The sequence below is a fragment of the Triplophysa rosa genome, unplaced genomic scaffold (assembly GCF_024868665.1).
Source record: "Triplophysa rosa unplaced genomic scaffold, Trosa_1v2 scaffold6_ERROPOS1493707, whole genome shotgun sequence".
Lineage (NCBI taxonomy): Eukaryota > Metazoa > Chordata > Actinopteri > Cypriniformes > Nemacheilidae > Triplophysa > Triplophysa rosa.
The window spans coordinates 5,137-77,225 of NW_026634718.1; the positions used below are offsets into that span (position 1 = coordinate 5,137).

General features: G+C 40.9%; 3 protein-coding genes across 3 annotated transcripts in view; 1 reads left to right on the forward strand and 2 right to left on the reverse strand.

The window, feature by feature from the left end:
- The first annotated feature begins 3,997 nt into the window (after positions 1-3,997).
- unc5cb (unc-5 netrin receptor Cb) lies at positions 3,998-60,397 on the forward strand. Its single transcript, XM_057328698.1, has 18 exons — positions 3,998-4,274; positions 4,503-4,643; positions 7,899-8,126; positions 15,175-15,318; positions 24,245-24,348; positions 36,435-36,615; positions 39,439-39,606; positions 42,405-42,569; positions 46,496-46,555; positions 50,470-50,661; positions 51,726-52,073; positions 54,465-54,552; positions 54,853-55,021; positions 57,641-57,874; positions 57,988-58,137; positions 58,257-58,421; positions 58,521-58,699; positions 58,811-60,397. Exons 1-18 carry the CDS (start codon positions 3,998-4,000, stop codon positions 58,968-58,970), a joined length of 3,153 nt encoding a protein of 1,050 aa, XP_057184681.1. The 3' UTR covers positions 58,971-60,397.
- A 1,308-nt stretch (positions 60,398-61,705) lies between these two features.
- LOC130551151 (bone morphogenetic protein receptor type-1B-like) lies at positions 61,706-66,980 on the reverse strand. Its single transcript, XM_057328699.1, has 10 exons — positions 66,768-66,980; positions 66,451-66,553; positions 66,250-66,352; positions 65,348-65,441; positions 65,119-65,257; positions 64,188-64,380; positions 63,805-64,102; positions 63,545-63,720; positions 63,293-63,423; positions 61,706-62,660 (listed from the first exon to the last, which is right to left on the reverse strand). The coding sequence occupies exons 1-10, from the start codon at positions 66,935-66,937 to the stop codon at positions 62,535-62,537; spliced, it is 1,533 nt and encodes a 510-aa protein (XP_057184682.1). The 5' UTR covers positions 66,938-66,980; the 3' UTR covers positions 61,706-62,534.
- Positions 66,981-71,404: 4,424 nt separating this feature from the next.
- Positions 71,405-72,089, reverse strand: part of LOC130551148 (bone morphogenetic protein receptor type-1B) — a 3,658-nt gene continuing 2,973 nt past the window's right edge. Inside the window, exon 6 of the mRNA XM_057328696.1 lies at positions 71,405-72,089. This exon is cut by the window's right edge and continues 269 nt beyond it. The gene's annotated coding sequence lies outside the window, so the exon portion shown is untranslated.

A 72,089-nucleotide genomic window follows, 5' to 3' on the forward strand; every position in this document is an offset into this window, starting at 1 on the left:
TGGAACCAAACTCTTCATATATACTGTATATATATATAACATTTTTCCCCATTATAGTGCATCCCTCATATAGCTACATCACTTCTGATTGTTTGGCATCTTATACAAAAGTATCAAATACAGACTCATATACAGTGATATAGCATAAGATATTAAACATCTCTCAGCATCCCAAAATGTTGCATGTCTTTGTTAGACCTTCCAGAAGCGTTCGGAGTTCATCCTGTTTTTGAACGGGGCCAGCGCTGAAGTGAGTGTCATGGCAACTGTATATCTCTGCAATCCCTCGCCTTCTGTTCTGACCTAGAAAGAATGAAATGATTGTGTGTTTCCTCTATCTGTGAGGTTACACAATAATCACCCGCTGTTAACTGTTATCAGACGCTCCCCAACATACAGAGCGTACGCTGGCACACCGACTCATTTTTCCCGCTCGTCTAAGCGTAGAGAGAAACAGAAGGAAGCGTTCTTATCTGCCGCTTGTTCGTTTCTTATTGAATGCGTTTCGTAATCTTATCTCCGCTCCCCTTTCTTGAGTATTCCTACTTATGTGTGGAGCCGAATCAATTCTGCTCATTCATTTTTTGCAATTACAGGGTTCTATCAGCGTTTAGATAAGCGCCACGTGGATTGAAACATGCTAACGGCTGAGCCCGCCCACCGCCGCCGCCCCTGCGTGTGCATTGGTTGAATAATTCATTGAGTTTAATTTCTCCTGGTGGTTCAAATCTAGGCTCAGTTAAGCTGAGGCCGTAATGAAATGTTTCACACCGGAATCGATCCGACTCGTGGTGCGTTAATGATGTCGTCTTTACTTCACATTAAAAATACTTCAGTTCATGCCTTGTGATGGGAACGCAAAAAGGTACTGGAGCGTGATAAGTGTTTTCGACATTACTATAGTAAAACCAGGAGTAATATATTATGTACCACAGCCATGGCAACAGTTTCTTTTGTAACGTTAATCTCGGAGGTCACAGTGACACTTAATAGATTATTTTAGATCTCAGAATTGTGTGGCTGACATCCTGAAATCCCTTTTAGTCATGACTGTTGAGTAGAGGCCGTTCATCTTTTAAATCTACCGCACCTCATATTCTCATCATTCTTGCTTTCTGTGCAGCAACAGAAGAGAAAATAAGAGCGAGCGAGAGCAGGACGCAGGATTTATGCCGGCGTTCACGCTTGACTCTCTCCTGATGGAAGAGAAGCGCAGTTGAGGATGATACACTGCTTTCCTGAGGACCATAAATCTGGACGCGCACAGATAGAATCCAGCTTATCTTTCACAAAGCTGTCAGCCAGCTGATATCGCACATGTTGAGAATATTTGTGGAGATGTGTGTGTACCTGTGTATAGTCCTCATCACATCAAGTTACAAACTATCGCAAAATAGTTCCACTAATGGCACTGCACATCATTACTTATCATTACTGTTTTGTGCAGATCATAAGAATCACTCATTCATGAATTCAGCGAGCACAAAGAAGGTTGATGTCTATTTATTGTCTTTGTATAATTTATGCTACACAATCTTTTCATTTAATTACAGTTTGATCAATTTTACACAAACTCACTTCTTTACAGTGTGCCTGATGCAAACCATGAGAATCTGCACCAGTCTGTTGAAGGCCAGAATGTTGACTCCATTTCCTTCTCTCTCCGTCAGAAAGCATCTCTCCGGTCGTTCCTTCACTCCTTCAGGATTCATTTCCCCAAATCATGTTATTCCATCCAGCAGCTCGCTTGAGCGCTTCGCGTTTTCTCCTCATTTGACAGCGCGCTGGCGATGCCGTTTTGAATGCGCTCAGCTGCATGCTTTCCTATCTATTGTCTAAGTTGTATTGCGATATTTCCTCCTGTGTTCAGCTGCAGCGTAAACTCAAACGTCGGATGCTCTCTTGAAAGCATTTCAAGTGCAGCGAAATCCCGTTAAAACACGCATTATCCCGAGACAGCGGTTTTCATCACCCGTGTGGAAAATCCAGCCTGCATTAAACGCGGCACGCGCTAAAGCCGAGCCGCTCTGGGGAAGTTCTTCTTTAATTGAAAAAACAATTAGGCTTTGGGTGATGTAGACGCTTTGTTGCGCCAGACTTCCAGTGAACCCGAACTTAGAGACTCGGAGGAGACATCATTTATTCCCGTCAGAATGGATTGTTTGGATACGCGTGAGCTGGCGTCTTTGCGCGGGCAGCACAAGCAGAACCCGTGTTGTTTTTAGATTGTGTGTTCTGCCTTTGAAGAAGTCTGGGCTTTTACAAACTATAAAGCCAGCGTGAACTCCCCAGATGTGGCGCTTCATCTGCGATACGCCATATGAATGGGAGGTGAAGAGGGCTTTGTAAACTCCACAGCGCTGATCCTGCAGCTGGATGTGTTTGTGTTCTTACATGAATGTTATCAGGTCATCGTGGAGACGAGCGCACTTTGTTTTCGTTCTTTGACTTCACAAGTCTCTGGCATCTTTTACTGCTAAGATGAGGCTTTGATATTGCCGTGGTTCATGATACATGATGATCTTAAGTGTCATGTTTTGGACCAGCAAATAAAGATCTCTCGAGATGTTGATGCAGGCAGGGGGGGTTTGTGAGCCCCGTGAGTTTAGGAAGCCATCAGAGATGCTGCAGCTCACCTGAAGCCCAAGCGCATGTGTAGCGGATGCAGGCAGTATGCGGTAAAGTGAACAGATATATACTGTGATCTGACGGGTCACTGCTCGGCTCGGCTTCCATATCACAGCTTGTGAGAGCGCGTTTCATTTTCGTGAAGCGATCCAGCAAGAGAAATCCAATTGAAAGATTTGTGCTGGAATATTCACTCTGGCTTCGCACTTGCTGACCTTCTATAACATCTGCTTCTCCCTTTCTGTCTCTTTCTCTTTTCATACTTTCAGACATTCAGTCTAGTCATTTTTGAAGTCATTTGAAAATGAAAATTGATTAGAAACGCTGAGAGTATGTAGAGAGTTTAAAGGGATGGTTTACCCAAAATTATAAATTGTCATGTCGTTCAAAACCTGTGTATGACTCTTTCCTCTGCAGAACACAAACGAAAAGAGATATTAGACATTTTTTGGTCGTTTTATTTGTAGAATGCAAGTCAATGGAGACAAGTGTTGTTTGGTTATCAACGTTCTTTAAATATCTTCTTTTGTGCTTGCAAAAGAGAGACAGTCATACAGGTTTTGAACTACACGAGGGTGAGTAAATGATAAAATAATTTCCATGTTTGTTTGAACTATCCCTATCCCACAAGTTCTTTTGCATTTCTTTCTATTTAATTTCTTTATGTACCATTTTACGGTTCTATCACCATTCACACCACTATCACCGTTCTTTACGCCCCATTCCATTTCATTTGTTTTAAAATGAGCGTCATAAAAATACATCTTAAACCAGCCTGGAGGGCTTTGATGGTTTTAACTGGTATTAACTAGTCTCCCAGCAGGCTGGTGTTCGGCTAGACTAATCTGATTTCAGCCGGATTGATGCTAAAACACAATTACTTCCTTCAAATATTTGTTTAAATTTGACTTGTTTGTGCACACACAAGCAGCATGATCCAAAATCACGTCAGTTTATACTTTAAAGCTTTGATTATAGTATTTTGCTGTTCTGTTTCTCTACGGAAAACACTTCTGCAAATTCTAATAGACTCTGTGGGAACTTCTATAATGAAATTGTAATTTCACATCATATGGAAGCAATTGAGTACTTTTCAGATTAAATTCAAAGTAAAGCATTTGAGAAATCGGGGTTAAGGCGTATGGTCCACCAACAAACTAACTTGTTGTGAGTGACTTCAACAAAAACATTCATCACTGGAGATGAAACACTAATTGCCTTAAGCGTGTTGTTTTAGTTTCCAGAGGTGAAGAAGGTCGAGCGGTGGCTGAACGGTGTGTCTGCTTACGCAGAGACGGACCCTCAACACTTTTTATTCAAGGTCATACCCCTTTCATTTCTGCTTTTTCTCGTTTGTGTTTTTTATTTTATGGGAAATCAAGAAGCCTGCTGTTCTGAGAAGAAGGTGTGGTTGACTTTTCTAGATGTGATTGCGATAACAGGCCCAAACTCAAATTACATCCCAGAGAACCAGCATCAAAGCGTGGCAGTGTGGCGTGAAGATTTCCCCCAGCGTGACGGCATGCAGACGGGGCGGACCCCAGCTCCGGCCCCCTCGGACCGCCGTATCTACACTACAATCATCTATGAGGGGGGCAACTGCTCACTTCAGTTCACAATAGTGAATAAACAGTGGTTAAAGACAGGCAGGTGTGACGGGCAGCGCACGTGTGGACACATGTGCTGTGTTACGAAACATATCACGAGGTTGCGTGATGAATGGGGATTGTTATGTGTGTCTCTTCACCCATTGGAGAGCTCAGAATCAGTGGGGACTTGTTGGCGTGACAGCATGTTTTTGTCGTGCTTTTCCTTTTCTCAAGTGCTTTTTCTCTAGAAAGCGTCTTTTTATTCTCTTATATTTATTATTTCAGGCACTCTGGAGGTTGATGAATTGGCGCTTGCATGCAGGGACAACACACTAAACCCTTTCATGTCTCTGTCTGATCTCTCGTCCCTGCCCTGCTTCAGACAGATAGAGAGAAATAGACCGCTGCTCCATGAGTTTCCTACATGTGCGAGTCTGTTTTTTGGGTCAAGGTCTGGCAGGCTGGTGGGAGGCACTGGTGTCTGATAGCGTGATGAGTCTTAGAAGACTATCATTGGTTTATCACAAGAGAAAAAAATCTGTAGCTCAGGCACTTGCATAGGTTGGATTAGCCCGAGAATGCATGTACTAATGTATAGCTAAATATATAGCTGGATGGTAACTGTAAGCTACACTGGATGAAAGCCAGCTTCTTAAATGTAAATGTTCCTAGAGGCATTCAAGATAACAGTGTGTGTCTGTGTGTGTGTTTGTGCACACGTGGTGTGTGTGTGTGTGTGTGTGTGTACAGTATGGGTTTGTATGCATGCGTGTGTGACTGAGATAGTGATCATGCTTGGCGAGGCAGTTTTACCAGGACATGGTTCTGGTCCACATCTAATTGTTGAGCTGATAAACCTCCCCTGCTCTGCTCAGATACGCCCCACATGCCCCCTCCTCCCTCGAGCTCAGGGCCATGAAGCACAAACAGTTGATGAGAAGCTTTTTGTTTGTTTGTTTGTTTGTAGTTTGCTGTTACTCACCCCATAATAATGAATAAATGTTAATGTGGTGAGCTACTTGTGAGAAATACAGCAGCTTTACCCAAAGATTTGAAGCTATTACTAGCTTTGAAACTAGCTGTAACTGGTTTTGTTAAAAGTATGCCAGTATTTGTTGCAGTAATCTACTGATTACATTACTGTGATTTTTAAAGGGGTTGTTGGGCACAGTCGTAAATTACTGGTAAAAATCAGTGTAATGCACCTCACCTGAATTATTATTGTATAAAATGGCTTCCCTAGGATAAGACTGCAATGTTCAAGAATAGTTAGTAAGTCTTGCTTAGTTGGCAATCATTGTTACATTAGCAACTGCACAACAACACCTTAGCAACTGCTCTGCAACATCTTATAACTGCACAGCAACACCTTAGCAACTCCACAGCAACACCTTAGCAACTCCACAGCAACATCTTATAACTGCACAGCAACGCCATACTGTTAAACTAAACAGCAATACCCTACAGCAACATCTTACAACAGCAAAAAGAACTTTCAAAGACAGCTTCCTCTTTTTCTCGTGTTAAATGACACGCACGTGTAATGTGGTCCATGTTGAGGGGTCAGGTCCAGGCCACGGCGCTCCTTCAATTAGCAAGTGATTAGAGGCTGATGACAGGGCAGGTGTGATTTAGGACCAACCTGTGAAGAAAAGCAGACACACACTACCCAGAAACCCCTGGGGCTCTGTGTGCTAATGCAGTCCTGTAACATCACGGCTGATATTGATGTGAAATCACTGCTGTGTACTGGCAGGGTTTGTGAGACACACAGTCTGGACTGGGCCAGCGTGTAGCGAAGCAGTGAAGAATCTTTGATGCTGCATTTTAACCTCTTGCACACTTGCGCTCTCTCTCTGTGTCTCTGTAAATAATTGATGCCTGCCAGTCGGGTGTTAAGAATAGAAAACGTATTCAGAGGTGACGAATATCTCTGATAATGTCTTTCAGCTTCCCTCTTGTGGACGGCCTGGAATCAGAGGTCGGATATTTGAGTGTGTCCACAGAGCACTTACAGCAGATTCTCTCTTATTTCTCAACTGGAATTTAAATAGCATGTTCCTGTATACCTTTAGCCATGAGGTCTGTTGCTTCAGTTCAGGCAGATACATATAGGTGTGTGTTTGAGAAAAACACTGATCTTTCATTCCAGAAATGTTTGAGAATCATTTTATTACTGCTGGTGGTTTTTCTCATAATAGATGTGTAAATTGTCTACTTGGTCATCGTAGAGCTGTGACATGTCTGTTTTATCCTATTGGTCAAACTGCCAACATGTGCCCATTGTCAAATGTTTTTTTATTCCTTTCCTATTTTTATTTTGATGTTAAACTATCCAAACCTAATCAATTTGAATTATTTTACACAGAGGTTAAACCTCGAATGCTGTCAGTTCAAGCTGTATGTACAGTGACAAATTATTACAAATTGTTAACATTTCAGGAATATATGTTTTTCTGAATTTTATTCATTTCTTTTTGCATTTTGTTCAAAAGTTGTGTAAAACATTTTTTTGTAATCATATCTAGTTATTATTTATATTATATATTAATCATATTTATTTATTATATTTACATTAACGATACGCTCAGTTTATAATTCAATACGATACACGATACTGGGTTTATGATTAAGGTTGCATCACGGTATTTGTAACAAATTTAAAAATATGAAACTGGCATTCAAATGACAGATTTTTTTCCCAAAACATTAACAATTTTTAGTAACATTTGCTATTTCGTTTAAGAATTGACAACAGTGTACGTTTAATTAAACTATTTTTATGTAAACTAATAAAAACTGAATCTGGATCTGTCACAAAAAAACCTGAATTTTAACATAACAATTTAAAAATATATTTAATTTAAAATAAATTGCCATAGCTCTACTATACACAATACACATCTTAATAGCTCTATGATACATATCTTAATGTTTTGTATTGCTATATGTAATACTTAGATATATTGTTACACCCCTAACTAATACAACACATTGTATTATTTTATATTTATTATTTATTTACAGTATATATATATATTTTTTTATAATTACATATTGTATTGTATTGTGATTGCTGAGCAACCCAAATTGTGCACTAAAATACACTTTCTTTTAAATTAGTTACTTACTTAAAGGGCTCTTTTTTCAGACATTAGGTTTGTACTTAATGTATTACAAATATAGTCTTTAGTACTGCTATTCATGGTGTGTCAAAATATCACCGTTGAGTACGCCAAGATCTTCTTTATCTTAAGTTTATCGCATTTTTTCTATATTAAGTACAAAATTAGTGCATGAAAACAGAGCACAGTGTATTTTAGCGTAGACCGAGTTTAGTTTAAAGTCTAACTGTCTATGTGTTTATAGCAGTCTATCTAACATAACATATTTAAAGGCACAGTTATTCTCTCGCCTGATGTTTGATTTAACACAGTAGAGTAAGAATGGTTAGCGGGACCTCACATGTGCCTTGTCATGCTTGTGTCGAGTATGTTACTAGCCATACATGCACAGCCTGCTTATTACCGGACACAACTGCTCCCCAAAGGGGTGACCAGTAAACAATCTTACATCCAAGCAGCCCTCCGGTCAAACATGTTTCCATAAACACGCCCTCTGATGTGCACTTCTGCTTCTGTAACTAACTCCTTGTTGTCTGTTTTCTCCTCTCATTTATAGATGACGACTACCTGGGATTGGGCGAGCTCCCGGAGACCTTTCCCTCTGACCCGCCAGAGCCCCTCCCACACTTCCTGTTGGAGCCAGAAGAGGCGTACATCGTCAAGAACAAACCCGTCAACCTCTACTGCAAAGCCACGCCTGCCACGCAGATTTACTTCAAGTGCAACAGCGAGTGGGTCCATCAGAAAGAGCATACGGTGGAAGAGCGCGTGGACGAGACGTCCGGTCAGTATCGCCTGCAGTCATGCGGGGTGGGAGTTAGTGGGGTGGGTAAGCATCTGAAAACCGTAGAACGCACAGGCGCTCTTGCTCCCTCAGGCGGCTGAGTGTACGAGTTGGAAACTCAAGCAGATGAATAATTCAGAGGAGAGTTTTACAGTGTCCCCCCACCTTCCTGCCGACTGTAATGAGAGTGGAATTTCTCAGTCTTGTTAAACTCTGAGGGCCGTGCGGAGAAGCCCATAAAGCTACCGTGCTGTTATTGTTGGGCTGTTTGTGGTTGTTGTCTGGGACATGGGCATCATTAGGACTCCAGACAGCAAAGAGTTTGATGCTGAGATGTTCGTCTGCCACACAAACCCTGTTATAACAAACTCTCACGGGACGCAGTAAAGACGAGACAGACAGTCTCAGACGACAGTGACCGTTCTCTAGTTAAACTACGCTCTAGTTTCTTTGCGTCTTTTTTTAAATACTGTCATTTCAAGCCTGAATACTGTAGCTTTCTTTCTTCTGTGGAGTCTCTGAGCTGCTGTTTTCCATGTAATGAAATCATACGGTGACCAGGGGTTGTTTCACACTTTTAATAATAACCTGATTTTCTTCATATTGTGATACTCTGCATGACGACGCGTGTTGCACTCGGTTTGATTTCATCACAGAGGCCATCAGATTTGATGTTTACCTTCACAAATGAGCTTTGAGAGCTTTGACCGATAAAGAGGAATAAAAGTTTTGGTCTTCCCCACACATCTGGGATGCTTTTAGGATGCTTCTTAATGGCTGGAATACACTACAAGACTTTTCAAATCTGAACAGATTTTTTTAAAACTGGACATCATACACTTGCAGACTTTTTGAAAGTTTCAGATAGAAACACACTAACGGATCAAACCTGCAGACTGGCACAGATTTTCTGCAACAAGTCCAGACTGAAAATCTGAGCAAAAGTCTTGTAGTGTATTTTAGCCTTAAAGGGATAGTTCACCCAAAAATAAAAACTCATCATTTACTCACTTTCATGATTTACTTTCTTTACATTTTCATTTGGCAGACGCTTTTATCCAAAGCGACTTACATTGCATTATCCTATACATTTATACATAAGTATGCATTGTTGTTAACGCAATGCTCTTACCACTGAGCTACAGGAAAGCTTGTCTTTCTTCTGTGAATGACAAAAGAAGATATTTTGAGAAACGTCTTGGTGATTTTGTGTACGCACAGTCAATGGGGTCCTGCGTTGTTTGGTTACCAACGTTCTTAAAAATGTCTTCTTTTGTGTTCCACAGAAAAGAGAAAGTCAGACAAGTTTGGAATGATACGAGGGTGAATAAATGATGCAATCATTTTCATTTTTTGATGAACTATCCCTTTAATTTAGAAGAGCCCCTGGTTACTGTCTGCTTCTGTCATATAAAAAGCAGCGTGACTTCCACAAAAAAGTGGGTTTGGAATGTCACCAGGATGAGGAAATACGATGTTTTCTTCAAAAAGGGCATTTGGATGTAAAATCTCAATGTTCTTATCTCGGCCTGGGATCTTCGGACAGAGGTTTAGTGTGTAAGTTCGGTGCACATGGGACCAGAAACATCACAAGCTGATTGTTGATTGTGGTCAGAAGTTTGTGCACAATAGAAGTGAGGTGAGCATCATCATAAGCGAAGTAAATTGAAGTAAACAGTTTTGTCAAAGCCAGACACTGACTGTCTGAAGTGAGCCTCTGTGAAGCGTCTCCCTCAACGCTCTGTACTTAAATTCACATTTATTGAATACTGGCTAGAGATGGTAAAGATGTTCTGCTAAAAGCTCCAGACAGCACCGGCACACGTGTGTTTGTGTGTCCTCTGGGATTTAATATCCAGCCTTTCAATAGGCCGTCGCTCAGAGCATCATTGAAGACTGTGATTGCTACCTGTGGGCGAGCGACGACAACTCAATTTCCCTTTTTGGCAGCTGAATGCAGCCAATCAAAGCGGCCGTGTTGTCTGTAATAGCTCCAGAGGCCTGTGGGTATTTGATTCTTTCAGCGTTCACGCTGACCATTGTGCTACAGTGCAACACAAACACACTCACAAAAGCACGTTCTTATCACACACGCATGCAAACTGAGGGGTTTAATGGAAAACTGCGAGGGGAAAATGAGGCTTCTTCATTTGTGTATTGGGGTTTCAGTTTAAAGCGTGTGGCTTTAAACTGATTTTCCGTCCTCGTGTTGAGGCTTTGACAGTGACGGAGGAGGTGGATGCTCGGTCTCCAGATATTACGGTTGCCACGTTTCTCACCAGCCTCATTCTGCGGAGCCCAGATGTGATGTTCTTCTCTTTCCTCACATCTGTGGCTTTGGAGTAGAAAACCTTCATATGTGAACTGTTGCCTCAATGTGTCAGTTTAAATGAGAATGGTTTTACAAATGATCACACAGATTCGTGCGTTTCATGAATAAGGTTCTGTGTTTAAAATGAAATGCAAGCGAAATGCATACTGCTGTGAATTTGTTCACAGTGTGAAACAAAGAAATCAAACAGTTTTCTGTACTGTGAATACATGGCCCTGTTAAACTCTCGCTTATTGCTTTTATGAAACACGTGTTAAAATAAAATTACACTATAAAGTCAATGATTACAATGAAATATGCAAATAATCTGCAAATGTAGTGACTACATTTATTGGTAATAAGTGTAATTCTAGTTCAGTGTTTTTCAACTAGAAGGCCTTAACAAACCTCCAAGGAGGCCTAAATATGGTTTAAATTAGTTTTAAACAAGACAACCGAAGTGTTAAAATAAGCTAAAACAACTATTGGATATTTGTTAGGGTTTGCTTATTTGCATTTATGAAGGATTAGAAACAAATATGGGCCCTCAAACATTGTTGTGGACAGCGGCTTGAAGTCAATATTGAGTTGATTATCGTAAAAGGCCTGTACACACCAAGGACGATAACCACGAAGAAAGGTTTGAAAATCATTTTAAAGCTACGAACACAGCAGTCGGTGCCACAACTATAACAATATATACAGTATATTATATCAACGGGATCACTTTTAAGGCCATTGCACATTGCCTCCGATATTTTTGTCCGTCATAAAAAAATTTGGACTGGGTTCGATTTTCTGCGTTTTTCCCATCTGTAGCAAGCATTTTGAGAGGTGTTTTGACAATTCAGAGACACCGTACAAACGAGCGCCAAATACGAAAATACGCATACGGAAATTTCAGACCGTATGTGCAAAGATCTTTAGAATGTTCTTGGTGTGAAAGGGCCTTAACTGTGCCAAGCAACATAGTAACTTAATGTTAAAACCAAATTGGAGCTCTCTTTTGTTATAAATGAAAGGTGTTTATTTTGAGTAGTATAGTAGTAGGCCATTGTACTTTTCTCTTTCTCTCTTCTCTAGTTTCCTCAGATTGACAGAAAAACCACAGATAGAAGCTGGTTGAGCTGGTCAATAGCTATTTGAGCTGACGGAAACATGATCTGAAGGCATCTCTCTCTCTCTCTCTCAGTCTTCTCTCTTTCCTTCTCTTTCGCTCTCTCTTTGTGTGTTTGGTCCGAGAGCAGATTAACAGACATTTTAGGCCGGGCACACAGAGGGACGGTGAGTTATCTGTGCCAGGCTCTGGGCTCCAGCCTGCTGTCCCCGCACTTTCTCCAATGTAAATAAAGGACTTTTCTTACTGCTGATGCCGAACAGCAGATCATTAGCTCACTGCAGATGGATTTCTTTGGATAGAATGGAGTGGCTGCGAGGAGAAACACCTACTCAAATGTTTCCCCATCGATCTGCTCTCTTAAACACTCTGTCGTGCCTCAGAATTCACATTACTGTGCAGGTGGGGTGGGGAGAGAGGGGTCCATTTATAGCACCTCTCGTCTGTCCAAGTTATTTTGATGGGTATCGGCCAATTTTAATTCCAGCCCGTTTAGACGCAATGAGCTATGGCACTTAGGAATGAGACGGGCGGAAGCAAGATGGATGGCGGTCGATTTGTTAGGCGCAGCGCAACATTCACGTCCTGAGTGTTTCTCGCTCGTCGTCTTTAATTATGTCGCTCTGCCACGTAAAACAGCCACCAGGAACAAACAGGAACGCTCCAATTTCATGCTTCTAGCATCGATGCCGACCTCAGTCGATGTTCAGGCCGAACCTCTCGCATGTAAACAAATGAGGGGAGCTAATAGAGGTCACCTGAGGTCATCTGACCGTCCCTAATGCTGAAGGATCGCTGGCGTTAATCTTCGGAGGCCAGTGCCATTGATTGCTACAAAGGACGGTAAGTTAATTATGTGTAGCTACAGCGATGTAATGCACACCACTGGCTTGAGCGATGACGGGCGACACCAGCACCATCCCATCCCTGAGGTCCAGCTGTCCTTCTCCAGCGGATCAATAGAGGAGAAGCACAAAGCCCAGATGATAATGATGTGAACATCAATAAACAATGAGACATCATTCATGACCGACAGAAAAATGATTTAATTGTTTTAGCGATTGATGATGACATCATTATAGTGAGCGTTATCTCAGAAATACATTCAGGGAGTACATTTTCTCAGGGAGTACATTTTATTCCTGAATCTTTGGTGGTTTTAGTGTTATTTGGAAAGGCGATAATCAGTATTATTATTGGAGGCTTACAAGCTTTCAGTATTGATCTCAGGTCAGTGAACAGGAACAAAATGTATCTTTTGACTCTCTCTCTTTCTCTCTCATCATGTGATCACGTGAGCAATTCCAGGCCAGACTTTGATGTGTTATATTCTTTTGTGACAACACTGAATTTCTAAAATGAATATTTCAGAGCATTTGAATGAATACTAGATAACCGCCACGGGAATCGTTGGGCCCCGGATGAACGCTGTTTTTCCAATAAAGCTGCTCCGCATTGTGCTTTCAAATATAATGCAATTTTGATGTAAATATAACGCCAAGTTGAAGTCTTCGTTGGCTTTGGGTGGCAGAAAGAATGTGTGAGAAATGTGAGCTGTATTCAGGGCATTAAAAATGTAATTTTGCTGCCAACACTAGGTTTCTAATCCCAATAAGCGGGGTAAATAATTCTTTCTGTGCTGGAAAGAGAATCAATCGTGTTTGTTAGAGCTTGCGTTGATTTCCTACAGTGTCACACTGAATTTGAACACCGTTTTACAGTACAGACAATGCTGTTGTTTAAGATCAGATGTTGTTAAATAAATATGAGATGCTTTTTGAACAGTATTAAAGGAGTGGACATCTATTCTCTTATTGGCTGCTTTTTCTTCAATATTCAATCCACGTCATGCATAAAAGAGTAAATATATTTTTAGTTTTCGAATAAAAGACCCTACTAAACTAGTCTTGTGGGTCAATTTTTTGAGATTGAGATTTTTACATGATCTGAAAGCTGAATAATTATAGATGTATGGGTTGTTAGGATAGGACGATATCTGGCGGAGATACCGCCGTTTAAAACTCTGGAATCTGTGGGTGCAAAATATTGAGAAAAATGCCTTTGAAGTTGTAAATCACAGGCACTGTAGCAGGCCATCCACTCACAAAGATAAAGTTTTGATATATTTAGGGTAGGAAATTTACAAAATATCTTCATAGAACATGATCTTTATTTAATATCCTAATGATTTTTGGTTTAAAAGAAAAATCGATCATTTTGATCCATACTATGTATTTTTGGCTTTTACTAATAAATGAAGAGTTTGGTTCCAAAATGAGATAACTCTGTTTTTTTTTATCTAAAATCATGTTTTTGATTATGTTATCATGTTTTTATTGTGTTTTATTGTGTTAGTTAGCTGCATTTTATTAGCTGCATTTTACAACTGCAGTTTCATTGATATTAATTGGAACATGATTTTTGAAAACTTTTAAAAACAGAGTTATCTCATTTTGGAGCCAAACTCTTCAAATGTGCCCGTGCTACTTAAGACTGGTTTTGTGATCCAGGGTCACATATGTTTGCAAAACTGTATTTTTGCCTACAAAAATCATTGTAAACATCTAAGTCTACACCTTGCTCTGACCTAAACGTTTGACGGGCAGTTCATGTCACGATGCTAAATGATTGTCATGGCATCACGAGCCACATTTATGTGATGTTTATTGAGAAATGCTCCATCTCCGTCTGGTTAATTAATTTCTGGAAGCACTGCAGGAAAGAATGGAACGCACATGTGAAGTTAAATGATTGTGGATGGAGTGACACTGAATTAGTATGTAGGAGAAGCAGGAAGAAAGACGCCACATTTGCATAGAGGATTATTGTGGATTTATGGCTCAGGATTGATTCCGCTGGCTATGCAACCCAATCAGAACCTGTGCCCGGAAACCACCTCAGGGGCCTGTTGCACACAAACACACACTCACGTATGGGAAAGTGAAGCTGGTTGTAAGAAGTCTCATCAGTCTCCTCTTACACGTTTATCTAGAGAGAGAGGGAGATGGAGTGATATTTAATGTTTGTGATTTCATTAGCGAAGCCGTTTCGTCACTTGCTCAGATCTGAGAGTGAACACTTGAACCCTGTAATACTGTAGAGGATGAAATCAGCTGCCAAAGGCCTAAAATGAGCACATGGTGTGTAACGCGTGGTTCCAGGAGGCGTTGCTGCCGTGGGCACGTTCACATCCCAGATGAACGGTAATAAGAGGACTTTAGCAAACAGGATTCAGCCCACTGTGACGTTTCAAAGAGCTTCATCATTCTGATGCTCCATCTGCATGACACTATACACTGTGATCTGTTCAATGTGAAAAATGAAACATTTATCCCTGTCATCATTTATTTATCTTCATGTTGTTCAAACCTGTACATGACTCTTTTGTGGAACACCAAAAAAGATATTTCGAGAAATGTCTGGTTTCATGTCCGTACGATGGAAGTCAATGGGGGTCAGTGTTCTTTGGTTACAGACGTTTTTCGAAATATCTTCTTTTGGGTTCTGCAGAAGAAAGAGGTAGAGATTTGGAATGACACAAGGGTATGAAAACGATGAAATTTTGTTCATCACCAAAACCAGTGTATCTTTTTACTAACTCTCTCTCTCTTTCTGTGTAGGTCTAGTGGTTCGAGAAGCCATCATCGAGATCACCCGTCAGCAGGTGGAGGAACTCTTTGGGCTTGAGGATTTCTGGTGTCAGTGTGTCGCCTGGAGCTCAGCCGGAACCACCAAAAGTCGCAAGGCCCATGTGCGCATCGCCTGTGAGTCCACACACACACACACACACACATTCATTACCAGGAGATATAAAAGTAAGGCACTAACACATATTCCTAACCGGATGAGTATGTTTGACATTGAATGGAATATTGTATTGGGTTTCCTTTTCCATCTTGGTATTCTGATGTGTTTACATTCTAGTGGTCTTGTTCCCAATGTGGTGTTGCTAACAAAAGCATGGGCCCAAACTCCACCAATCACAACGCTCTGTGTTTATAAACAGATGCTGGGCTCATTCTTTCCAGCAATTCTTCAGGCATCCTCCATCCAACCAAACTCCTCCCCTTTTTCTAAATAGTTTGTCCAAGGTCAGAAAGCTTTGCGTCCTGTTTCTCTGGAATTAAGCCACACCGTCTTCTTTCCATACCCTGTTTGTACACATACAGTGAACCCAATTGTGTTGGACTGAGCTCTCTGATGATCTTTGTCTGAATTGGGACCACTGATAACGTAATTGAATGTCTTTTTATTTTTTACTGTGGTACTTTCAATTCGACCACAGACTCTCATTCATTTAGTGCTTCTTTTCTTCTAATTACAGGGAAATTAGACGTAATGCAGATACTTGTTGCATCTGGTTGAGACAGGTCATTAATCTTGAGTTAATCTTCCTCATCTGCATGTCGGCCTTTAGCTGCAGTTCGAGCCAATAAATTGATACCCTTTCAAACCGAAAGTGACAGAAGACTTTGTCCGCACACCGACCTGAGACCTGTTTCACACTGTGTTCTCAGTTCAGTGTTCATCTTTCGGTTGTAATCATCGTTAGACTTTGTTTTAAATGAAAATAAATTGAATTGAGGCTTTGCCCCGGGTGTCGCTGACCTGACTGCACGAGCCGCACTCTCTCTCTCTCTCTCTCTCTCGCTCTCTCTCTCTCTCTCTCTCTCTCCCTCTCTCTCTCTCTCTCTCTCTCTCTCTCTCCGGGGACTAATGGAAACACCAGGCATCATTTAGCCTTTTTTTGCTTTCTGTTTGCAGCAGATGTTTTAATCAGGGGCTAAGTAACACTCACGAGCGATAAATAAGCAGCGTTTTGTTGTTGCCGGTCCGTGATCAATGGATGCTCCATAAAGTTCAGCAGCTGTAAAGTCTGATTGAGGAGATTTATTGAGACTGTGATTTGTGAGGCTGTTGGTGTCGGGCACTTCCTGTCTGAGTTATGAGGGGACGAGCTTCGATCTGGACACACACACACACTGTGATTTACCTAAACACAGACTACTCAACAGGACAGTTATTAGCCCCAGGAATAAGTGAGAATAAGTGTGTTCTGTCATACTACTATTCATGCAGTATGTGGTGTATTTTTACACGGTATCCTTATATTTTCCATGTACGTAGAATACTGCAGCGACCCACTAACGTTGCCAAATTTTGCAGTACAACTATGTCCCACATTGCAATGTTTCATGTGTGAATGAGCAAAAAGTGTGATTTTTCTTTCTTTCTCTTTTACTCAAAATTAGATTACAGATGCAAAATTACCACATTTAATTGATTCAATATGTAATAGATGTTAACTGGAGTCGTAATGAGTCGTAACAATGATATGCCCCTAATGTAGCACATTACATTTTATTCTTCTTCATAGTTGCATACTGAATATATACTGTACAGTTTAACATACTTCACGACATATTTAATTCAGCATACAGTACACACAGTGTATTAAATCCTCTGAGTTCCTTTATTTAATACAGAATGTGTATAAAGGAATCCAGATGCATTCTCAGCAAATTCAACTAAAACAAACGTTAGTTTTATTGTCTTGCGGATAAAATGGCAAATTCCTGGACTCACATTAGCAAACCATCATCACCGCAGTGATTCTCCGTGCTGCCAGCTTTAGTTTAGACGTGCTGGGATTAAGATGAGAGAGTTCAAGTATGTAAATGGCCCTTAATTTACTAACCTGTGTAATTGAGCACAAGTAGCAAAACACATGCACTTATTGTAATTGTTTTCACATGCGTCCACGTGTGCGGCCGCAGCCTGGCAGAAGAGGCTCATGGGATTTCAGCGCTCCCCGCTGGGCGTCTTTTAGTTTGGGCCGATCATCTCAACACTATCTACGGGTAGATATTTGGGCGATTCTCTGCCATTTGGCCCGGGCTCTTTTATATCTGAGAGATGTTTTCATCATCTCAGCCAACGCACACGGTTATATTTTCCCCCAAAGCTTCGCTGTTATAAAAAGATCAGAACAATTTTCGTGTCCAGAGCCAACAAAACTCATTCTGTTGTGTATATCTCTCACATCTCAAACAATCTCTTTTAATTTCTTGGCACATTCCCGTACAAGGAGGATTTTAAAGTTAAGTGCCGTTGTGTTTTTAGATGAATTTGCCACCATTAACCGATTTTTTTACCCATTTCCTTAAATCTTAATTCTAATCATTCAGAAAGCATGTGCAGTTTTTTCCAAAACGAAATGATTTAAATTTCTCTCTTTGTTTTATGAGGTCTAGCATCTTTTCTTTGCGGAAAACACAAAACTCATGTTTTTTGCAAGTGAAATATGTGTGAAACATCTAGCGTCTCCACCGGCATTAATTTATAATAAGCAGAGAGCTTGTGTAGCGCTGCACATCACAAATGGCATTGTAATGCATTTGGCCCATTAGAGGTGGTTATAAATCCAGCTTGTGTTTGTACCTCACATTATTCTTCACTCAAGGTTTTTGGCCCGGAAGCTGCACAAAATATGGATCGCCAATGTGCTTTAAATTGGGGCGGGCGAGCGGTAGCTCACTTCAGCTGCCTTTGACGTGACAAATCCAGCCAACACGCTCCATACTAGAACAAATATTGAGGAGAGGACTGATTAAGCACGCTTGACAATCGGAAACTATTCTGAAGGGGGCGACAGATTTGACAGGAACATGTTTTTCAGGCACTAGGCCAGAATGCGGTGAGTCAGCAGGCAAACATACGCAAGTCAGCTCATTTAAAACCTAAAAACACAACTTCTGTTGTTCACTTTTACAGAATCCGTTTTCTTGACCTCTCAAGTCTAAAGAGAATAAAACTCCGGCGCTCTTCTCCTCCGAATGAACCCAAACTGCCAGCAGCTGGTGTGGATTTACAGTCGACGCTGTTTCAATCTCACGTGTGTCAGAATATAAGCAATTAATTTTCCCCGCGTGGAGGCGGCACGGGCCGTCGCGGAGGGGCTGTAATGCACTGGATACGCTGGTAATTGGAGTGAGTTGTTTAAGCTGTCAGTCGCAGAGACGTGCGGTAAAGAGCGTCTCACCCACAGTTGTTACTGTAATGGCCTCTGATGCGTCTGGGACAACAGCTGACAAACACATTTGTGTTCAGGAGTGTGTGTTCGTGCTGTTTTGTGTACGTACATTTGACTTCTCACTCATTTGTAAATATTTTTAGCTATATCACTCCCTTTTTTATTTTATCAAAACTATTTTCATGTATTGTTGCAGTCCTTCTGAAACCTTGGATGTCCAAATTCGCTGTTTTTAGGAAATGGGAAAAAACTGTACTTTTTAAATGATTAAATACTGTTTTGTCAAAGTTTACACTTTTTATTTGTTAGATGATTGCAGAACCCACTGAGGGTGGCTAATAATAATGATTTATGGCAAAAAATTAAAATAACAAAATATGGAAATAAAAAATTATAACATGCAAAAATATAATAGTGCTTATTCATTAACAGGATTATTTTTGTTTTCAATAACACATTAAAAAACACATCACACATCATAATTCTTTTGAATCAGGACCCAAGTGCATGTGCGAGTTTGATGTTCAGTTCATTGAAACTGTTAAAAATCATTTGTTGCAATGAACTTTCCAACTTTGGCCGAAGATGGTCAGTCTGTTGAGGATTAAATCAAAATATTATCGCTCTCATGCTTTCATGAGCCAGGAAAGATCATAAAACTCGTTTGATGACACTATTTAGGAAACTTAATGACCAAGTAAAATGTATATTTAAATAATCATGTTCACAGTGTTGCTGCTTAATTTTATATAACCAGAGAAATCATTGCAAACACATTGTGAATACTTGATATGATACCAAGCCGTACTGGGTGTAACTGCTTGTGCGTGCGTGCGTGTGCGCGTGTGTGTCCGACATCACACTGTGTGTTATTGGACGGAAATTGTGGTTTTGTCATAGAGGAAAATTGTACTCTGCCATTAAAGCATCTTCTACATCTCTTTGAATAATTTGATGTAATGTGACAGTGTTGTATTTGAAGTCAATCATTACATTACTGATATAATAAATAAGGTTGAGCAGATGGACTGTGTATGTGTGTGTTTCCTCTTGGCATTCTGTCTGGTTGACCTTGTGTTGTTGTGCGTCTGGACACCCATAGGGCAACTTCCTGTCTCTGGCTCAGACATGGTGACAAACCCACAATCTTCAGCGCAACCCACACCATCCACAGCGCTGTGTAGCGTGGGAGACACATTATTGTGTTCAATGAAAATCTTCTCGTTATTATTTGTACACTCATCATAAAAGGCGATATTGAGTGGAGGATCTTGAAGGACCTGAGATCATTTCTCTTTGCCAAATGCATTTATGATTAATGGCAAAAAGCGTTTAATAAATAATTTGATATGACTTCTTCATGTTTCCACAAAATGTAAATAGCAGTCTTGTGTATAGAAATAATTTATATTTACAGAGTAGCCAACCAATTTGGATCTGGAAGAGTTTTACTTATATTTTTGGAAGCTCCATATACTGAAAATGGCGATGAATATATATAGAAATATTTGGTTGAATATATATAGAAAAATTATTCAGTACTGTATAAGAAAATCTTTAACTTGGAAAACAAATACTGGAAATTAGCATTTTTTATATAACATAATATAAAGACTGACTCAATCTGGCTTTTATTCACTGATCAAAGTGGTGTATGTAACTTTTTATCTTATTATCACAGCATCAACTTTAACAAGCACATCTTTGATTCGAGTTTGTTTTGATCTTTGATCCTCAGCCTCAGGTCCACATTGAATTTCGTCTTCTGCAGTCTCACGGTAAGAGCTGTACGCCTCCTTCACACAGACAGATTGCTGGAGGTCACCGAACGGCTGTGCTGGATGCCCTGATGCTCCACATGTGCTGTAGCCGGTGCTTTTGATCTTTTTATTGCTGCTGTAAAGGTAACATTTTCTGACACAGATCGTAGAGGACAGTCAGATCACTCGCGGTATTACAAACCTCCAATTTGGCACTCCTGTGCATAAGCTAAAACGTCTTTTAACCAGCTGTCACCGGTTTTGGTTGCCGTGTCATTCTGTTGAGAGTTCAGTGCTGGCGGTCGGCTGTGACCACTGCTGAACTTCTCGAGCACATCAGCCGGGATCAGATTCTGTGTCCCAGAGTTCCTGAAGTCCCAGACTACTGCAGGATATCTCACTGATACTCCTGCGGGGGTGAGTTACGGATGTGTGTGTGTGTGTGTGCTGTATTCCTGCAGTCTGGATCTCCTGTCAGCTGTGACCTTTATGGAGAAATGTGAAGGTTATGATGTTCACCGTTTAGGTTTTTCTGATTTGTGACCCTCTCAGTGTTCTAGGCATAACAGCAGAAGTTGGTAGCCATTTTGCTTTTGTTCTTAATTGTTTGTTTAGCGCAGAACGGTGACCGCCCACTTATTCAAAATTGTTTTACTAATTTATGTTCTCACTCGATACACTGAAAATAAAAGTTCAGAATCCCATATGAAGTAATTGAGGTTTGAAATCATTCGGTGGTCCTGCGTCCCAAATGCCCTCCTTTAAACTACGCGGTGCATAGTATGTGAAAATAAGTATACGTAATTAGTATGTATGAAGTATGATCTGCTTCTGTAAAATATTGGAAAACTGTGAGGCGGGCTGTTATTTTAAATGTATACAGTATGTGATTTTGCTACAGTACCACTAAATACATTTCTTGTGGTTAAATTGCAAAATGGTTAAATTGTGTAAAAAATTGCACTATAATGCATTTAATTGTACTTAAAGTGCTTTATTTTCACACATGCTATTTTGAGACACCATAAATAGAAGTACATAAAACAATATTTTTAGTATATTAAATACAAAATTAATGTGTGACAATAAGCACATTATAGAAGTTTACCTAAATAAAGTGTACTTTTTTTACCTGGGTCACTCGAGTAAATTATTTTGGTGGCTGTTGTAAAAGGTCACAAGACAATAAAAAAATTGTGTGTGTACATACTATATTGAACATAATGTTTTAACAGAAGTTCTTCATTCGGTATGTACTTCAATAGTATACGATGTGGGTCAAGGTTGGGTTAGTTTGCATGCAAGCAAGCACTATATAAACAGCACATTTTCAATTGCAATATTGTTTTGCTAGTTTCCATTGTTTGACATTTACTTTAATAGGATAGAAAAACGTATTCACACATGCCCACATGAAAACCACTGTCTGGGCGTCCCTGCTGTCCGCTGGGCCATGCCTTTGGTTGATTGATTGTCACATTGACTTCTATAATCCTGTTGAGGTGATGGCAGTAACTGTATAACACGCCTTCTTTCTGATCTCAGTAGCCACTTTATTACCATCTCTTCCCCCTCCCAGCAAAACACAATATACATCTAATGAAGCTGCAGTCTCCTGAAGCGAGACGCTCGCTCTCCTGACTCTCACATCCAGCGTGGGAAACACAGATATATTGGATTTTTATTAGAGCGGCACGTGAAATCTCTGTTTCTCTGCGGCCCTCCGTGGACGAACGGAGATGGAGGTGTAGCGAGTGAGACGGAGAGCACCCAGAGGAGAGCGTAACAGTCTGGATCATCTATCACTGTCAGCAGCAGCCCTCAGCCAATACAAACGCCCGTTTGACTGACTGACAGCCCCGTCGGCCACTAGCTGCTGTCAGTTCTGATGTCCCGCCTTCCCGAGGGTCTCGTAATGAACATGCACTACGGGGGGCCACTTTTCTCCTCGTGCAATAGAGGCATGACAAAGGGATCTGTATTATTATGTGGTGTACTGTACGTTGAGGGACATAATTATATTTTAAGGATGTACAGTAGTGGCCAAAAGCGATTTGCTTTTAAGGCCACCTCAGGTTAGATTAAACCATTGAAACATGACAAAATTTCTAAAAGAATCATATTATAAATATGATATCAGAGATGACAGGGTTTATTTCAAACGCACAAAAATGCATACAAATATCGAAACAAAGCATATATTGACTATCCGTTTTTAACATTTTGTTGATCCTTTTGTTAAAATGTGTTTGAATAAAGGGTTGGACATCACTTTTGGCCACTGCTGGATGTTTCCTAGATACAGTTGAAATGGGCTATGAAATGATATCCTTATCACACACAAAAGCTGACTAGATAGACAGCTCACTAGGTTTTGAGACGCAGCATCAGTTAAGTAAGAGGTAATTGCTCTGGGACTCTATAATCATCACATAAACCAAATGTGTGTGTGTGATGTTTCTATCACTCTGAGAGAAATGAGACCGTAACCATTTGTCACCATGACAGCATTTTCCCATCATCAATTCATGGAGTAAATGACACCGACAGAAATCATCTGATAAGATTGTCTTGAAAATAGAATCACTTGCTTAGATCTGAATGAAGCTGGCCTTGTCATGATCGGGGCGTGAGGGGACAGAGGACCCAGGCGCATACAGCGGGTTAACAAGATTTTTAATAATAAAAATAAAACAAAACCCCACGTGGGGGTAACGTAACAGAACAAGGGTATAAAACACGACGGGTCAACAGGAACATAGACTAACTACACTAGACAAGACTAAAGACAACACTTGACATAAATTGCAAATGACTAGACTAGACTAGACTAAACACAGGAACTCACAGGAATTATTAATTATTAATGAGGAGACGAGAGGGCGAGAACAAAGACGAGACCTGAGAGAGCGCATGGTACGTCATAACAACATTATCATGTCTCTCTCCCACTAAACATGAGGCTCTGTCATGATCCTGCCACTAGACCAAGAGAGACATGACATGATGAGGCAGAATCATGACAGGCCTAGAAAACTTGAGATATAGTGGATGCCTTGAGAAACATGTGGCTAGAGACCGGTGCTGTTAAATGTCTTGCGTAAAAGTCGACGCTACCTAATCGCATTAATATGCAGCGCCAAGCATAAAACTCATTACGCATCCCCCAAAAATACCAGCCATCAGCATGTGGTGCCACACTGTCCTCATCCCCGTCATACTTTATTCAGGCTCCAAGTCAAATATGTACCCGAGGAGCCAGAAGGCATGGCGAGGTGTGCATGCTGAGTGAAGACATATCAGTATTCCAACAGGTTTCTGTAAAGTGTGAAAGAAGCTGTGAGGAGATTCCTGATTTCTGTTGGGTTTAGGGATGAAACTTTCCTTTGAAAAGTAGCTAATGTGTCAGTTATATCTTTCATTAAAAAAATGTGTTTTTTATGTTCTGCGTATTTTTGGAAACGTCACGATCAATTCGATGCCAAGTCTATTTTTTCTGTGTTGCTCATGCTGACCTGCACAAAAACACTACCAGGATTAAATTTTTCTTTTTCATTTATCGTTCATTATTTATTGTTATTTATATAAAATGTTTATTTTGATTTAGAATTGTATCGTTTTAATTTTAAAATGTAGATTAAAGAAAATGTTTTAATTTAAATTATTAAATTTCGCAGTGCTTTTACACTGGCAGTATTTATTGTGATGCAATTGAACACGCATATTACATGTGTAAATGTTGTGTAGTTTATGTGAAAGCATCGCACAACTTTTTCATGCTTGCTTGACCGAAGACCTGACGACGAGCAACCAAATTTTGATACTTGTGTTGTTTATTTAGATCATCGTATCATGAGCTTTGATTGTTTCAGACAGCTCAATATTTCTTGTTTGTAGATCTCAGGAAGACGTTCGATCAGGAGCCGCTGGGGAAGGAAGTGTCACTGGAACAGGAAGTGCTTCTGCAGTGCCGCCCACCTGAAGGAATACCTGCAGCTGAGGTAGGAACTCTCTCCGTGGGTCAGTTTTATATTGAAATACGTGTGTTCGTCTGAACTCCTCTGCGGCCGGTGTGAAGGCAACTCGATCACCTCAACGAAATGTCAGACTTTATTGAGAAACATTTACCTCAGTGGCCACCTCTTAATTCGTGTTTAGCTACATGGGGTGCATTGATTGTGACATCGATTGTGGCTGTCAGACAAACTCGTCCTAATAACAGCAGAAAGTTGGAGCTAAACAGGATTAATAGATGGTGGCAGTAAAGGATTTTCTCGAAGCGTTAAGTCTTTTTTTCCCTAAACGTCCGTGTTTACAATGGTAATGAAAGTAGAGTAGGCTGCATATCTCTGTCAGAAAAACATCCTCCAGGCGGCTTAACTGACTGAATGGACGGATTGTGAAGGAGGTTTTCTCTACCTCTTTAATCATCTTAAACATGTGTTATGACGACCACCATTAACTTAAGACTACGTTTGGCTCGCTGTCTGTCCCAGAAGACTGTGGGTGAGTTATACTGAGCCATTAATCGGAGGGCGTGGGCTTATTTAAATGACGGCCGCTGATGTTTGAGGACAAGTATGAATGTGTGTGTATGTCAGAATGATCAACAAAGGCTTTTAATAGGAGAAACTGCTGGCGTGGAGCTGCAGGGCTCTTGCGGAGAAGTTTGAACATTTGGCCGTGTGCAGATAAGCAGCGTTTTGCAACGCTTTTCAAATGTAGGTTTGCGTATTCCCAGAAGGCCAGCCTGTTATCAAATGCTTTTTAAAGATCACAGAATGTCCACTTGGCCTTTCTGCGGTTGAAGTTGTTTCTTCCTTGTTTGGGTTGAGGAAATCAGTAATGTTCAGGACAATTAAAACGGTTGATTACAATTTTATGAGATGAATTTTAATAGAAAACTTGTTTGGCCTTTTTCTCCTGAGAAAAGAGACAGAAATCTCACAAATGTCTCCAGTTTCAGAAGAGATCTCAACAATGTCTTAAACTGAGTTCAGATGATCTTGTTCTAGATGTGGTTGCTAAGGTGTTTTGGGTCGTTGCTAGGCAGTGTTGGGGAAGCTACTTTGAAACTGTAGATACGCTACAAGCTGCTTATTAATAAAAGTAGTTAAGTTACAGCTTAGCGACCCATCTGAAAAAGTAGTTAGCTACACTACAAGTTACTATAAAAATGTAGCTAGCTTCTTTGAAACTAATTTTTTATTTTTTACAATCTCACATTAAAAACATACAGGAGTGTAATATTTATTATAGCAAACTGTATAGTAAATTTCCTAGATACAGTACCGTTTTTTAACTTTATAAATTCTGTAGTATATTTTAATATTTACTAAAGTGTATGAATTTACTATAGCTAGATACTACAGAATAGTGTAGTATGTTATTCGACAACTGTAATATACTACAATTTACTAAAGTATACTATATTTTTACTATACTATATTTTTATGTGATGTAATACACGTGTGTTATTGACTAATGTTTTAAATAAATAAAATGAATAAATGTAAATGTAAATAGAGAAGTTTAAAACAATGTAATACAATACCATTATCATTGTATTGTTTATTTATTAATTTCATTACATAAGATTCATATTTAAAAGTAGTTGAGCTACCGCAAAGCTACTTAAAAATGCAGTTAAGTTAGTAGCGTCGCTACTTGTAGTTAGCTACTCTGCAACACTGTTGCTAGGGTGGTTGCTAGGTTGTTCTGACGTGTTCAGATAATTGTGAGAAATCGTAATAAGGATGGTTTTGTCATCAAACACCAGTAGTGTAATTAAAATCCATTTGAATGACCGTGTAGCATCACACTTAAGCAAACATAAGCTCCATTCTGAGAAGTAAATGTGTGTTCCGGGTCAGATCAGAGCAATGTCTCACGGGAGGAAGTTGAGTGGAGCTTGGGCGATCTCAAGAGAAAGCGTTTCCTTTGATTCGGCTCTGAAAGGACCCACGCTTGACCTGGAAAACACAAGTTAAGTGACCAGACCTCTGACGCCTTTATTGCAGGTGAAAATGCTGACGGAACAAATGGGCTGTAATCTGAAGGGAGCTGTTTGCAGAAGCCTGGGGAGCAATTTCTGCTTTCAAGACGTGGGACCTGTATCCCCACACAACTGTGTTTGGCAGCAGATAGACTGCGTGTCTCACTCCCGCATTAAAAGTAATTTGTGTTGGAGAAAATTGTACATCACAGATGGCGTGGCTTACTTGGCTTGGCATATTTTGTTGAAGTTATTTTCTCTTTTTTGCCATTTGTTTGTGCAGTGATGCTTTTTCTCCCAAACACAATTAGAGCCGATTCAACAACGTGCCACTTTTCTTGATGCTTCACCTTTGATTCTTGTATGAATAACTTTATTTATTGGGGCATTCATAACACTTTCTACGGTTTAACTTATGTAGTAACAGGTTGTAGGTTAACAGAATGTTGCGCCATCTTGGGAGGATGGCTGCTAGTGCGTTCAATGCAGTGTTTTGTGTTTCTTGTTTGATTAGGAAATTTAACTATGGTAGATAAATATGGTCTTGCCGTGTTAAAAACTGCAAAAGTCGTTCAGGAAAATCCCCTGGTTCTTTCACTTTCGATTTCTCCATATATAAAACAAAACAAGTAACGGTACATATCAAAACAATAATAGCAGCGGAGTATGATCCTCCCAAGATGGCGGCGCCTCTGCAACATAGGGCTCGACGTCAGCTTCACATTCTCTATAGTAAACGTGTATTTACCATGTTTTTCAGTGGATTGATTACCATTTGTATTACCATAATTTTAAAACATATATCACTGTAAAACTGCAGTTATTGTGATAAGACCAAAGTTGCTATGATAACTACAAATAAAAACAAAAACTATAGTTACCGTCTTAAAATCATGGTTGATTTTTGTAACGGAATGTGTATTGTATAGTTACAGTACATATTTAATGTCATAAACAGTAAACACTGTGTCTGTTTCTGTCTGTCTCTGTATATACTGAGTAAATGAGTAAAAGGTCAGAAATTAAGTGACAGATCAGAAGAGGTGCATCAAGAAGTCTTTTTCTCTGAGAGACCGTAAACATACCCCCGCGGGTATCGATAAACACTGCTGTTAATGACATCGTACACATTTGCTGCATAAAGTAACAGAATGGCATTCTGGGTAATTAGAGCTGGAGACACGGGGTGTTGAATGTACAAGAGATGAAACACTATTCATTTAAATTTTAATTTTACTCCCGTGAGTTCATTAAAAAGGTTCAGAAAAGTCATTGCTATGATCATTCTTTTACTTCATTTAGTTTTCATTTGTTTATAAGTTAATGTTATGTTTTTGATTCATTTTAGACCTGGCCGCTTGCTTAAAACTGAATATTGACAGAGTATTTTAAAATCCTAATTTAGAATATAATGGGGTAAAATACAAATGTGTTATCTGTTGCGTTCTATTCACAAGTTCTATTCAGGGGGATGAGCAGAGGTGCATTATGGGAGGTGTGTGTGGCACGTTGCCCCTCTGCATCTGTCGTCGTGCTGGCAGGAATTAGCATGTATCAGCCCGGTCTGATCTCAGGCCAGGGCGAGCGCAGAGGGAGGCGGAGCAGAGGTTAGCCAGGACAGACAGCGCATCAGTACACATCAGTCTAAGCGGCGGTAAGGCGAGCTGTGTTTGTGGATCAGGCCTGACAGCCGGACGACGCTTGTTCTTACCTCACCTCTAAAGAAGCACTTCCATTACACTGATTAACTGTTTTTAAGTGAAAGAACAAACACCGCCAGTTCTCTGCCCTGTCTCACCCACCCACCTGTCTTTTTCTCGTCTTGTCTTGTGTTTGTGTGTTTTTGCAGGGGAAGGATATATATACGTATACGTATATGATTATGTTTATATGTGCCGTGGTGCTGCGGATGGTGTGACACAGAAAACACAGTATCTCAGACTGTCACAGTCATTTTCATGACGTTTCAGAACGGATCCAAACAGACACACTTGGCTTGTGGCTGTGCTTGTATGGAAATATGCATTAAAGAGGAAAATCTCTGCTATCTCACACGAGCAGATGGAAATGTGAGAGAGGGAATGTGATGAGCGCTCCTTTGATCCTTCGGGTTTGTCATCCGCTCGCCACAAGAGAAGAAACGATCTGATAGTGTACCTGCATTAGGCTGTTGTGGCCCATTGCTATCCTGGGTCGTTCAAACACGTCAGCTAAATGTTTTATTTAGAGTGAAACGCTTTATTTTTGCCCAGATTTCTTGAACAAACCATTATAAATTTAAAGAGGACATATTACGAGATCATGTAAATTACATTTCATGCGGTATGTAATGTTGCCGTGTGTGAACGTAAGCAGTCTGCCAAGTTGTAAATCCGAAGGTGAATGAATAACAAAGTTATTGGCTTGGAAAAAAGGGAGTCGACTCTGAATCACGCAAACGAGTCTTTCCCTAGTCTGATTCGCGAACCGCCTGCGGATTTACGTCACTACATATAGTCCCCGCCTACGTTTTGCTAGCACTGCCCGCGAAAGCTTCACTCTTCTCCCCCAAACTCGTGAGCCTCATTCGCTGTCGACCAATCACAGCAGACTTTTATTCTGCACCGATCCTTAACAGAGTCTTGACAGTTAGCGCCCTCACCAGGTGAGGCGACACATATTACAGTATGTATGTAAACTTGTTGTTGGACACTACATAAACCAAAATAGGATCTTAAAAATCAAGGAATATTTACTCTTTAAGAATTCTACTACTGTATACTGTACATGTTTCCAGTAAGCAGTCATTTTTTCGGTAAGCAACGTTTTTCGGACTCCACTTTTGTAAGGGAAGGATTACAGATGTTTTATCTCAAATAAATTCCTGGAAAATGAAGAATGACTATAATTACAATCCTGATAATCTGAGATTAGCAACCGTATCTTTGTCTTTTTACATTATTGGGGTTGAACGTAACGTTTCGCTCAGTTGATTGATGTTACACAATGACTGAAGCCACTCGTGGGTGGTTGTTATTTGCAAATTTAATCAAAAACACTGCTTCCGCATCAGAGAGAAAGACATTATCCGAACTGCTTTCCGTTAAGAGACGGCATTGTTTGGGTTGTCTCACCTGTGAATGTGGTGCGTGGAGTTGTTTGTTGCTTGTGAAACACGGCTTTGCACCTGAATTAGTGTGGATATTAGCACAGTGATCGCATCATTTATTACTTCTCAACATTTTAGAAAGAACACTGAAACCAGTTGGACTGAAGTCATGGCTCTGGTGAGCTGGAAACTTCTAAACTGTTCCGAAGTCCACGTCTGTGGCAGCTTCTGTTCTCGACAGATGAATCCCCAGCCTTTATGACTCGCCTCGAACCCTCGCAAAGCCCGGGCGGATGAAACAGTCTTATCTAACGCAGCGCAGATCGTGCCAGCAGACGCAAACTTGTGCTAAGCAAACACGCTGCAGACATTTATCTTGGCGCGCCGAGTGAAGGACTCTGAAATACTGCGAGTGCTTTGGAGAATAGAAGAGCAGTTGGGTAATTCATGGAGTCATGTGACGTGGCTGCATTAGTGCACTTCACTCAAAGCTGAGACCCATTTGAGTTATTCACATATGTTTTCATTCTCTGGGCATTTGTAATGCACTACACTTAGTGCAAATAAGATGTTTGTCACGATAATGGACTTCTACATCACATTTACTTAATCAGGGTTCAGAGGAGAGGAAATGTATTTTTTAAAGGGAAAGTTCACCCCAACAATAAAACTGTCATCATTTATTCACCCTCGTGTCATTCAGACGCTTTCTTTTGGGGAAATCAAAAGAAGATATTTTAAGATGTGGATTAATGTGGATGTTGTTTCCAAACAATGGAAGTCAATGGGGGCTGATGTTGTTTGGTTATCAACTTTCTTCAAAATATCTTCTTTTGTGTTTTGCAGACGAAAGGTTTGCAATTACATGAATGATGAAAGAATTTTTGGGGGGTAGACTGTTTATTCCCTTTCAATTGTATTCAATATGTATTTTTTCTGTTTGTGTTTTTGTTATTTATGAAAACCATGGTAACCATGATGATGACAAAAACAAATAATTCATTTAATTTTTATAATAATTTAAGTTTATATAATATAATATGCATTTATTAGATATTATTTAATATGATCTTGTTTTCTCTATAAACACCATGCACTGTGTTGTGTTTTACATTCTCTGTGTTTTTCTGTTTTTCTCCTGTAAAGCTGCTTTGGAACAATCCACACTGTGAAAAGCACTATATAAATAAAATTGAATTGAATTAAATTGAATTGAATGAATATAATGTAATGTAAAATATTCAGTATATCACCCTGCTCTTGATCTGAGTATAAACTAAGGCAATTGTGAGACGGTCATTATACGTTTCTCTGTATGAACACGTCATTTAAATTTTCTTTAAAGAGTCTATGACACCAGCGGGTGACAGTCTTTTTCATGAACCTTTTAAGTCGGGCGTCTTGGCAAACTCATAAAGTGGATTTAAATCTGGGCTCTGAAAGACCTCAGTGTTTCCTTTAGTCTTTTCTTTTCCGCGGATTCTCAAAGGCACTTGTCAGCTCGTTCAGATAAAGACAGAGTTCAGAGGTGACCGCACGCCTGAGAGCCGCTGATGCTGTCGCCATGACAGCGCAGTTTTCATTCAGGCAGTTGCTTGGCGAGCCGCGGTCCTGTGGAGTCACAGAGCGCCACACGGCGAAGGCCCACGGTGCTTTTAGAAAAGACTTAACCAAGGAGATGCGAGAGGATTTGAAACTATCTTCAGTGGATATGAATGGGCTTCTCATCTATTATTCCTCACTTCAAAAATCTGTCACTGTTTACTCCCCTCATGTGGTCCCAGACCAGAGCTTCTGGAACACACAAGGAGTTGTTTAGCAGAATGTTTATGATGCTCTGTAACGTTCAATGACGGTAAATGTGGACGGATGCTGTTTGTGTTACACAGAAGACGGTTTTGGAGCCACGTGATACATTTTTGGATGAAGTTTAATGCGAAGAAGAGATATTGAGAAAAAATCTGCCAAAAGGTTATGCAAGCTTCCCAGTTTTAGCACTATAAATATTTGCAATTCGCTGGTTGGTGTTTTTGCGCATATGTTAGAAGTTGTTTGTGTGGATGTGTGTGGATGAGCTGGGAAAGTCTGGCGACAGGTTTTATAAAGAGAAAAAAGAGATGCACGTGGTCAGCGATCTTTGACCTTGAGCAAAACTAAACCGATCCATCAAAGACACACCAGAGAACATTCATGAGACTTATAGAGTTCATGTTTCATTCCAGGATTATTTTCTAGAAAAAAATGCAATAATAAAAACAAATCAAATCCAGATTTGACTCTATCAATCGATACGTTTATCATGTGGTCTGTATTGTGAGAGACATGTGACATTGCCAGTCTTATCCCAAGGGAAGCATCTAAGAAGCGAGAGACTTTGTCAGAAATCTTCATTTCATGTCTGTGCTGTCTAGCGGTAAGAATTGAGACATTGAAGCGCTCTCATTAGTGACGGGAGAACACGGCTTCTATCCAAAGATGTTTGTGAAGATGCCTGTGAGCTTTAGCTGTTATTTCTGTCATTTGTTGACTTGTGCTGTCTCATTAGCTGCAGTTTTGAGGTTTGTTATAGTGCACGTCTAAAGGGAATGTGTTGTTTTTTCTGAATTAGTGCATTCATTATAAACAATCTGCAATATTAATGAACCCATGAAAGAAACGGAGACATCACTGAAACGTTTCTCATTGTTTACCGGATAATACAGCCTCGGTCCTGCCTGTCTTTTCATCCTTCAATCAGATCCTGATATGAAGCTATTAAACTTTTGAATATTGATATACAATGACTGTTAGTGTATGCTATAAATGCTTGCATAAGTTGTGTATTTCTTGAATTTGAGTTTGTAAACATATGAATGCACTCAGGTGAGGTCTAGAGACGAGACCCCCGTCCACAGCAGAGCCATTGAGAGAGAGAGTCACGTCAACTCCGCTGACTCCAATGGAACGTTTTTTTTCACAGCAATGGCGGTTCATGGAGGCTCTCAATAGTTCCCGGAAGTTACTCGTAACGCATGGATCTGCGACCAAACAGATCAACTGAGGTAAACTTCTAACCCATTTAAAGTCGAAAGCCATTTAATGAATAAAAAAAATGAAAGAAATAAAGCATTTAAAGAGAAAACATAACTTCCTGGAACTATCTGAACTGGAACTATCTCCATGAATCATGTGACGCTCCAGCGTTTTGGACTTCTGTTGGCAGAACTCTCTCTCTCTCAATGGCTCTGGTCCACAGGATCTCGTTCGACCCAAATAAGGACGTGTGTGGACAGATGTCCAGATAGCACGATGATTTTACCTGCTGCTGGTCTACAAGCAATTTTCTCGTCTCCAGATATAAAAACACACATTAATCACCCGCAAGAGTTTTCGGCCACTTTTCCTGTGGTTTGGCATTTGCAGGTTGTGATTTAGATTTTTCTTTTCCACTGTGGACTGGAATATTTTCCCAGAAAAGGCGAAGAACACTTTTAAAGCGAACTTGTTTGGCTTTCAGTACATGCAGAAACCCTTTGAAAATCTTCTCTCTCACATTAAATAAATATAATGCCACTGACTTTTGTTTCACTATTTTGCCGGAGAATATGTTTGTGCAGCTCCAACGGGTTTGTTTCTTTCTTAAATAGTTCCCAATTAACGTAATGTTTTTGACATTTGAATAATTCAGAAAAGCTGCGAGAGATTGCATTTGCATTTTCGCCTGCGAATTTGAAGGAGATTGTAAAGGAGAGAAGCAGGTCGGGGCAGAAATATTTTATTGCTCCTCTCTTTATTTTGGGGCCTTTCATCTTGAAAGCATCGCTGCAACATTACAGTCCGAATCTCAGCGGTGAAAAATGTGTTTACATTGAACTCACATTGACACTGGATTCTTCTGCAGTGTGAACGCGCCTAGTGCAGTGAATCCTGTTCGGATCAGACGGAAGATTATTTAAATACTGCCGTCATTTAAAGCAATTACTCTGCTCCATTAAATATTAATGCAGGTTTTTCCTTCATCACCACGTTCAATCGCATAGAGACATCTAACCATCACACACACGCACGCACGCACACACACACACACACACGCACGCACACACACACACACACACACACACATACACACACAGCTGCTTCAAATTAAATTGATGTCAGCTTCTCTTGATGGAGCCACAAACAATAATTGGCTCCTAATGCTTCTGCCTATTTGTATAATGACCACTTGTATTAATTTCCTTCATGAATATGAGCGCAGGAGTTACTGCTAATCAGAGCGCATACATCTGACTTCCTGTCTGTGCACCGCATCCTTTGTTAACTAAATGAAATGAGCAGGTTTAAATGAACTTTCCTGTTTAATTTCTGTTCATCCCTCTCTTTCAATCTTTGTGTTTTAATATATTTATATAAGAATATAAATATTTTCTAAATATCTTTACATATGAATATAAACACCTATATTTATAATAATGATTTATGCCCCCAAAATAAGGAGATACAAGGCTTCAGAAGGACGGCAACGATATATATTTTTTCTAATTTAATGCAATTTGTAACTTTTGCATCTGTTGCACCACCTCTGATCAAAACATGAAACTGCTTACTTTACATGCTTTACATGGGTTAGTCAAATTACATTATACTGACATTTCAAGTGTGATCGTATCTGACAAATCAACTTATAAATTATTATTATAAGCTTATTGTTTATTTGGGTAAATTAAGGAGAAAGTTAAAACAGATTTTATAACAAAGCATTCTCAAGCGGTGACAAACGAGTAAAACTTTGTTGATAGCAGCGGGCACAGTTCTGAATTGGAATATGTGCCTTTTTCAGCACAGTTGTGCCAACTTTGCATATCAGGGCGAAATAGCTGCTCGTTCATTTCCTTTTCAAGTCGCTGTTTCGTTCTATAAAACACTAGACTTCTGTGAGACTTTTTAAGAGCTGCTTATTAAAAAGGAAAGTCATCACCTGCCTTTCTTTTGTGTTTGGCCTGAGTTCACAGCAGCCCCTGCGTCACGCTTTTGTCTGTTCTAGTTTCTCCCATGATGCACCAGCACTCGAAACTCTAAATGGACAGAGAGAAAAATCACTTTAGGAAACCTAATATCTGTCTGCTTTATTCTCTTGTTTCCTGGTAACAGCCCGTTCCTCTACAGCGCTTCAGCCCCTCGCTTCCCGTTAGGAACAAGCAGATCGCGTTTGGCATTGGGATTGTTCACTGCTGCCCAATAAGACAATAACCTAAAGTGGAGGCACATCTAACAAGACTAAACAGATGCCCAAAGTAGGTGGCCCTCAGGGGCCGGCGGCAGAAATATAACAGCATCAGGGCCGCAGCAGGGAATGTCAGCGCCAATCAGCATCCTACCATCACACAGCTGACACACACACACACACACACACACACACACAACGTTCAGTTCCTGCCCATCTGAGCGTTCCTGCTTCAGTTTGGTTCGTCTGTTTGCTTTAGTAATTTGAGGGCGGCATATAATCACTGTGGCGGGCCTTGCGGCCAGTGGATTTGTGGGTAATCCTCATTGATTTCCTTTCTCTTCTGCATTCCTCTAAACGGTGCCATTTTCATGATTACATGGCAGGATTGTATGATAAATCCACGTCGATTCAATTCAATATCATTCGCACCATGTCACAAAGCAGCTTTGCATTTGTCTCTGGACCGCTCTGGGTCGGTTCGATGGACGACAGAGCGCTGCAGGGTTATTGGATATGTTTGCATATGCCAGTGTGACCGTTCTGCCCTAACCTCCACACGAGTGATTAAATATTCATCAACAATAATGGAAGATGATAAAAATGAAAATTGCACATCATATGCAATACTTCGTCTTTATCTGCAGACGAGCCCACTAATGAGAGAAGGAATCTATCACGCTATTTTTAGAGGCAAAGTAAATCAAATTATGGGAAGTAATTCATCGTTCATTTCCTAATGGATGCTAAAAGAAATGCATTCGAAAATATTGCTGCGTGTGGTTACGCAAGTAATTTTCTAGTTTTCTAGTTTGTGTACTGTAGCAAGTGTTTTGATATGTTTAAATTGTTGCTAAGATGTGTTTTTAGCATGCCTCCTGTTTCAAGAGAGTCAAAAGAAGCCCAACCTTGAAGGTCCAGTGTGTAATATTTTGGTGGATCTATTGACAGAAATGCAATATAATATGCATAACTATGTCTTCAGAGGTGTATAGAGACCTTACATAATGAAGCGTTATGTTTTTATTATTTTATTATTTATTATTATTTCTATCTACATACACCTCGGGTCCTCTTACATGGAATTCGCCATGTTGTTTCTACAGTAGCCCTAAGCGGACAAACTGCTCTACAGAACGTGTTTCGTAAATACGCTATCTCCTTCGGCAAAGAAGCGAAAAAAAAGCGAAGACATCTTAGTCTTGTGAGAGCCGCCGTAGTGCTTCGAAAGGGAGGGCTGGAGTGAGCCGTTGGTTGCAATGCGCAACCTCACCACTAGATGCCGCTAAAATCTCCACATTGCTCCATTAAGTCTATAAATATGTGGATTCCCCATATCTACTGTATCCAAACTCAGCACGTGACTCAGCTGTGGCTCATCTCAGAGGTCCAAGTGCCCTCGAGAGAGAACAGTGAAATGAGAGCATCAGTTTGACTGGACAGAGTCTGTTGTTCTGTCTCCGAGTGAACGATCTGCATGATTTTCTGTCAAAGAAAAACTAGGTTTAAAACCATCACTGGCTCTCCTGTGACCTCAGGCTCAATGCCTTGACCATTTATAAACCGGAATCTCATAGTACAAGGTCAAAGGTCCTTTATTCACTGAGAAAAATACTGTATTCACTTCACAATGTGTCTGTGAGGCCTGTGTTAGTTTGTTCAGGGAAAGTAAATTAGGAGCGTGATCGATTTTATGGAACATTTTCACAGATCAGCTCTTTTCATAGATCGTAATATGACATCATTGCGATTTCCGAGGAAAATGTGTTCTCACTTCTCAATTCCGTTTGTGTTTTCGTAGGTTGAGTGGCTGAAAAACGAAGAGGTTATTGACCCTGCGGATGACCGAAACTTTTACATCACCATCGACCACAACCTGATCATCAAACAGGCCCGTCTGTCCGACACTGCCAACTACACCTGCGTGGCTAAGAACATCGTGGCCAAGCGGCGAAGCACCACAGCGACCGTCATAGTTTACGGTGAGTCCTGTTCTGCATGTCAAAGCATATAACTGAAGTTATTCAAAATCCTTCACAATTTTTCTTCCATATCAGCTCTTATCTGGGTTTGTCCTCATCTGATTTAAGCTTTCACCTGCCGTGTGTCTATTTGAAATCGAGATTGAGTATTTAATTTTGATAGCATCGGGCCAACCGGTCTGATCAGAACCTCTAGCGTAAGATCAGAGACTTGCCAGAGTACCCATGTATAGGGCTGTCACGATTATTAAATAATTGTCTCATCGCGATTGTTTGGCCTCATCGCGATGGTTTCAGATTATCGCAATTATTGCACATCTCTATAGATGACACTAGGGGGAGCTGTAGTGCATCTGCATATTACATATTTTAGTGTATTTATTGTAACTAAAGCATTGTAATACTTGTAAAATGTACCACCACAACACAATAAAAACTAAAGCATATACCATAAAAATAACCTGCAGTACAATTTAATATTATTTAAGATAATCTCAGTGTGAAAACCAGTCTACCACAATTTCATTAACATAGAAGTAAAATTTTATTGTAATCATGTAAGTGAGAAAAAAACAGACTAGAAGCTTTTCTATGACTGATAGCATATCAATGGTGGCTTCACTCCTGATCAATTTACTTCATTTACAAGTATTTGGCGGTTGTATTATTGACAGGTAAAAGCCTAAACCTTAAATATATGATAAAACAATATTTTCCCATGTATTTCCAAGAAAAATACATTTTTTTATATTCAGAACAATATGGTCGTTTCAAAGCTGAATCAAAAATGTATGAGAATTAAATGTCAAAGCCCTAAAACAGACAATTAATCGTCATAATTGACAAAGCTCTAAAACAGACAATTAATCGCCATAATCGCCAAAGCCCTAAACCAAACAATTAATCGGCATAACCGCCAAAGCTGTAAAACAGACAATTAATCGCCATAATCGACAAAGCCCCAAAACAGGCAATTAACCGGCATAATCGCAAAGCGATAAAACAGGCAATTAATCGACACAACCGCCAAAGCTGTAAAACAGGCAAGTAATCGTCATAATCGACAAAGCTCTAAAACAGGCAATTAATCGCCATAATCGCCAAAGCCCTAAACCAAACAATTAATCGACATAATCGCAAAAGCTGTAAAACAGACAATTAATCGCCATAATCGACAAAGCCCCAAAACAGGCAATTAATCGGCATAATCGCAAAGCGATAAAACAGGCAATTAATCGACACAACCGCCAAAGCTGTAAAACAGACAATTAATCGACATAATCGACAAAGCTCTAAAACAGGCAATTAATCGTCATAATCGACAAAGCTCTAAAACAGGCAATTAATCGTCATAATCGCCAAAGCTGTAAAACAGGCAATTAATTTCCACAATCGGCAAAGCCCTAAAACAAACAATTAATCGCCATAATCGCCAAAGCTGTAAAACAGGCAATTAATCTCCACAATCGACAAAGCCCTAAAACAAACAATTAATCGTCATAATCGCAATGATTTACTAGACAATTAATCGTCAGCCAAATTTCATAATCGTGACAGCCCTACCCATGTAGCTTCTCTCCGTGCCACAAATAACTTGTATGACCAGTTTTTGTAGCTTCATTTTGTGTATCGAAATACTTCCCTTCTAAAGATTATTTAAGTTCGCCGTGCATTTCCCTTGAGCTGGGAAATTTTTCCTTTTAAGAACAGAGAGGCGCGCTGACAACCCTCCTGCAGATGCTTTCAAACGTTTCTTTGAGCGTTAAAAGAATAACATGGTGTACATTTTCCCCGCAACACGGCGCTGCGCTTCCACGAGTCTGATGCGCTGTGAAGTCGCGTCCCGCCGTCTGCCGCCACGCTCTTTCAGAAGACGACTGTTTCAGAAACACTTCAACAAGTGAAAGCAAACCACCTGCTGCAAACGCTTCCCGGTTTCCCACCGGATGAATTCCCAGATCGGTTTGAAGGTGGAAAGCAGCCGTTTTCTTTTCCCATTCTGTAAATAAATTGACTGCTCCTTCTTTCTCATTTTAAAGCCAATGCAATTACATCTGCTCTCCGGTCCCGGAAAACAAACGATTCGCCCTGTAAGAGGTGGTAATAGTGCGGCCCGCTCGAGCGTGACCGCCAAAAAGACAATACTTGTGTTGAAATACACCAGCGACCGCACGTCTACCTGTTTTGCTTAAAGTGGAAGTGAATGTGTGTGGTGCTTGACTGCTTCTTTCTCATCTATCTGTCTTTAGTTCTTTAGCAGAAGGTAGATTTAGAGATACTTCTGGGCCTGCAAGTGCTGATGATGTCACCGGGGTCCAGCTTGTTCGTCTCGAGCATTCAAATTCACCCGGTGCCTTTAGTCTCTCTTTTGTTATCAGTAGACTTGTCTTACTGTCCACAACCATCACAGAGGAACATCCACCATGTTCAGTGAAAAGCTGTAAAAACTGAATTCTGTGATGGATTTATGGAGACACGAGGTCACAATCCCTCGTCTGCTTATTCAGGCCTGAACCCGCGCGGTCTGGGAGGACAGCGTTCCCAGAGACTGTCTTTGATCTCGGCTCATCCTTGGAAGAAATACACCACAATCCATTCTCCAGAGAGCCTGTATCACGCACATGTGTCAGAGAGAGAGAGAGGCTCAGAAGGGGTCTAATAAGTTCCTGGTAAAAGTGAAGATCAGTCCAGTAAATCTCCATCATGACAGATAAACTCTTATAGGGCTACATCACCCAAAAAAAAATTCTGTCTGTTTTTTTGCCAGACGTGATTATTCATGTCAATGTACTCACACACGATCTTCTGTTACTTCCTGTGTAGTGAATGGAGGCTGGTCTACATGGACAGAATGGTCCGTTTGTTCGAGTCGCTGTGGGCGGGGCTATCAGAAGAGGACCAGAAGCTGTACCAACCCGGCTCCCTTGAATGGAGGAGCAATCTGTGAGGGTCAAGCCATCCAGAAACTGGCCTGCAACCCCCTGTGCCCGGGTACGACACTTTATAAACATGATGCTTTACTGCTTGTTTGAGCCTCGGTGTTTTATTAGAGGTCAGGGAGACCCTTGTCTACTTCAGCACTGATGAGATGATTTTGCAGTTTGTCAAACGTATTACTTCTTGTCATTGCAGTGTGTGTTCCATTGAAAAATGTTTTAATATTTAGTTTGTCGTTTTGCTGTAATGCACTGGAGCTCCTTTGAGAGCTGATGGTCCGTAGTCTCCAGCATGATTTGAGTTTGTTCCAGAGAGCGTCTCACGTGCTTCAACGGAAGGAGAAGATCTGCCCTTTACTAGAAAGGAATTGGACATGCTTAGTGTCACAAATTTGATTAGTAAACGAGAAACTGCAGCAAAACGAATGAATTAACTTTACGTGTCGTAGATGGATTTCAAAATCTAATCGCTTTGTTTAAACGCAAAAAACGACTAAAAAAATGATCTATTTATAGATATAACTTATTAAATACAAATATGAATTATTATGCCACGTTTACACGATGACAAACAGAAAAGTTTTTCCTTTGCGTTTCTGAAAAGTTTCACGTACACATAGGGATGGGTTGCTCGACACCCCGTGTCGACACACGTATCGAGTTTTCGACACACTAGTGCTTCGAAACAGTGTTCCTGAGCATTGCTTGAAATGAGTCTGTCACGTGACCTGAGGAAATGAAGCTTCGTTACCTCACTGACACGTCATGCAGGGATCAAACTCAAAGCGCGTCGATTGCGCTGTCCCATAGGAATGTTATAATTATTTATTTAATTTATATCATTTTGTATTGCTAATTAAAGTACTACTATTTAAAACCATGACATGTTAATGTCTGTTGTCAAAAAGTAAATTGCAGGTTTAACTCTGTTCCCAAAAAGTATAAAAGTGTTTCTTCAACCACAAACTGGTTTTCTGCTAGTAAACGCCGTCCTCTATTCTCTGCAGTTTACACGTGCAGAAGTGTGTTTGATCTTTAAATGGAGAATGCACGCAAGAGACCCCGTTCTCAAGTGTGGGAACACTTCCTAATAAAGTGTCATGTCTGATATGCGAGCAAACTTTGTCTTATTCCAATAATACATCCTCAATGCTTCGTCACCTACGCTCCAAACATCCAAACGCTCTGGGCAACGATACTCAAACAACAGAGCACCAGTCTGCACCATCTGGGGAGAGGGTAAAATACAAATTAATAATAAAGAAATTTCCTTTGGGACAATAAAAACTATCTATTTCCCTCAACAAATGAGCAATAAAGTAATTAAAATGCAAAAAAGTCACCCGTTTTGAGTTTAGATTTTCATATTCTATTCTATTCCATTTTTTATTTGTTGTAATAGATTACACACACTGAGTATTTTAGTATCCATTAGTTTGGTGGGTTAATCTATTGTTTTTAAGGTTTACAGGCTATGTTGGATTTAAGGCCAACACCAACCAAACACTTTAAAATTGTGTCCACATTCACACTATATTATTATTTATTATATATACTGTACTATATACAGTATATATATATATATATATATATATATATATGAAGAGTTTGGTTCCAAACTTTTTTAATCATGTTTTTTTGTGTTAGATTGCTGCATTTTTTGAGTTACTATGGCTTAAACTAACTACAGTTTAATTGATAGTAAGTGGAATGCGCCATAAAAAACATAATTTGTTAAAAATTTGAAAAACTGAAATTTAAAAAATCTCATTTTGGAAGTCTTCATATATATTAAATTGTTATTCATGTTACTTATGTTAAGAACTGGATGTGCTTATTTTTCTTTGTTATTTTGAGTTCTAATGCTATATATTATTAAATTATATATTAAATATACAATTTAAGCTTATAATAACATTTCAATGAACAAAATATCTGAGTGAACCAGTCGGTGTAGGAATTTTTATTGACCACTAGGTGGCGAAGTAGAGCACTGTGTCAAAAGCTTCGAAGCACCGATGCAGTTTTGTTGAAAAAGCCTCACTGATTCAGAAGCTTCATTCGGCACATCCCTACGTACACATGTCAGCGTTATCAAAACGATCCAGGAAAACGGATAAAAACGCTGTAGTATGCACGCCAGGCCAGTGGATGGCGATGTTGTTGTGTAAAGAAACGGGACGTGCCTTGGCACTTACACATGCAGTTATAAGCCAAAAGTGCTTTTTAATACCGTTGGTCGACGTATACGTGTGTTTAAAGTCTGGCGAATGTATATAGTGTGTCTCCGCTGGTCTTATTGGTGCAGCAAATCCACATTTTGCTGAGGAAACGTTAATACATAGTCGAGCAGCGAGAGCTCACAGTACAGGAAGCCGCCATATTGTTTTGGCTATACTCGCGCGACTAGGCGCGTAATACGCATGCGCGTGACGTCATCATTTCAGAAACATCCGTCTTGCTGTTTACATGGAAACGAAGACGGCTTCGTTTTCAAAAAGTTGCATTTTGAGACCCGTTTTCAAAACTTTGCATTTTCAGTCCCCCAAAACGCCGTTTCCATCTAAACGGACGGCCAAAACACATTATTTTTTGCGTTTTTAGTTGAAAATGGTCTCGCGTAAACGGCCTCTAAATCTAATGCTGTGTTTACACCAAACGCGAAGCATCGCATTCCTCGCTCTTTTTTACTCACCGGAGTAGTTTGTTATATTTGCGCAAGTGACGTGAAAAACATGGTGCGGATGTGTCAATGAAATCTGTGCGTGTCTGCAGTTGGTTGTGCGCAGGTGTTTGGTGATGTCAGCAGGTGTGTGTGGATCTGTTCTGTGAGTGTTTTGTTGTACGTTTCAGTGGACGGCCTGTGGACCGAGTGGAGTAAATGGTCGCCGTGCGGTACGGAATGCACCCACTGGAGACGCAGAGAGTGCGGCGCGCCCGCCTCCAAAAACGGGGGCAAGGACTGCGAGGGAACCGTTCTCCAGTCCAAGAATTGTACGGATGGGCTCTGTATGCAGAGTGAGTACCACCTCTTCACCACAGTAAAATGCGTAGTCCAGCATGAACCAGCATACAATTTACTAAGCAATTGCAATTAACTGTCGCCCACAGCTGCAGTTTCTTATTTTAAAGATTTTTCTTGGGAAAGAAAATGATTAACAACAGTTAATAGTGACCAACAACAGCAAGCCCCATACAGGAAAAATCAAATTTCATAACCGTAGATCACAGGACATAACGGGTACTTCAACTTAAGTCAGCTCTCATAACACGCCAGAATCAAGCAAGCATCCTGGATGTTAACATCGGCGAATCAGATTTGAAATGAGTTGGGTCTGTTCCTCACAAAAAAGCTTTTCATCCCTTCTGGAGAGCGACAGCTGTGGTCACTATGAGCTGTTGTTGTGTGAAACGAGATTCTTCAGAATCCACTGATGAATAATATCAGCATACAGGTTTGAAGGACACGATGGTCAGTAAATAAATAATGACAGTGTTTTCACTCTAGCAGCTGTGGGGAAAAATAAAATCTATTCCAGCTGCGGTCTGGACGGAGAGTTTTTCCACGGAATAGGTTTTGTGTGTCGATCCGTCGAGTGAAACGGTAACCTGTCTCGACTCAACGCTTCGTGCTGTCTGTCATGCATTATACATGCAGAGGTTGGACAGGCCAGAGGAGATCTGACACAGCGTTGCTCTGGTCTCTCCATCGCCGCAGCCGTTTCCCTCCTTCTGAAGTGAAGCTTCCTGCTAGTCTGCTAATCCTCTCTTACTCAACCCATTCCCGGGTTTCTCCGTTTCTATCTCTGTTTCTCGCTCTCTTTTTTCTGTTTCTCCCTTTCTCTCTCTGATACTGCCAACACGCACAGACACACATTACAGATTGTGAAATGCTAAAGCGAGGCGTTTTCTCCGTGATAAATGTGTTTGTTAAAGGAGAAGCGTCTCGTGATGGTGCATTTAGCCGCTCGGTCACAGGCAGCAGGGATCTGTTTGGCATAACAAACATCGACTTTTATATTCATTTTGATTAGGTCATGAAAATGAAACGTCCACCAAAGGGATGCAGAGCAGATTGAATGAAACGTCCTTAATGATAATCAGCAAACAAATGACCGGTTTCATTTCAGCATCGGCATGTAAATGGCCAGCGAGTAATAATCCAGAGTATTGATCGCACGAGACTCAGAAAGCGAGTTATTGTGTTCATGTAGATTAGTTGGTAGAGCTTTGTGTTAGTGGCGCTAAGCTTGTGGATTTGATTCTTTGTATAGCCAGGCAACATAAATCACTTTGGATAAAAGAAGTCTGCTAAATACATAAATGTGTCTCCGGCGCTTTGGTTGCTCTTTTTTTTTTTGATGCCATGATGACATCATTGGCAATGACATGATACTTCATTATATATTATGTATAGAATGCTTAACCGTGGCCTTTTTTGTTGGTATATCACGAGTTCAAGGCAGTTGCTAACTCTATTAAAGTAGCTTTCAGGAAACCATTCTGGAGTTCAGTATTAAAGTCATTTCTCTGCCATTTGAATCTTCTCATTGTCTTTGTGAAATGCATTGTGGGAGCATTAGTTGTGTGTCAGATTGATGACTGGTTTGTGGGGAATATAAAACCCATAACGCTATAGATTTAGCCTCACTTCCCCTGATTGATTTTCCCCTCTCTCCAGCTAAAAGGGTGAAAGCTCTTATGTCCATGCTAATGACCGTTTCGCTGGCCGTTTAGCAGAAATCCACATTATGTGAAAGCTCACATTATTGCAAATATCATTGGGAATGATTTACTCTCGATATGTGAACTCACCTCGTCCTGCTGAACCGGGAGTTCGTGCGGCGAGGAGTCATTTTCCCGTTTTCTCTGCTAATGGCTTCGGGTAAAATGTGAGTTCTGCGGTGCTAATGTGTTGAGGGAACGTTATTCGTTTTCTGAGTTTGTGAAGTGCTCAAATCGTGTTTCAGGCAGAACGTCAGGTGAAGTGAGATTGAGTTCGACTGGTTCGCTCTGAAGTTTTAACCTTTAGCACTTTAGCAGCGCTGCTTCGATCGTTCGCCCGCCCTGTTTGACTGTCTCGCTGCGATATGATGTTGCTTTGAGGTGTTTCGGTTGCTCGACGCACACACAGATTCCATTTTCCTGACATATCGATCCTCAGAAAGGCCACGACGGACACCAAACATCGGCTTTTTGTTCTCCCACACGCTTGTGCAAATTTGGCTGTATGAAACGGAATATTTGCCCTGTTGCCCTTTTGTTCCTTCTCACGTGAAGTTGAAAGTTGCAGAAAATAACCAAGGTTTTATAATAGTGAAAGTAAGTATAGTTGATTGATTATCATTTGCAATACCTAAGTGTTTGTGAATTACAGCCATTCATTTGGGGTGAAAGGTCACCCGGCCGTGTACAAAGCGCAGTTAGGTCATAGGTCACATCAGTTTCTCCACATCTCCATCTCTCTCCATGTTCATCTTCTTATATGCACACAAACGCTCGCTGTATAATAGCATTGATTTTTCTGTCCTTTGATATATCCACCTGTCTCTCGCCTCTGCTGCAGACCCATAAAGAGCTCATTGTGTGACTGTTTCCTGTGAGACCTTTACTGTCTGCTGTCTGTCTCATCTATATGCGTGCACGCTCCTGAAAGTTGACTAATGTGTATTATGTCCTTTCCTGACCATCGGTTTGTCGTGAAGGAAGTACTTCATTTTATTTCATTGAATTGTTTTATTTTAAAAAAGGCCTTCATTGCCCATAGCGCTAATATTTTGCTGAACCGTTAAAGCTTTTTGGGGGTAAAAAATCAAGAAAAATCTACTTCACAACAGCTTGTAATAGTTATTTATAATTTGAGGTGTCAGGTGCGATATCACGGGAAATGTCACGTGACTTTAATACACATAAAGATATGTGAAGTAATCTGCAAATGTTTAGTTCAAACAGAGAAGACGATAAAGATGCAAACGTTACATATTGCAGCTTTAATGAAACTTAAAAATAAAAAATATATATATTTAATATATGTGTACATGAATAGAAAATAGCTACAGCAAGAACTGTGTCGGTCTTTAGAATGAATTGTTATTTACTCTCATGTTTTGTCATTTCAAGCTCATGCTGATTTTCTTTTAATGAAACACAAACATCTCCTAGTAAATTAGATATTTGCATTAGTGAAAAACAGCACGTTTTATGTCTGAAACGACAACAAATGACAGTTTTAGGTCACTCAGAAAATGGAAATTCTGTCATCACTTTCTCACCTTCAGGTTGTTCTAAACCTGTATAAATGTCTTTGTTCTGCTGAACACAAAGGAAGATATTTGGAAGAATGTCAGTAACCAAACAGATCTTCTGCCATAGTAGGGAAAATAAATACTATGTGAGTCAATGGGGGAGGAGATCTGTTTGCTTTCTGACATTCTTACAAATATCTTCCTTTGTGTTCAGCCAACCCAGGAAATGTATACAGGTTTAGAGCAATTAGATGGTGAGTAAAGGATTTTTGGGTGAACTGTCCCTTTAAGAGTCCAGTCAGTATTGCTCTCCACGAGTCTGATGGCTTGATGTAAAGCTCTTCCTCACGCTGCATTAGCGAATGTCTCTCCAGAAGAGATGCTGATGTTTGTCAGACTCTGAGTGCTTTTCACTCCTCGACTCGGAGACTGTTTATCAGGTTAAAACAATCCATCCCGCTCCCTCATTAGTCCTAATGAAGCACTAAAACGCCGCTGACAGATGGTGGCGTTCCATCGCGCCTGCAGCCGCCTCGTTTGTCTAGAGACGGAGAGCGAGCGAGCGGGAGGCCGTGACCCCAAATAGAGAAGAATGGCGTCGGCGGTCGCCATCGCTCATGTCTTTGTTGCCTTGTTTGATTTTTGTTCAATCACTTTCTGTTTAATTAGATTTTTGATCCCCACCCCTCTCTCCCAAAGGTTCCTTATTTCAGAAGTCCTCAGAACCCAAAGACGAGAGCAATGCTCTACCTCACCCATGTGAGTCATTCATTTCATTTTTTGGTTTTGCACGTCTCACCAAACACTTTCTCCTCTCTTCTCCTCATTTCACTTTCTCTGTTTTCTTTATTTGATGGGCACAACACTGCCAGTAGTTTACTAGTGTGTGTGTGTGTGTGTGTGTGTGTGTGTGTGTGTGTGTGTGTGTGTGTGTGTTGTTGAGCTGCTCTGCCTTGGCCTTGAAACCCAGGGCAGTTTTTTCACACATGGCTGCGGTGATCACTGTCTCAGGAAATGTGCCGTCTGTTTCTCTCGCTCGCCCGCCTCTCCTGCACAAGCGTTCAATAATCCTTTTGATTTGCACCCTGTTTTTTCTCTCGCTGTTCTACCTACACACCCTCATGTTCAAGGAAACCTACGCTACATTTTAATGCTCACCCCCGACGAGAGTCCTGCTTTATCATCAAAGTACAAACGCTCCCCATTCGGACGGACGGGTAATGCGGAAGAAATGCGATTTTAGATGATGTCTCTGGACCCGATTCCCTCCGTCCATACGGGCCAGAGTATAAGCAGCTTCACGGCCGTGTAGAGAACGGTGGTTTAGCGTGGTGTCTTTGTTAAAGATAGCTGCCTCTGTTGGTCGGGGAATGTAATGGAAGTTTATGAATAATACAGAAGACGGCTCTGTTTGGAGAGAAATGAGGGAGTATCTGTGTCAGGGAACTGAGCAGAAATAGATTTTTACATTTACTCTCCATTTGCTCAGGTCAGGTCTCTCTCTCTCGCTCGCTCGCTCGCTCGCTCGCTCATTTGAGATGCAGAGGGGGTACGATGCTTCACCTTGGCCGTGTCAGAGTGGCCAAGTGTAGGAACGCCGGGCTGCCTTTGGGCTCAGAGTCTGTCAGATAATCAAACCCTGTTACCCAGAGTCTCTCCGCCCCGCGGGCTCCTAAAGATCATAGGCTGATCGATGGGATCGGTTCCCTGCGCGCTCGTGACCGTATCCAAACCGCAGAACCAGAACTGCTTCACTTCGGCTCGTGATGGGTGGACGAGCGGAACTTTTTGTGCTTTACAAGAATCATTTAGTACGAAATAATCATGATATGATCACTTTGAATACATTTGATTGATAACACGAGGCTTACAAGAACGTATGTTTATTTTAGGAGAATTATTATAGGAGTTTGCTGTTCTAGCGCTCGGAGCCCATCGATGTCTTGCATCTTCAAACGAGAGCGTCTTTGTGGACATACAGTTGGAAGCTGAGCTCTGAAGCAGACGGAGGTCGGAGCTTTTGCTTTTAGAGGGCAGCGTTCACATTAGTGAGATTAATATGGGATGTCACAGTGATTAAACTGTGGGGGGGATGCTGCAGAACGTGCCGTTGATTGCTGCTACCTGTAAAAGTGAAGCAGATGCAGGCGCGTACACACACACACACACACACAGTGTCCACCAGCTTTACTCTTGAGAGACCGGACACAAGCGTTTCATTAAACAGACACAAGACTGTACGGTATCTGATCTGAATGAAACCTTTGTGTGATGATCTGATTCGATCACAGCAGGTCCCACATAAGCCAGTTCACAAACAATATCTGAGCACAGTTGGGTTTGTTGCTACGTTGTCATGTGACTTTTTTGTGTTTGTCACATTTGATGATCCCATGATCGTCTGTTTAATTACAATTCAAATCTGAGTTATATTCTCTCATCTCTTGATTGAAAATCTTATTATAATAAATATAAAACACACCCACGCTTTATTTATGCTCCACAATTCTATGTTGCTTGTCAACCATAAACATGAACTCAATGTAAAATTATGTTTTTTAATGATAATTAAGTTTTATTTATTGCATCCATTCTGAAAATTCACATACCGTAGTTGCCAAAGGTGATGTCCGGCTACAGTACTTAAAACGCTCATCTGTACCCTTTTTATTTTTTAATATCTATTAAAGAATTTGCATGCATGATGCGTAAATGTGTTTGGAGTGTAAACTAAAGCTCAAATTTGAGAAGACGAAAAAAAAATGACGCATAAGATGAGCAAAGTTTATTGAGTCAAGGCCCAATGACTGCTATCAAAGAGGATGAACAAAATATTGATACAATTATTGTCCAATTTTTTCTTTATTTTCTCTTAGTTTTATATATATATATTTGTATATTACAATAAAACTCATATTCTCTGATACACAGCCATTTGCCTTTTTGCTAAATATTTTTCGTCAAATAAATACCAAAACCCAATCCGCAGGTTTCTTTATTTTGTACTATACACCTCATATTTTGATGGTTTAATAGAGCCTGAGGGTGCATTAAAGGCAAATATTGTAGAAATATACCCTCCAGACATCACTTTGGCCACTACTGTACAAACTGCATACTGCAGAACTAGCAAGTGTAGTTCACTAGAAAGCTACTATAGCATGTAGTGATGTCAGATAGCGCCATCTGCTGGTGAAGTTGAGCGTCACAGCTCTATATGTGTGCTGGAACTCCAATCCAGTGCTTTGGCTCTCTGCATGGCCTTTCGCTCTCAGTGTTCAATACCATGGCAAATGAGAGAATTAGGAACATGCATTCATTTAATTCAGCCGTCAGGAGGTTAGCTGCGTGTCGGCTCTCTCTAATGATGCTGGAATCAATGCCCCTCGTGAGGTTTCCCTGTCGGTCTGCCCGTGTTTTCTGAGCGGTTCGTGTTGCCCGAGGCCGACGGACACCTTTGTATTAAAGTCGTTCTCACATTTGCCATTGCTGACAGGAAATTGCATTTTTCACAATTATCAGGGGGACAAAAGGACCGTTTCTATGGAGATGAGGGCCAAGTATGGCTTTTAATGATGGCTTGTCAAACGCTCTATGGACTTGCTTCCATCCTATATAATCGCGGGTATTTTTCCAGTCGGAAAGAGCCGAAGATCAAATAAGATGCGAGGAGTGACAGAAGGAAAATAGATGTCTAGACGTGATTGGTAATGCACTGCAGGCCTCTATAATCTGTGGAATGTTCTCATGTCTGTACACATGCATAAATACTGTAAACATTTGTGTCAAGTGTACGGAGAAACGGTCCTCTTTTCAGCTAACGCACTGCGTGATCTAATCTGTCTGTCTTCTAACACACAACTTATGCTTATGACATGTTTTCATAGTCTTCGGTGTTTTACTAACAAGTTTAACCTCACGAGAACATGGTCACGTTTCACCCCAAATCAAAATACTGTGTAAGTAATTGAAAATTCATGTTTTACTTGACATTTTTGTTGTATTCTTGTGAATCTCATTGTGTGACAAGAAAAAAAAGATTTTTATTTGTAAATCAAGGCATTGGTAATAAAATCAGTCTGTCACACTGCAATACTTGAACATGTAAACGCATCAATATAATACATATTTATATATAAAACATAATATAATACATAATCATTTGGGAGATAAAATTATGCTAAATGATCCTTAAATAATTTCACTCTGCAAAATATCTTAAGAAAGGCTTCACTTTCTTCAAGCAAAGTATAAATTCTGTTGATTTTGGGGTCGAATGTGATCTTCACAGTTGGCGTTAGCTACACTTCACAACCCCTCGCTTTTATTTTCTTGTTGATTTTGACGTCTGTTCAATCTTTCTTGGATCATTTTCACATGAAGGACAGATCACCGTGGGGATTTATGCTGGGTTCTGGCAGCACTTTATCACAATACATCACTGTAAAAGGGCTTTTTTTCACTCAGTGGGCTGTAATGAAGTCTTAGCGTTATTAATATCCCGAGCGAACGGTGAGGAGGATATTGGACCCCAGATAGAATCTCTCTCCTAATTTGACACGGCTTTAATAAAAGACCTATCAGTCAGAGATGATTCCTCTCCTGTATTCAGCTCTTTAACTGGAAACCCGATGAGATCGGTCTTCTCTAAAGACCTGTCTGTCTCTCTCCAGCGGCTCCCAGCACAGATGATGTGGCCCTGTACGTGGGTATCGTCATCGCTCTCATCATGTGTTTGGTCATCTCCGTCATTGTGGCGCTCTTCGTGTACCGGAAGAACCATCGGGACTTTGACTCTGACATCATGGATTCGTCGGCGCTCAATGGAGGATTTCAGCCTGTGAACATCAAGACTGCTCGGACAGGTACTGTAGGCCAACACGATTCAATCGTTTTTTTTATTCAAAACCAAAACATGCACCTGGTGACATTTTCAGTAGTTGCGGAACTGCTCTTAACTTCAGACTTTAAATGCGTCACAGCGCTTCTGTCCAATCAGAACCTGCGACATGTCTCTTTGTATGTCAATGTCACTGTACGAATAAAGGAAATGACGGGTCGTTTTGGGTGACGAATGCAGTGGGTGACGCCTGCGATAGCTGCAGATGGAGAATTGATACGTGTCAGAGAAGAAATGGGGACAGGCGAGCACAAAGACGCGAGGGGGGGCCGAGTTTCCAATGTGTGTGCGCCACAATGCTTGTCACTTTGATTTGAAGGCAATCTGCAGGTTATCACGACGGCGTAATTAAGTGCGTCTGTCTCGCACATCCACTGTTAATTACACATCGGCTGGAGGTGTAAACAGAGCGGGAATCAGACGGCCGTGCATCAAACACTTCACTGATGATGCTGTTCAACCTCGTGACGTCTAGTTGACTTTTGAGTCTAGGGTTCTAGCAATGGTCACGCATGCAGAAGGCGACATGTTGCCATGGTTTCCCAATCTCGCTCCGTTAAGTGGCTGACCGCGTAATGGCACTAAGTTTAAGTTGCGTGTCGTGGGTTCAACAGCTCTCACGATGAAGAGGATGAGGAAGAGCTTGTGGCGTGACACTACGCCTCCGCAGCGCGCTCGTGAATATTCATCTGTGTACCTGTGAAAGATTAGCTCATTTGTAAGGAAGCCATCTGGTCTCGTGCCGATCTCGCTGCCCTCGGAGGCGGCCGAGGTCTGCGCTAAAGAGAAACCAGAGTAATGCGGTAATGAGGAAGAAGACTAATGATGGCTTTATAGATGACAGTTATACAGAAACACTTCATCACACCTCTCGTATATATTAGCCGCTAGATCTGGATTCCTTAATTACGCTTTCACACGTTCTCCTGAACGGCACAAAACAACCTGTCCGTATTTAGAACAAATGTAAGTGTAAAATTGTAAGTACAGTATAAAGAGAATTGACCCCTTGTGTTCTTGTCTCTTCAGCTGATCTTCTGACGGCACCTCCTGACCTGACGTCAGCCGCGGCCATGTACAGAGGGCCCGTTTACGCCCTCCACGACGTCGCCGATAAAATCCCCATGACCAACTCTCCTCTGCTCGACCCGCTGCCCAACCTGAAGATCAAAGTGTACAACTCGTCCGGGATGGTGACGCCGCAAGAGGTCTTCTCCGACATCTCGTCCAAACTCTCGCCCAAACTCCTGCACAATCTGATCGACAACGACACCATCAGTCGACGCACGCAGACTCTGGCACGATCTCGGGACCCCTCGTGCGCTGCGTTCGGTTCCTTTAATTCCCTCGGAGGGCATCTGATCGTCCCAAATTCAGGTCAGTGGAGATTTGGATGTTCACAAACTGTCTTTGTTTTTCAGCCCCTCCATCATATAGACTCTCAACTCATGCTGTGAATTGCAGACGCACAAAGTCAAGTCCATCCGGACATTTTTCCCAATGTTCCAAGATTGCATTAGGAAGTCAAACGCTTTGGTTTATTGATGCCTTTTCTCTTAAACGGAGAGGTTAGTTTGTGTTGCGTGGAAATGTCATGGTTGCAGTCCGTGAAATGCATGAATATTGATATTGTTCAAACGACGCACACTATACACAGGCCAATGATATTTTATGGCACAAGTAAGTCATCTGGACAAGTTTACCAACCGCTGATGTCAGTGCGTACTACAGGAGACTGTAGTGTGTAAATGATGTCTACATTCAAGCGTCTCTCCAGGTCAATAGATCTCTCCGTGATCTCTCGCGCACACACTCGAGCGCTCCTCATGGGCGTTGTGATTTTTATAGCTCTCGTGAGAGCTGTGCTGGCAGAGAGCGTCTCTTTTGTGCCTGATGTTTCCTGCTCGTAAATTAGCTGGAAGCAGTTGTTCAAAGTGACTTACAACGGTGAGTCAGATATAAAGGGATTAGAGCGCTCTGAAAGCGTGATCGTTCCAGCGTCTGACGCCCATCGCCAATAATTCATTGTGAAACTAGATGAAGCGCCACTTTCTCCAGCTTTACGGCAGCTAATATGGCCGAGACCTGCGCATGAATGTGATTCCTTGAGGAACAGGAGAGAGTGATACTGTCTTAAGTGTCCCTGCTGAGACGGTTATATGAAGAGTTTGGTTCCAAAATGACATAACTCCGTTTTTCAAAATTTTCAAAAAATGTTTTTATGATGTTCTCATGTTTTTATTAGGGATGTAACGATTCACTCAGCTCACGATGCGATGCGAGTCACGATTTTGATCTCACGATGCGATTTATTCACGATTTATTTTTACAAAATGATTTGAAACAAATTAGAAATGAACAACTTCCCTTGCATTATTTCTTAAATGCTTCACGTTTCTTTGTATAATAAAATAATGTTTTATTTCAAAATAACAAAACTAAACTGCAATTTTATAACAAATTAATAATAGAAAAAGTCTCTTTAATATAAACAAACTAATACTGTCTGAGCTTTTCTTGTTTTTTTTTGCATTTAAGAAATATCAGCATGTCCACGTTTAGGTTTGCAGTGAAAATAGCGGCCCCTGCTGTTCAAAAAATGTATTGCGATTCAGTTCACACCTCAACCGATTTGAATCGTCACTCATTATAACCGATTTTCAACCGGCTCACGGTGAATCGTTACATCCCTAGTTTTTATTGTGTTAGTCAGCTGTATTTTTGTAGTTATTATGGCTTAAATTAAAACAAACCAACTGCAGTTTGATTGATATTAATTGGAATGCACAATAAAAAACTCATTATCTCGTTTTGGAACCAAACTCTTCATATATTCCTGATGCTTCGTTAAGTCGATGTGGGTGTGCGAGTTTATTTGATATCCCACAAGTGCTCAGATATTTCACACGGCACGCCTCTGGATTTCAGTGAAAATTCAAACAAAAAATCGTCTAAATTCTTGAGTTTCTGAAATCTGTAAATCGATGGTAAAACAATGGGACCGTCGTCCAAAAATGATTTTGATGAATATACTTTGTTTATAAAAATTTGAATGACTTGATATACATATTTAGGTCTTAAAAAGTACATCCCTCTATCAAGAATGATCCAAAAGACAGTGGGTTTAATTTATGAATAAATTCATTATGAATAAATTATATATCATTTATTTTTTATTAGAAAATTGTAAACGGAACAAATCTATAAGAGTGCAAAAACTGTGATGTAATGAAAACTTCAAATCTTGTTGTTTCTCGCATGTCTCGTGACAAATTTGACAACTAGTCATGAGACACGCAAGAACCCACGAGATTCGAAGTTGTCGCGCTCACGCATCGTTCTGCCTCAATTTTCATTTTTGGGTGAACTGTTCCTTTAAGAAAATAAACACTGCTTGATTTTCCCAGAATTTCAGCCAGTATCATAATACTCCCAGGCCTGTTGTATTCTCTTCTGTTGTGCTGTCTCGGTCTCTAGCGATGCATTTATTTACTGCGTTGATGATGATTGACAGTTGCTCAAAGGAAGTTCATACGAAGGACGCAGGAAATCAATGAACGTCTGTGAAGTCTGAGAGATTTTCACTGGAGAAATTCATCAGTCTGTGTTTGTTGCTGCTCTGCATGAAAACGTGTTGATGTGCGTGTGTGTGCGTGTGTGTGTGCGTGTGTGTGTGTGTGTGTGACATTGACTCCTGGCACAGGACGGTGTGTGGCGGAGGTCACAAGCTGGCAAACTGACGGTGTGTGTGTGTGTGTTTCTCCACAGGAGTGAGCTTGTTGGTGCCAGCGGGTGCCATCCCTCAGGGCCGGGTGTATGAGATGTTTGTGACCGTTCACAGGAAGGAGAGCATGAGGTGACCACACGGCTCAGATTTTCCACCGCTCTGCCCTGACAAACAGCCTAATGAGAGAATTCTGGATGCCCAACTGAACCTCACATCACACTTACTGACACAAACATTCACTTTCGACCTTAATGGAGTTCTCAGTTGTGTTTTGTTGGAGTACAATCTTTGTCCTTGAAAAAATCATAGACAGACACAGACAAGCATGATATCTATACAGTAATATGATATATAATCCGAGCACAGTTCCAGACGTCTTTGTGTTTGATTTCACTCATGATGTGTTCAAATGCTTTGCTTTGTCTATAGGCCACAGGTGGACGACACACAGACTGTTCTGAGTCCAGTGGTCAGCTGTGGTCCTCCTGGGGCTCTCCTGACCCGACCCGTCATCATCACCATGCACCATTGTGCCGAGGCCGACAGCGAGGACTGGCTCATACAGCTGAAGAGCCAATCACAGCAGGGCCAGTGGGAGGTGAGTGGGCGGGGCAATCACAGATTTGTTTACATACTAATCTGTACGTGGCTTGAAGTCGAATGCTGTCAAACTGACATTTCCAATGAAACCGAAAGCTCAAATGATAAATTAGCGAAGCGGTTAATGTACACGCACCCTAACAACGCTGCGTAGGACAGTTTAGCCGACCGTGTGTTTTACGGTTTGATGCATCTAAACAGGAGAAATGAAATCAACAGGTCAAATATCCTGAGTAACCGTGACGTCAGTGTGTGTACGTGCATCTGTTTACACGCCCGACCGTGCGCCCGCCCCTGCTGAGATCCCGTTGGATATATATGCTCGCTGTGGCCAGATAGCGCTGCGAAACGAGACAGCTGTCATCGAACACACCCAAATGGGCCCGCGGCACGCTGAGCGGGTTCTGCTCAACACAAACTCGAAGTTAATTAGAAGACGGCGATGAAGAGCGAATGTTATCAGCCAGACAGCGGATGAATTCTGAGGGGCTCTGCGGAGGGTGCGCGCACACGCTTGCGATAGCAGCCCACCCACTGACCTTGTCATTAACGCCGGCGAGTAGAAGTTGAGGTGGAAGAAGCCCCCGTGCCCCCCTCAGCACTGCCCTTTATTGTTATCGCATACAAGCACAATGTCGGCGAGTTAATTAAGCGTGCGGGAGGAAATAGAGACACGCGACCTGTGAGACGCCCTCAAAACACCCAAATCTAACTCACACTCTTATTATCCTCATTCTCTGTATATATACTACAGTATGTGTCAGGAATGACATTTTTAATGGGAGTTTTTACAGATGCTGTTGTCAGTTAGCAATCATGCCCACAAATCTCTCTCTCTTTGTATGTGTATTTCTGTCTGGTCTTGGTTTAGATCGTGTTAGCATCGCTGATGTCACGGCTGTGTTCAGAAACAATCTCAAAGACACGTGTCTCGCACAATCTGGTCAAAGCTGTCAAAACTGCATCCTGCTATCAATGTGCCTTCATCGGTCTCCCCAGGGACCCTCGCTGCATTTGAGCTGCTTAGCAACATTCTGTGACCTCGTCTCCTCAAGCACAAGATACTCTTGGACGGCCTTCAGTCATTCATGAGGAGTTGACTGGTGGAGAACAGTCTCTTGTTCTCAGATGTGCTGGAAAGAAAATGTACATTTGCTTGAGTCACTTCATTGTCTATGTCACGCTTTATACATGACATAATGTGCGGTTCAGATTCATTTTTATTATTCAGAGGCATGAGAGAAATCTGACGCTTGTGTTTTTCGATTTTTCTGTAAATGAATTGCGAATATGATTTAAAGGAGCAAGAGAGAGAGTAGAAAAGCCCGATTGACATTACATTTTTCTCCACATAGGTTTCAGTAAATATTCTACATCTATACATCAAATCCACTGCACACAGTTGGCTTGTATTTGAAGAGAGAGAGAGTGAGAGAGAGAGAGAGAGAGAGAGAGAGAGAGAGAGAGAGAGAGAGAGATGGCCTTCTCTTAGTCCATCCACACACAGGCAAGGCCGCGGGGACCTCAGATAAAGTCTTGTGTTTTATCACGCGGCAGTTCCCGCTTGCACCTGTCTCTGGTTCATCATGTGAGCACACGTATCAGCACATATACTATTTCAACCTTTAAACAACGAAATAAGTATTCATGTCACGTGCCGTCGAGATGTTTTGACTAGAAGGGCTATCATACAGCTACCAAGCGCACTTCAATACCGCATCATTCTTGTCACACTGAAAAGAGTTTTTGTTATTATTGTAAGGTTGGGTTTAGGGTTGGGGTAGGTGTAGGTGTTATCTAATGTCATTTATTGTAATTATATGGCGAGATTTTGCATCACTTCCGGCCGTAGCTGTATCCCTTCTAGCCACAACCTCGAGACGGTCACCACAGGTAACCTTGTCAACGTAACTTCCCAACCGCCATCCCAAAAAACGAAACGCCCTGTCGAAATACATGTCCATCCTAAAGACACGCGACTATTTATAGCAATACTTCTGTGAGCTGTGCACGCGCTGGAGCGCCGTTCACAAAATGCGTTCCAGTATTATTCTTCAGACTGAAGTATTCAGGGGACTATTTTCCAAAAACACTCATGGATCCCACGTGCGTTCGGAAAGGCGTGCTCTGACGAATGTACGGAGAGTAAATAAATCATTCTGCAAGGCATTAGCCCAGTTTGCTAGCGCTCTCGAATCGCACGCTCCCACAGGAAACGTTAAAGAGGCTAATGACCGATCATAATGCCGCTGTTTAACGACCAAGCCGACAATAAAGTATTTTAATTCCTTTTCTCGCGTCCGTAATGGGATGAAATTAATGACAGTGTGGCGCCGATGCGAGCGTCAGGATTAGCGCTCGATGTCGCCCGGCTGACAAGCCGAGCGTGATCTCAGGGGTCACGAGTGCGCGCGCACATACTCATTCCTGCTGTGCAGATTTTGCTGTCCTAACTAACAGTAATGATTCAAGTGCACGTGGCTGATAGCTGATATAATGTTAGTTTGGATCTGTCTGTTTGTTTTTAAATGGTTCCTGTTTTCAGCATGTCCAGCCATAGTCCGGTATATTCATTATCACCGGTTTAATTCAAACGTTCTATGCTTTTTGTACGTAGGATGTGGTGGTTGTCGGCGAGGAAAACTTCACCACCCCCTGCTACATTCAGATGGATGAAGAGGCGTGTCACATCCTCACAGAGACGCTAGGCACGTACTGTTTGGTGGGGCAGTCCGTGAGCGCCGCCACCACCAAAAGACTGAATCTGGCCATCTTTGGGCCCGTGAGCTGCACGGTGCTGGAGTACAACATCAGAGTCTACTGCCTGGATGACACACAGGACGCGCTGAAGGTCACTTCATTTCCACACTGACCCTATGTTTGTACCGTAGTGAACACAGTAAATCAGTAAAGAGTTTGATCTCAAAGGACTGACCAATCATTTGTGTTTGTGTCGTGTCCCAGGAAGTTCTTCAGATGGAGAAGCAGATGGGCGGGAAGCTTCTGGATGAACCAAAGTCTCTGAACTTTAAAGACAGCACTCACAACCTGCGTCTGTCCCTGCACGACGTCCCTCACACCCAGTGGAAGAGCAAACTGCTGGCTAAATACCAGGTACAGTTGTGTTGACATGGATGACATGACATGAGGAGATTTGAAAGAACAATTGGGACACAGATCAGTGTGTTGAAGGTCTGACCGTCTCGCTCTTTGTCTGTGTGTGCGTGTGGCAGGAGTTGCCGTTCCAGCAGGTGTGGAGCGGATCTCAGCGGAACCTCCAGTGCACTTTCACTCTGGAGCGATTCAGTTCGAGTACGCTGGAGCTCGCCTGTAAACTGTGTGTGAGGCAAGTGGAAGGTGAAGGCCAGATATTCCAGCTCAACACCACCCTGTCTGAGGTCAGACACGCACACACACACTGTTTGACAGTCATATTAATCACATGCTTGTGTTAGTGGTGCGGTTTTTAATGCATCGGGTTTGTGCCGTGCACGCAGGACTCTCAGTGCATTGACACGTCTCTTCTGGACCCGGCCAGTAACATCACCACACTGGTGGGTCCAAACGCTTTCCGGATCCCTCTGTCCATCCGACAAAAGCTGTGCGGGAGTCTAGACGCCCCTCAGACCCGCGGCAACGACTGGAGGATGCTGGCCCACAAACTCAACCTGGACAGGTGATGCCGCACATTGTGAAATATTTGACATTGTTATCTCGAGACGCACGCAAATATGCTGTGCTTGCTCACGTTATAAACACGCTTCAGTTTTCTCTTTGTGTCTTGCAGGTATCTGAACTATTTTGCGACCAAGTCGAGTCCGACCGGGGTGATTTTGGACCTTTGGGAGGCGCAGCACTTTCCAGACGGCAATCTGAACCGGCTGGCCGCGGTGCTGGAGGAGATGGGTCGCCATGAAAACATCGTGCCCATGGCAACCGAGCACTGACACCTGTCCGTGGTGCCGGGCACAGGAAGCTCTGGGAGGCGAGGGCCAGTCACAGCGGGTGGCACAGAACAGCAGCCAGATCACTGTGACATGAGCAGACCTGCTCGAACCGTCCGCTTTTCTGTTTCTTAAAACAACTCGACTCGAAGTCTAAAAATCTAAAGGAAAGAGGAAATAAAGACGCCCTGCCGTCTGTACGACCCTGGTTACAGTTGTTTGCTTTTCTATTCGTCAAATCAGTTTCTTAGGAAACGGGACTTCTGCTGTCCAGATACTGGACCCCCATCCCCTTTACCGGACGTGTGATGGGATAATCAGAACAGGAAGTGGGAGTGGCCTACAGACAGGCAGGGCCGTGTGCTTTTACATTAATGCGTTTCATTTTCCTCATTGTTTTACTTTTTTGGAATGGAAACATTTTTAAACTTCTTTTATTTATACTTGTTGTTTTATTTCACTCTCTTGGTTTTATGTATTTGATTCGTTATTGGTTATTTTGTGTTTTAATTGAGTGCTGGTTTGCTATTGGCCATCAACGTGGATTGTTTTACAGCACCACCCAGTGGACAGAACCCACAACTACACTCTTGTGCTAACACACAGCTTTCTGTATATATGCATTCACAACATTGTAAAGTTGATCAGTGTTATTATTCTTAACGATGAGCATTTTCTTTATAGCGTTTTGACCCGTATCTAACTGCGATTTCGACAAAAAAAAGAAACTCAAGATGTTTCAGCAAAGATTGTGCCGTTTTGTAAATCTTCACTTGTCCTGGATGTTGACACCTGCTGCTTTGGATCAGAAACACGAAGGAGAAGTTCTGGAAGCCATTTCAGGAAAACATATTGGCCAGAGTTCTCTCGTCTTCACCGCCATCGGCTCGATTATGTTCAAGGTCCAGATCTGATGTTGGTTTTGCTGAGTTTAGGGCACGTGGACTGTTGTGACTTTACAGGACAGCAACATTTGTGTGGAGAGAGACACAGAGAGAATGAGACGCACTGAGACGTGTGTGAGAAACGCTGGATGCATGTGACTGTACTGATGTATCCGCTGCAGTTAAAAAAGTATAATAATTGTAAAAAAAAGAAAAATAGCCATTTGAGTGTTTGCAATTTACAGCGCGTCTCTGTTCACCGTCATTTTCCTTGTACAAGTTGTCCAACTTTCTAAAGCTGTCTATGCAAATCCTGCATCCTTTGTAAAACAAATGCTACATACTAAAAACCGCTAGCAGTTGCTTTCCATAGTTATCATACGATGATTATATTTATAGTGAGGATGTTACTTATTCTTTTATGGCACGTACATGATGTAATTTGCAAACGCTTGCATCTCTGTGGAGTTTCTGTACAAAATGTAAGAAAGAATTTTTAAACAAGTAATAAATTATATTTATATGCAACACTGAATTTGGGTGTCTCTCGTGGGTTTACATGGCTTTTTGTTTATTTATTTATTTAAGAATTAAGGTTCTCAGGTCAAAAGAGCATAATGTTTGGATGGCATCTCAAAAGGTAAAACGTTGATTGAATTGTTTCAATGTGAAGCTCTATGTAGTTTGCTTCCAAAGATCCCTTACGACTTTAATATGGATATAATGCGGACTAACTTTAGAAAACAGAACAAAACACTTTTTCTCATCTCAAACCCTGAATTTGAAGCTGATTCACAGAAAATCTTTATTTTTTACACGTATAATTGGAGTTATTTTTGAAGGTCAATACATTGGTGAGAGTATGTTGGATGTAAGAGCGATAGCTTAGTTAACGACGTTGGTGAAAGCTATAAAGAGTATTTCTTAATACTTTTTAAAATCTTAATAAAAACGCATTACATTTACTTAAATCTTTGCACTTCACATCATTAGTAAACGGCCACTTTTAAAGTGGCATGCAGCATAACATCAATGACTTAACGGTTTATTGTTAAACGTCACCATTATGGTAATCAGTGTTTGCTTTAGTTGGGCTTTTCGCACTTGATTTTCGAAAACTTTCTTTGGCTGCTTTGTGTTTGTTGCGGGTGTTTTTGTTACTGGATAGCAAAAAAATGAAACAAAAGAAAATTTGATTATTGATTTAGTGGTTAATTAGGCAAATCATCAACTTTTTTTGTTGAATTTTCAGCTTTGTTTCAACAGTGTCTATATGAGGAGTTTTTGAACATGTTATGTACTTTAACACAGACATCAACAATCAGTGTATAAATCTAAACAGTGGTGACCATCAAATGAAAAGCTTCATGCCGCATGCTGGGTACCATCATAAATAGACACAAAACTCATTTATTACTCCCAGCATGCATTGCGGCATGAATAAATCATGCAGATGAATTGTCTTACTTTTTTCTTCAGCTGCTTTTACTTTTCCTGTTGTTTTGTTGGGTCTTCAAATTTGTGACCAACAAAAACCATGAACATCTAAACCTTGTTTTAATTGGCAATGAGAGCTTTTGTAGATGTATGACAGAAGCAAAGTGAAGGTGGCAATGGTGAGTTTTACATAAAAAAAACTGGTTGCCAGAAAACATCTGTAAAAACTACAAAATACTACACACATTTTTTAAAGTGTGCCATTTACGCCCATAAAAACTTTAAAGATTAAGCAGCACTTAATCCATAAATAGCTCAAATAAAATAGCGAAACTTTAATGAATCTCTTCATCAGGTTCATCTCTGAGGTGAATTGTGCGTTTTGCACCAGTTGCCTTTAGACAGTTCATAAGCGTGCCTGTGTTATGCTTCAATATTTATTTCTGTAAAACTGTAAAATGTCTGTCAATAATGTTCATTGGATTTACCAGCTAATCAAAATAAATACTGATAGTCTTAAATCATAAATTTTTTTAAACCTCTAAAGAAATTTTAAGAATTTCACCTAAGAACATTCTTATGAATTTATAATTTAGTGAATCCAGTTTAGCTCTTCATTTAAACTTTCAATATACCGAATGAAACGGCAGAGACCATCCACTAGAATTTAATCCACTTTATTAAATGTGGAATGTTAGACGCATACATACATTTATTTCACTCCATTTACATAAACTATCAAATATTAGAGGTGTACATGTTAAATAAGGCACAAGGCAAATTGAATCGATCGGCAAAACATCCTGTACAAACGTTTAGGGTGAACATTTTCTCTGACAACACTGAATATTTACATTCATATTTTGCAAGGCTCTCAAAGTAACAAAACAGGCAGAGAGTTTAACATGACCACAAGCCAAACAATAAAGTTCATCATCATTTAAAATGAATCGGCATCAAAAGAAACATTAGATGAAAAAAAGAAATGTCCAAACACAGAATTTCTCTTTCAAGGATTGATGAAGGTTTTAAACACACGCTTTTGAAGTTTTTATGGAGTGATGTTTTTATATATCGAGTCTTTGCATCTTATTTTACGACTAATGATGACCAGAGTTCAAACACTCTCGTGTGCGACGGGGTGTGACCTGCAGGTGCTTCTGTCTGTCTGTCTGAGCTTTCACAGAAAGCAGGAATAAATCTGTTGGCGCCTCTCTCTGCATTGTGGACGGGACGTTCGGATGCGTCACAGTTTAATGTCCTGAGAATCGGACATCTTGCAGAGCGTCTTCTTTACCCTCAGTGCGGTCAGACGTGACGCGGGATTGTGCGCCCAGCATTCTGTCATGAGTTTACCCATCTGCCGCAGACACTAAAAACCAAAACACAAAACAAATTAAAGCTTATTAAAAGAAGATTATTATTTGTGTAGATGTATATGTGCTACGTATATGATATGTAAGGGATAATCCACGGCTTCGCGTCGGGTGGTTCTTCGCCTCTACGTCGTGCATTAAAATCCTTTAATGCACGGCTAGCCGTGGATTATCCCGCTTATACCATGGTCATTTGCCAAGTTAAAGCTTTTATTGATGTTTACTGTGTTATTTTAGATCAAACAGGTGAAAATGACTGTTATTTTGTCAGTTAATTTGAAATGTAATCAAACTTATCCTGAGCTACCCATGCGTTAAAGGCTTTTAATGCACACCTTCCAGCCAATCAGAATCCAGTATTCAAACAGACCATGGTATAATAGTCTTTAAGACGTTTTTTTACAATCTACAATTTATCTTTGTCTTCTCTTGATGCATGAGTTTGGAGACGATACTCAATATAACTTGGCTCGAGATTATATTTATTTCATGCATAAAACTTCACTTCTATTCAAAATAAATCTGCCTTCTTGCAATATTAGATTTTGATATGTCATCAAAGTTGGCAACGTCTTATTTAGAGAATACATCTGTAGTTGTTGGATGAGATGTGGTTTGATGTTTGTACCTCATCGCTGCTCCAGCGGTTGGGAAAAGAGGGTCTCTGTCTCTTAATACAGACCACCTCCCTCATGTCCTCATATGAAGGGTCACTGGGCACCAGATCATGATACGGTAACTGATACTCCTCCACAATCCCTGTTCAAAACATGACATCACCGTATAAATAGGACATTTTATTACATCTGATGCCTTAAGAATAAACACCGCAGACTTTCACGCTAAATGCAGTGGAGTGCGTGTGCTCGCGTGTGCTCACCAGCAGACACGCATCTCCTCGCGATCTCCCACAGAATGAGACCGAAGCTGTACATGTCTGCCATGATGTACGACTGGAAGTGACTCCGGTTCAGACTCTCGTCCAGAACCTCCGGCGCCATGTAGCGTTTGGTCCCGACCCGCGTGTTGGGAGGGATGTCCACTTCGTTGGTGTCACTGCGCGAAACAAAACGCAGTTAGACGTCTCATGAACATTTACTGTACATCCAACCCATCGGGCAGGTGTCCGCGCGCTTCTACCTGATGAATTTGACGGCGAGTCCCAGATCCGCAATGCAGCAGGTGCCGTTTTTCTTCACCAGGATGTTCTTGCTCTTCAGGTCTCGGTGTGCGATGGCCGGTTTTCCCTTCGTGCCGAAGATCTCCGTGTGCAGGTGACTGAGACCCGAGACGGCGGAGTAGGCCAGCCGCAGCAGGGATAGGGTGTCCAGCGTGGTGGATTTGAGGTAGTCGTACAGTGATCCGTTTTCATGGTAGTCTGTGATCAGGTACAACTGCGTCCACGAGCCCGTGCCTTTAATGTCTGCCGCAATGAAACCTGCCAAGACAACCCGACATGCTTTCACAGACCTGCAACTTCTGACCACAAAACAGAACATGTCAGAACACAGACGGGTCTTTACCCAGAATGTTCTCGTGTCTCATGAGGACGGTCTGGTAGATCTCGGTCTCTCTGAACCAGCTGGCCTCCTCCGTGGTGAAGAAGACCTTCACAGCCACTCGCTCGCCTCTCCAGCGGCCCATCCACACCTCACCGTACCGACCCTTCCCGATCTGCTTCACCATCTGGATCTGCTTGGCGATCGTCCGCTGCACCTGCGCACGAAAATACAACCCATCAGTTCGGACTTTTTATCTCTTTTCTTCTCTTTCTATATAAATATATATATATATATATATATATATGTAATAAAAAAAACCTTATGTATACTGTGGTGGGCTGTATGAGACCAGTTTTATTGCACCTATGCTTTTTGTTGTCCTTATGATGCTCCAATTGCTTCTATTGTTTCCCTCATTCGTAAACAGCTTTGGATAAAAGCGTCTGCTAAATGACTAAATGTAAATGTACAACGATTCAAAACTTGTGACAGGTCTCGTGAGACGATTGGCTCAAATGTGTTTAGGTCAAATCATCGTTTTTGTTTCTTCTGTGAACTACTAACAATATTTCTCCCAAACTTCACATAATAATATTGTTTCTATTTGCCTTTATTTGCAGAAAATGAAAACTGGAGAAACAGGTGAAAATAACAGAAAAGATGCTCTGTGTTTTTTCACACCTCAAATACAGCAAAGAAAACAAGTTCAGATTGACTTTTAAGCAAAACAACAGTCATATTTACTTAGGAAAAATGTTTTAATGTGATAACCTCTCACAGTTTTCATGTGTCTTTATGTCACTCCTGAGGTTTGATTTTGTCGAAATTCAACAAACACTGGACTGGAATGGACACAATACATCTAGAAATGGTCTTTCTATTAATTTTGCTCAAAATATTGATATTGTTTTCATTTCTCTTTCTGAGTGATGATGTAATGATCGTCTCTCACCAGCAGAGGGAGCCCTGAACCACTGCCTGAACTCTGAGACTGTTCGATCAAATCCCTCAGAGATTCTCCAACAGGAATGAAGGTCTCGTCCTGTTCCAGACCCCTGCTGTACCGCGCTCGTGTCGCCTGACGCTTGTTTCTGACACACACACACACCATTCATGTGAAAAAACATCTGAACTTTTTCAAAAACGAGAAAGCTCAACAAGATGTGACAACAGTGATGTACCTGTAGTAGAAGAATATAAAGATGAAGAGCAGAAGCAAACAGCAGACGCAAACAGAGATCAGAAGAGCCATGTAATGAACGCTGCCGTCCAGATCTGAGGAGGAGACGGAGAAAACACGCCCGTGTTCAATCAACAAACCACAAGTGTTCGTCTTCATTTCAATTCTGAGACTGTCGTGTGATCCATCGTCTTTCTCTCCGTGTGAGTTTGTTTAGTGCGTGTGTATTGAGAATTAGCGGAGAGGTAATCGAGTCACGATCGATTGGGTCTCTTCCTGCTCGAGTTTCTGACCAGTGACACCATTGAGAGTCGCTCGTGGGACGGCCGCTCGCTGGGACTCTAACCTTACACACACACACACGCACGCACACACACACACACACACACTGAGAGCTGGATGTGTCGTGCAGTGTGACAGATTCTCGCATGTCAGAAACAGAATCTGTCCCGTGAGAACTCGTGTCCTTTTCATTAGAGAGACAGAGAACACGCTTCCACTGCAGACTGACCCTGCCCCAGCAATCCCAGCAGCCCCCAAAAACCTGCGGTTTGTAACAGTTGAACCTGTCAAAAGCCATCAGCCAAGAGACGGCCATAAACAGCACTGCATGTGTGTGTGTGTGTGTGTGTGTGTGTGTGTGTGCGTGTGTCACTTCATTCAATACCAGCGGACACGTGTCTCATGACACAATATGACTCTCGCGTGCGTTGACCAGATAACAATTCAAATACAATCTTCTATTGAAGCTGCTTGATCATTCTGTTACTCTCAACATCTGGCAGAGATGGTAAAGGTACAGAACATCATTCTGCTGTTGGGATGATGGCAGCTATGTGTGTGTGTGTGTGTGTGTGTGTGTGTGTGTGTGTGTGTGTGTGTGTGTGTGTGTGTGTGTCTCACCGGGTCTCTTGAGCGGAGGCAGTGTGGGACGGAAGTCTCGGTTACAGTAGTCCTGAGCTGTGCAACATTCCATGATTCTCCTCAGACGAGCGTTTCCTGTGTCCTGATAAACAAGGTTGTGTGATTTTCATATGCGCTGCGGACAGAAGACCTCACACACGTGTGTGTGCGTGTGTGTGTGTGTGTGTGTGTGTAACTCACCCTACACTGAAACTCTGACCCCACAGATGACAGACAGCCGAAAGCGATGACCGGAGCTTTGTCTTCCTCTTGCTCCACCATAGAGAAGCAGTAGCCGTCCGTCCTGTGTGGATGTCATCATCAATTACAACATGAGCTGACCTTTGACCTGTGATGTCATGCGTGCTCCTAATATCTGTACTCTGATTTGTCGTGAGCTGTTTATAATGCTCACTCCAGTCTCACCCACAGCTCATCCGTACTCCATCCGTCTGATACATCTTTGAGAGGAAGTGTGTGTGTGTGTGTGTGTGTGTGCGTGCGTGTGTGTGTTGTACCTGCAGGTGTTGTTGATGGAGTCTTCAGGACATTGATTGTAACAGTGACATGATAACATTTCCTCTGGAATCACCGGTGCTGTGCTGCTGTCCTTCTTACTGCCCACTGTCGCCTTCCCAGAATTCCTCAGTAACATGCTGTCCAACACATTTGCTGCAGAAAGACACATTCATGTTAAAATGCTGGAATCCACCGAGCATGTTTAAGAGTCTTAAAGGGACTGTTCACCCCTAAAAAACGAATTTTGTCATCATTTACCCACTCTCAAGTTCTGATGAACACAGAGAAAGATGTTTGGAAGAATGCTTGAAATCAAAAATACCATAGTGGGGAAAATGCCCAGAACTGTTTGCTTTCCTACATTCTTCAAAATATCTTCTTTTGTGCAAAATTGATAAAGAATTTTAAATAGAATTTATATATAAAACAAACATAATATATATATATATATATACGTATATATATATGAAGAGTTGGGTTCCAAAATGAAATCAAAAATCATGTTTTTTATGATGTCATCATGTTTTTCTTGTGTTTTATTTTGTTAGTTAGCTGAATTTTGTGAGTTATTATGGCTTAAATCAAAACAAATCAACTGCAGTTTGATTGATATTAATTGGAACGCACAATAAAAAACATGATTTTTGAAAAATTTCAAAAAACGATATACAAATATGAATTCTATATATATTTATATAGAACATATAGAGAATAAATTGATATAGAATGTTTGATAAATAATTTGTTTCTACTATGGTAGTCTATGTTGGCCAAGAGCTGTTTGGTTACAGACATTCTTCCAAATATCTTTCTCTGTGTTCATCAGAACAAAGACCTTTAAACAGATTTGGAACAACTCGAAGGCGAGTCAATAAAGACAGAATTTGTCTTTTTGGGTGAAGTGTCCCTTTAAGAAAAAGACAAAAGAAAAGAAAGGTTTTTGTGATGATGTACAACTCCTGCGAGTGGTTTTGTTGCAGGTTTTACAGTGAAATATTTATCAGCTCTGTGTTTAGACGCTCTTCAAGAGTCTAGACCCAAACCAGCCAGACCACAACATTACAAGCTACTGTAAATGAGCTTCCCATACGAGCTGTCAATCATTCCCAACATCACGCGACTCCAGCAGAAAGGCTCAATGATCAGCTGTGATGTTTGTTTGTGGGGGTGAGCGCTGAGATTTGTAGCGTCTGTAAACACGCGAGGCATTTTAATAGAGTGCACAGACTGCCTGGAGTTTAACTGCCGCTAGAATAACAGAAGAAGACCAGATGAGTTTACAATCCAAACTCGCAGCTCGCGTTACCCGTGTGTGCCGAACCTTTCGCTCACCACACATTCACATCCGCTGAGATTTAACAGGAAAACACCTCAAACCTTCACATCAATAACACAACCATTCTCCATCACATTAGATGCTAACAGGTCTCTGAAGTGTGTGCGTGTGTCCGGTCTGATATCACAGCTGCCAAGCAGATAAAGCCACAGATGCTTATGGCCTTCACAAGATTACCAAAAAATACCCATGAGCCTCTGAGACAGACCGCTGACGCCAGGACAGACCGTGACACAAGACGCTCTGAAAACATCATCAGGGTCTCAATCCGAAACAATGCATCAGCGTTTCTCACAGACATCACATCCTTCAACATCAACAGATATGAAAGCTGATGATTATTGTGTTCTTTAAATGATAACGTGAATCATGTGTCCTCGCTGTCCACAACACTGCAAAGAACACAATGTAACAAGTTTTGTTTCCCTTTCATTTTTACTGTTTCTTTATGAAGTTTAACACGCTGAATACAAAAATCACACACACAAAAAAATTGTACCATGGAGGGTACTCACAAAAAATATATATATACACTCACCTAAAGGATTATTAGGAAGAGCACTGACACCTGTCCGTGGTGCCGGGCACAGGAAGCTCTGGGAGGCGAGGGCCAGTCACAGCGGGAGGCACAGAACAGCAGCCAGATCACTGTGACATGAGCAGACCTGCTCGAACCGTCCGCTTTTCTGTTTCTTAAAACAACTCGACTCGAAGTCTAAAAATCTAAAGGAAAGAGGAAATAAAGACGCCCTGCCGTCTGTACGACCCTGGTTACAGTTGTTTGCTTTTCTATTCGTCAAATCAGTTTCTTAGGAAACGGGACTTCTGCTGTCCAGATACTGGACCCCCATCCCCTTTACCGGACGTGTGATGGGATAATCAGAACAGGAAGTGGGAGTGGCCTACAGACAGGCAGGGCCGTGTGCTTTTACATTAATGCGTTTCATTTTCCTCATTGTTTTACTTTTTTGGAATGGAAACATTTTTAAACTTCTTTTATTTATACTTGTTGTTTTATTTCACTCTCTTGGTTTTATGTATTTGATTCGTTATTGGTTATTTTGTGTTTTAATTGAGTGCTGGTTTGCTATTGGCCATCAACGTGGATTGTTTTACAGCACCACCCAGTGGACAGAACCCACAACTACACTCTTGTGCTAACACACAGCATTCTGTATATATGCATTCACAACATTGTAAAGTTGATCAGTGTTATTATTCTTAACGATGAGCATTTTCTTTATAGCGTTTTGACCCGTATCTAACTGCGATTTCGACAAAAAAAAGAAACTCAAGATGTTTCAGCAAAGATTGTGCCGTTTTGTAAATCTTCACTTGTCCTGGATGTTGACACCTGCTGCTTTGGATCAGAAACACGAAGGAGAAGTTCTGGAAGCCATTTCAGGAAAACATATTGGCCAGAGTTCTCTCGTCTTCACCGCCATCGGCTCGATTATGTTCAAGGTCCAGATCTGATGTTGGTTTTGCTGAGTTTAGGGCACGTGGACTGTTGTGACTTTACAGGACAGCAACATTTGTGTGGAGAGAGACACAGAGAGAATGAGACGCACTGAGACGTGTGTGAGAAACGCTGGATGCATGTGACTGTACTGATGTATCCGCTGCAGTTAAAAAAGTATAATAATTGTAAAAAAAGAAAAATAGCCATTTGAGTGTTTGCAATTTACAGCGCGTCTCTGTTCACCGTCATTTTCCTTGTACAAGTTGTCCAACTTTCTAAAGCTGTCTATGCAAATCCTGCATCCTTTGTAAAACAAATGCTACATACTAAAAACCGCTAGCAGTTGCTTTCCATAGTTATCATACGATGATTATATTTATAGTGAGGATGTTACTTATTCTTTTATGGCACGTACATGATGTAATTTGCAAACGCTTGCATCTCTGTGGAGTTTCTGTACAAAATGTAAGAAAGAATTTTTAAACAAGTAATAAATTATATTTATATGCAACACTGAATTTGGGTGTCTCTCGTGGGTTTACATGGCTTTTTGTTTATTTATTTATTTAAGAATTAAGGTTCTCAGGTCAAAAGAGCATAATGTTTGGATGGCATCTCAAAAGGTAAAACGTTGATTGAATTGTTTCAATGTGAAGCTCTATGTAGTTTGCTTCCAAAGATCCCTTACGACTTTAATATGGATATAATGCGGACTAACTTTAGAAAACAGAACAAAACACTTTTTCTCATCTCAAACCCTGAATTTGAAGCTGATTCACAGAAAATCTTTATTTTTTACACGTATAATTGGAGTTATTTTTGAAGGTCAATACATTGGTGAGAGTATGTTGGATGTAAGAGCGATAGCTTAGTTAACGACGTTGGTGAAAGCTATAAAGAGTATTTCTTAATACTTTTTAAAATCTTAATAAAAACGCATTACATTTACTTAAATCTTTGCACTTCACATCATTAGTAAACGGCCACTTTTAAAGTGGCATGCAGCATAACATCAATGACTTAACGGTTTATTGTTAAAAGTCACCATTATGGTAATCAGTGTTTGCTTTAGTTGGGCTTTTCGCACATGATTTTCGAAAACTTTCTTTGGCTGCTTTGTGTTTGTTGCGGGTGTTTTTGTTACTGGATAGCAAAAAAATGAAACAAAAGAAAATTTGATTATTGATTTAGTGGTTAATTAGGCAAATCATCAACTTTTTTTGTTGAATTTTCAGCTTTGTTTCAACAGTGTCTATATGAGGAGTTTTTGAACATGTTATGTACTTTAACACAGACATCAACAATCAGTGTATAAATCTAAACAGTGGTGACCATCAAATGAAAAGCTTCATGCCGCATGCTGGGTACCATCATAAATAGACACAAAACTCATTTATTACTCCCAGCATGCATTGCGGCATGAATAAATCATGCAGATGAATTGTCTTACTTTTTTCTTCAGCTGCTTTTACTTTTCCTGTTGTTTTGTTGGGTCTTCAAATTTGTGACCAACAAAAACCATGAACATCTAAACCTTGTTTTAATTGGCAATGAGAGCTTTTGTAGATGTATGACAGAAGCAAAGTGAAGGTGGCAATGGTGAGTATTACATAAAAAAAACTGGTTGCCAGAAAACATCTGTAAAAACTACAAAATACTACAAACATTTTTTAAAGTGTGCCATTTACGCCCATAAAAACTTTAAAGATTAAGCAGCACTTAATCCATAAATAGCTCAAATAAAATAGCGAAACTTTAATGAATCTCTTCATCAGGTTCATCTCTGAGGTGAATTGTGCGTTTTGCACCAGTTGCCTTTAGACAGTTCATAAGCGTGCCTGTGTTATGCTTCAATATTTATTTCTGTAAAACTGTAAAATGTCTGTCAATAATGTTCATTGGATTTACCAGCTAATCAAAATAAATACTGATAGTCTTAAATCATAAATTTTTTTAAACCTCTAAAGAAATTTTAAGAATTTCACCTAAGAACATTCTTATGAATTTATAATTTAGTGAATCCAGTTTAGCTCTTCATTTAAACTTTCAATATACCGAATGAAACGGCAGAGACCATCCACTAGAATTTAATCCACTTTATTAAATGTGGAATGTTAGACGCATACATACATTTATTTCACTCCATTTACATAAACTATCAAATATTAGAGGTGTACATGTTAAATAAGGCACAAGGCAAATTGAATCGATCGGCAAAACATCCTGTACAAACGTTTAGGGTGAACATTTTCTCTGACAACACTGAATATTTACATTCATATTTTGCAAGGCTCTCAAAGTAACAAAACAGGCAGAGAGTTTAACATGACCACAAGCCAAACAATAAAGTTCATCATCATTTAAAATGAATCGGCATCAAAAGAAACATTAGATGAAAAAAAGAAATGTCCAAACACAGAATTTCTCTTTCAAGGATTGATGAAGGTTTTAAACACACGCTTTTGAAGTTTTTATGGAGTGATGTTTTTATATATCGAGTCTTTGCATCTTATTTTACGACTA

Coding starts and splice junctions, on each gene's coding strand:
- LOC130551151 (XM_057328699.1), bottom strand. CDS start 66,937: ATGTGTCTTTCTGCAGCAAATGTGTTGGACAGCATGTTACTGAGGAAT. Junction 66,353..66,450: donor GGTCAGAGTTTCAGTGTAGG/GTGAGTTACACA, acceptor CTTGTTTATCAG/GACACAGGAAACGCTCGTCT. Junction 64,381..65,118: donor GTTCAGGGCTCCCTCTGCTG/GTGAGAGACGAT, acceptor TTTCGTGCGCAG/GTGCAGCGGACGATCGCCAA.
- unc5cb (XM_057328698.1), top strand. CDS start 3,998: ATGGGAAATCAAGAAGCCTGCTGTTCTGAGAAGAAGGTGTGGTTGACT. Junction 4,644..7,898: donor GCTCCATGAGTTTCCTACAT/GTGCGAGTCTGT, acceptor TCTCATTTATAG/ATGACGACTACCTGGGATTG. Junction 55,022..57,640: donor CACAGCAGGGCCAGTGGGAG/GTGAGTGGGCGG, acceptor TTTTGTACGTAG/GATGTGGTGGTTGTCGGCGA.